This window comes from Balearica regulorum, chromosome 2 (genome assembly GCF_011004875.1).
Source record: "Balearica regulorum gibbericeps isolate bBalReg1 chromosome 2, bBalReg1.pri, whole genome shotgun sequence".
In the NCBI taxonomy this organism is placed as follows: domain Eukaryota; kingdom Metazoa; phylum Chordata; class Aves; order Gruiformes; family Gruidae; genus Balearica; species Balearica regulorum.
This window is the reverse complement of record NC_046185.1, coordinates 28,386,150-28,458,238: the sequence shown is the minus strand read 5'-3', so window position 1 is coordinate 28,458,238 and position 72,089 is coordinate 28,386,150. Positions and strand designations below refer to the sequence as shown.

Sequence of the window (72,089 nt, the reverse complement as noted above, 5' to 3'; positions counted from 1 at the left end):
AAAAAATCAAGCTTAGTAATGGAGAACCAAAATTATTTCATTGTGAATACTTTATGTAATATCCTTACCAGAACAAAGCCACATTATGTGTGTCTGAAATGATTACTTGCTACTGGTCAAAAATGAGTATATATGCAATAGGCATATAGCACAATATTATACTCATTGGAATGAACAATTTATGTGACAGACTTTACTAAGCAACATCTAAGGGTACTTTTATCATAGTAATTTAGGAATTCTAGAAGGAGTAAACTTTTTAGATGTTGTTTATGGTTTGCTAGAGAAGAACTGTATGAATGGGGTCCTAGGGATAGCAGACACATCCTTTGGACTGCTCAGAATTGGTGTATTTTTCTTTCGATCTATTTTTGTACATATACTCACATTTTATCTATTTATTTTACAATTTTTAGAAAAAAGTTTTTTAATTATTTGGAAGATATATCACAGCTTTGAAACATATTTTCCATTATTTTTAGTTGTCATTTTTTATTATCCATTCATACATTCAACATGATGGTGGAACTAGAACAAGTCCAAATTTACTATGAAAACTATGTCAAATATTAATACATAACCATTAGAAAATCAGAAAATTCTGTATTGAATTATAGCCCTTTGAAAATGGTTAACATGGCAATGTTTCTAACCCCCATTCATTCTGAAGTAAACATAATGAAGCAGATCAGATATTGATCCTTCCTCGTGATTTTGAGTGATTTCCTAGACACTCTGAATTCTTTTCAGTATCATACCTAAAATATCTTACAAGTGTTTTAGGTTTGTTTTTTTTTTTCTAATGTGTCATTCCAACACAGCTCCTTTAAATTTAGCAGAGAGTTTCAACTCTAAAATGTCTGGTTTGAAAGTGACTTTCTGTATCATTTATCCTTGTGTTTGGCAAGTAACCCTTTTTTTTCTACTTTCCCATGCTCTGCAAAATAATTCATTCCTGTTCTGATGAAATCTTATTAAAATACTAAAAACTTGCTTTGCTATTCAGCTGTGTTAAGTGTTATTTTGAGTTTTAATATCTCACATACTGCATTTTTCTTGTAAAATGTAAATTATTAGTTTTTAACCTAGCTGTTGGACTGAAGAATTCCTATTCTGTAACATGGCTTACTTTACAGTCTCCCTCCACTCACCACTCCATGACCTTCAGGCCCAAGACTACAGTTGACAAAAATAAGCGAGCAGGTCACTCTCACAAAGATTCTGGTCTTTGTCCTGATTCCCAAAATATGGAAGAAAGAAGGAACAAATGGAAGGAAGAAAAGAAGGACGGAAGCAGGCAACTCAAAGAAACTAGCAAATGCCAAGGTCAGCTCAGACCAAAGAGGTCAACCTCCAGCTTCCTAACTCCTGTATCAGACAGCTCATATGTCTTATATTATTTAGTCTAAAATAAACATATAATAAAATTATTAATATTTTTAAATCTGAAACTTATAGGGTATCCACAGCCATCTTTTTTGAAAGAATTCTTTGCCCTTTGGTTGAGATCAAGATGTCCAGCTCTTCTGACAGTCTCGTCCCAGTTACAAACATAGAGCTTTCCAGAATTTGATCATGAAAGACTGAGCTCCAAAGTCATATTAGCCTCATAGGAAATTATGTTAACACTAACATCTTAAGACTATGAACAACTTTTGAATAAAAGATGAGAGGATTATTTTGAGAAACTAACAACCAGGTTTATTTCTGATGTGGTAGCTTAGGAAAGAGCTTGGCTTTCTTTGCAAATGTGCTAAAATGCTGAACCATTGTGAATTTTACCAAGGCTGATATGGGTTTTAGAAATTCTGGCAAATTACCATCAACACCCAGAAACACCCAGATGATTTAGAGAAGACAAGACAGACACCTGAAAGAATCCATAGGGACCATGACCTTACACTATTGTTTCCACTGAGGTTAATTTGTTTCCTGACAGTAGTCCACGTCTCCCCAGTTCCATATCTCACCAGCCTCTATAGAGCTATATCAGTTTTGAAGCTTAAGGGCCCAATCCCATTTTCCATGTAGCACAGGGCGGAAAGCCTAAGGTAGCTGGTGCAGTATTGTAGTCCAGTGAATCCCTGTGCACAGGCAGGAACTCAGAGGTTCTAAGTGACATACCCAGGACACTGTGCATCCACGCCTGTGTTATTTTGTTGTATTTGCATGGCTATGTTGCTTTCAGTTCTGGAGCTTACATGATCAGTGCAAGCTTGATGATCTCCATATTGAATTCTAACAATTAATGGCGTATCAGTTTGAACTGTTGTGGAGATGCTGCCCTATTTATAAATTATTCTCTTTTTTCCTTTCTTTTTTTTTTTTCCTTCCAAATATTGAAATACTAGCCTAAATATGCTACCTTTTTAAACACATATAAACATCTATACTTTAGGCGTCCCATAGTAGATATCAATCCACATTCAGTGTAAAAGTCAAGTCATAGCTAGTTCTTTTATAAATGTGCACACCAATTAACATTTCCATTTGCGAAGTGCTATTGGCGAGGTGACCTTGGTCAGTTACATAACACAGCAATGTGGCACTGCATCAGCTCACTGAATTTAGTCTAGTCTGAAATACAGTAGCTCCTTTCCTCCATCCCAAGCCATTAAGCTTTCTTTTCCCTTTCTTTATTTCTATGTCTCATCACAATAAATATGGGGGGAAATGGAATGAGTGCACAATTGTAGGTAATGAGCTGGGACTGTTGTTTCTTTAATCTAAGCCTTGATGTTAAAAATCACTGTAACAAATTCTATTGGTTTTCATGATTGACCTTCACAAACTATTGTGTCGCTTTGGCCATTCAGAGACAATTTCAATATAAATACAGGTGCAATAAACACTAAAGTAACTAGATGACCTTGCTGTAGTTATAACCAAAACATACAGAGAGATAGATTCTGGACTATTGCAGCTCCTTAAGCAACAAAGGAATGTTGAACTATATTGCCTCGTGTACTTTTAAATAGTCTTGAATGTTTATAATGAATAGGTAGTCATATACCTGTTGGAAATTAGTTGGAAAGAGAATTCAATGTGAAAGTAATACAGGAGTTTAGTGGAAGACTTATTAGACACTCTAATCAGGAAAGGAAGCATCTTTTTTGGCTTCCAAGTACAGAAGGGTTTGACTAATTATGTAAAGCTTATTCTCCTAAATATGCTGACTCAGAGTACCTCTGTTGAGGCATTCAAACAATTCAAACGTGAACTTAATGTAATTAATTAAATTTGCCTACACACAAGTATTTTATAGAAGTAGATAGATTTACTTCAACATCACTGGCAAATAGTAAGACATCTTTTTTTATTATTATTTTAAGGGAGAAATACTCTGTTAAAATATGTCCAATACAGCAGGTAGTGACTTTTCACTGAGAAATTAAGCATGGATTTTGGAGACAAATAGTTCCAAGTAATCTGTGGCAATAGGAGAGCCATTAAAGGTTTTAATAAATTGTTTCAATAAACACCTAATAGGCTGAAAACATAAGAATGAGCTGTACTGTTTTTTTCAAGTGTATGTGGATGTCCCATCTTTCTCTATATATAATTTTAAAATAAAGTATTAACAATTTATGTAAACTATTGTTGAATTGGTGATTAAAATACTAACCATTCTACCTAATTTCTAACTAATATCCTATGCTTTTTTTAATATAGGACAGCTATTAATTTCATGGCCACGTATATTGTCTAAATTCCCTGAACATCTCTGCTCTAGAAATCAAGAATGCCAAGTCCATATTACATCTTTCAAAGGTTGCAGCAACCCATCACCTGCAGTAGGCAGCTTGCCATAAATATTAGCAAGAGCTAGAGTGAAATTCCAGTAAATGAAGATTAAGGAAACCACTTTGAAATTGGCTGAGCTGAGCAAAGTAAGGAATTCATGTACCTCCTAATGTTGTAAATCAACTTACGCTGTACAGTCCTGGCTATTTAATTACAGATTCATATTCTGCTAGCGAAAGAAGGGTCACAAGGACTAGATATAGAACTTGCAGTAATTTCACCAAGGTCTGCATTACCTTTAAGGCCAAAATACTGTTTCTTCAATGAATATAACTCCCGAGTTATAATCAGATAGATTGTTTTAGCCTCTTACTTTCTTTATTATTTATTTCATTTCCTTTACCTCTTTATCCATACATTCATATTCATTCTCATATTCTTTCATAGTCTTAGCCCTATGGCAGCTGATTATGTCAGCAGTTCTTAGGTCTGATGTACAAAGCTCAAATGAGTACAAAGTGTAATGAGGCCTGATAACATTCAAAGCATATTTTTTAAGATATAAAGGCCATCAGTTCTGTAGTTAAATGAGCATTTGCAAATGCAGCAAATGCAAATGTCCAGGTTTCAGCTGAGACAGAGTTAATTTTCTTTCTAGTAGCCTGTATAGTGTTGTGTTTTGGATGTTGTGTGAGAATAATGTTGATAACGCACTGATGTTTTCAGTTGTAGTTGTAGCTAGGTAGTTGTAGTGTCTACACAAGTCAAGGACCTTTTCGGCTTCTCATGCCCTGCCAGGTACACAAGGAGCTGGGAGGCAAAGCCAGGACAGCTGACCCAGACTGGCCAGAGGGATATTCCATACCATCCATATAAAGTCATGCTCTGTATATAACCAGGGAAGCTAGCCAGGAGGTAGGGTCACTGCTCAGAAGCAGACTAGGCATCAGGGGCGGGGGGGGGGGGTCCCTTCTGCAATGTGGGTGAGCAATTGCATTTGTGCATCACTTGTTTTATATTTATTATTATTGTTGTTTGTTGTTGGTATTCTATTCCTTTGTATCCTATCAAACTGTCTTTATCTCAACCCATAAGGGTTTTTTTTTCCAATCATCTCCTCCCCATCCCCTTGGCGGGGGACAGGGTGAGTGAGCGGCTCTGTGGTGCTTAGTTACCTGCTGGCATTAAACCATGATGAACAAGCAAATGTAGGTGCTTATTCCCGAGAGCCTTATGTACAAATAAAGATGTTTTTACACACTAACCAAACGTGCATCAAATCTGCGTGAAATATCAGACACTATTCTCAACTCCAGAAACAAGCTGTTGTTCTTCATTCTCCCTAGAAAAAAGTATTCCTAATGAAAATTTCAGGATGTTCAAAATTTCAGCGCCCTATGGTTTCACTAAGTCTGGTACATAAAGCAAAACTTGGGAGTTTGAACAGTGAATGTTGAGATTCCCTAAAAAAAAAAAAAAAATCAAGAAAAACAAAAATAGGAATTATTCATAGGAAGTAGTACAGAGTGATAATTCATAGATGGCATTTTGGGGAAATAGGCATTTACAAATCTGAATCCCTCCAATCAGCTGAAAGAATTGACTCTGCACAAGCTTCCTGATAATTAAGATACAAAAGGAAGTACGTTTTCTTCCAGATATTTTCTGGGGAAAAAATACAGAAAAAAGAAAAAAACCCAAAATAACAACAAACAAACAAACAAACTAGCAACAAAAAAACCCCTGTCCCCTATCCTCAAATTAAATGGATCTCTAAGTTTAAATGAAAGACTACTTTATTGCTGTTACTGTTTTAGTGGGATCCTAATCTGAAATGAGAAACTAGGTATTAATTTAAAACAAATAAATAGTACTGGAGATGGCTATATACTTGATAGCAGTCGGGTTTCCAGGAATCCATTCTTGTTATTGTTTAGCATGCTGTGATTGTTGACTGCCACATGCAGATGTACAGAATGATGTAGAAAACTGAATTTTCTTTAATTCTTTATCTTGACTTTTTGTCTAAAATGTAAGGAGTCTGGACTTCCTTAACTGTTTCAGGAAGATTTTTTTAGGTAGCTAAAATGGATGCAAAGCTTATGCAAATAGAGATAAAAATATGGCTTGGTACTAATAACCCATCAGAAGCACACCATCAAGCACCCATAAATTAGGATAATGGCCAAATCAATGCATGTGCCTAAACCCCACTGAATTAATCAATTGCTGCTACAAAATAAGATTTCTACTTCAAGTATATTCAAGTTTCTTTTTATTATTATTTTTTTACTTTTTTTTAGAAAATAAGCTTCCTGGCAGGACTGTTAGCAAATGTTAATTTCAAATACATTTTAAGTAATATTCACAGAAATCTAATATTATCTCTTAAGTCTGAACATTCAATTTACTGAATCATATGACCATCCAGTTAGGTTACAAAAGGAGAAACAAATGATCCATGTAGAATGTTGTGCATAATCAAGGACCACTTACTTTTAAATAGTTACTTATAGAAATTTTCTTGGGATCACTCTACAGCTTAGACTTATTATAGAAGCCTTTCCTTAACAAATCTTTTTTTTTTTTCTCTCAGTATTTCCCAGAATATGTATGTAAAATAAATTCACAATTCTGGCAATGAGAAAATTAATAAAAGAGTGGAAGAAATAATTTTCTGTGTTTTAAAAGGAATAATTTCTATATCAGTTTCTTAGTCTTTAAACTAAAGTTAGAAATTAATTGGTTTTCTGATTTTTATTTTTACTACTATTGTCAATTAAGACAGCTTGCTTAAGAGTGAACTGAACACTGATAAGGCATCAATGAAGCAATTCAGGAATTTCGCTCTCAAAAGCTTGTGGGAAATGATATCCAAGTGTATTAAAGTTTTCTTCACACTATCTGCTCTTGGATTGGTATCTATTCTCACTATGACTGTCATAGTCAGGGTCCACAGCAAAGTCCAGTGTAGCTGGAAATAACTTCCTGAAAAGAAAGCCAGCACAAGAGGAATATCTAGATACTTGTCTGCTGTCTCCCTTTCTAAATCAGTGGTAAATTACTTAATATGATTCAGCCATGGTGAAAATAAGTCTGTACTCCTTGACCACCCATGATAGATATAAGAGGGGATACCATTGTCCCATTAGCTTTAGCTATGTATTGAAAGAAATATCCATTTCAACAGGGCAAAGGAATAGATGAAGGCCAATCACTTTTTCATGGTCTGATTCATGCAACATGTTAAAAGAATACAGGCTCTTCTTCCCTGTAGAGTATGTATGGTCATCTTTTCCCACCTTTCAGAAAATCATTTTCTCCAACAGTGTGTTGGTTTATAACTAATATTTAATAAAGGCAGATATAATGCCAGAAAGCCAAAAGTCTTTGGTTCGCTGACATGTTTCTTTTCTTTTAACACAAAATCTGCTATGCTGCAAGTGCTGGAAGACAAAGAAAAAATAATTATCTGTATAAACTGTGCCAGACAGAAATCTGATTTGAGTGTTTATCATTATGTTTTATCATATATTGGTGTCTAGATTATCTAAAATGTCCCTCAGAGTTACACACATTCTACATTAAGCAAATCTGCAATAAATATAAATAAGTTATTCCCCACTCCCACCCCTCATTTTTCTGCTGGTATGACTATCATAAAAAAATCTGTATGACAATCACTAGGTATATTTCTAAGAGCTATTGAAAATTGGTTTGAATGTGGAAAAAAAAAAAAAAAAGAAAAACAGAATTTCAAAGAATCTATCAGGAAGTCCAGCAGAGATTTTCTGACTTAGAAAATATCTTAGCTAGTAGTTTCATGATTCAGGGAATTTATATTGAAAGCATAAAACTCCAATTAATGTCGGATATTATTCAAGATAACTCTGGAGTTATGCACCACATTGCCATTGGTTTATGAGCATGAACTTGAGTTTACCACAACCCATTAGTTCCCTGATATAGATCAGATCATTGATACATTATGAAGGATTGGTCTTTCTACATATGTTTATATCTACTGTTTTCTACCTATTTATTTGTCTCTTATCTGTGTATATATATATGGGTAAAAATAAATCTTAAGGAAACACAGATAAAAGAAATTCCCAGTGTTTGGGAAAATATTTCTCTATCATGACTTTGCCTGTGTTTTGAACACAGGAGAAGAAAATTACCCATTCTTTTATTGAGTTTCATTATTTTCTACTCTTCTAAGTTGAAGTGAACTGTTCTATCTGGGTGTTGTTGCTTGTGATCACTAAATAAGTTCTCCAGGAACTTATTGACATTGGTTTCATTACAATATGTGTTTCCATTGCAATTTTAAACATGATATGGTATCTGACATGATCATAATCAATATCACTTTTACTAAGCACTCTATTAAGCATGTACATCAGTCATCTTCATTTTGTTAATGTTTCTAATGTGATACCTTCAAATACACAGCATTCTAGACCCATACACAGCACACAATAAGTGAGACTACAAATTTACTGCATGCTGGTTATTACACATTAATTCCATCCACATATTATATAGCAGGCTGAATATTAACCTGGGAAGTTACTCTGCACACTCTAATGCACATGTTGACTTACTTCAAAGAAAGAGAGAAACTTCACTGCAAACACAAGTGATGAGACACTTAAATGACAGAATTTGTTTTCTGAGTCAGAAATTATTGGGGCTCTCTGGACATCTTACAGCATAATTTCTGAGTGCAAAGAAAGAGAAACTAAAGCACTACACAACAGTGTTTTGTGGTCTTTAAATGTAGGGTTAGTTGTGTAACCTTGACCTCACTGACTGTAATGAATTAAAATTCCAAAAAAAAGGATCATAAATTCTCATGGCTATCCTGGTGGAAAAAAAACACAAAGGATGAAATGCAGAGTTCATCAAAACTAGCAAGTAAATTCTGTGGGACGTGTGCAACTATTTGCATTACGTAAGGATGGATGAGGAGTACATGGTCTTTATGTAAATGTCCAGTAATGAAAATAGATTACCAATGTAAGTGTGATTGTTCTTGCATATATCTTTTATATTTTTATTTCATATTGTCAGGTTGGTTTCTTTCCTCAAGCTCTTTTCTTTAGTTTTCTCAGAAAATTATTTATCCAAATACCTGAAAATTACATCAATGAAAAATTTGATTTCTCACTCCAGCAAAACTCACTGAAGAGAGCTCCTCCTCACAAAGAAAATGCACAAGGAGATAGGAATTGCATTTAAGCATGTAATCATGATACAACTTTTCATTTAAAGTGCTAGAATATTTTTTCCTGGCATATATTTGCTTCATTGCCTATCATGTTTTAGACTTGAAATACCATCTGAAATTGATCACCTCCTGAACTGAAATCTGAGTATCATCTAAATGATGCAAAGGAAAGTAAAGGAAGAAAATTGGCTAATGCCAAAATACTCTTTTTGTTTCAAAATATTTTTATTGTCAGATGCTTTTGTTTTAATTAGGATCCCTCCAGATTTATGTGTCTCTGTGTTTGTTTCTTGAGCTTAAGTAGGCTTCTTTGCTGAACAGACTTACTCATGTGAATATTTTCCAACTCAAAAGCACTTTATTTCTGGAATGTCCTACAAAAAACCCTAATAGACAGGACTCAGAAGGCTTGAGAAACTCCTAATCCACATGCAGGTGCTCCAGACTAACGTTGTTCTTTGAGTTCTAATATGGGCAGGTATTTCATAAGAAAAAAATACAGTCTGTCTTAGCTTCAACAGTTTGAGAAAAAGTGTAGGAGTTCTTGTTATACTTTTCTTCCATTATCTATGTTATAACAGTTCCTGTGAAAATAGAGGATAAAAGACACAGTAAAATATTAAAAACAGTGAGTATAAATTGAGTATTTGCTTCAGTACAAGTGACCCTTATGAAATGGTAAAGAGAAATAAGTTTTCAGACAAATATGTGTTGTTATAGTTTTGTATAAGAGCACCAACAGCTGGGTGACTGCCTGATGAACCTCCTGAATGAGTTCCCAATACCCTGCTTATACTATTTATAGACCTTCTTTCCACCTTTCTTCTTTGGATTGTTCATTATCTTTTCACTCACAATCCAAAGGTATGTGTTATCTGAAACAAGCTGAGTGGGTTGTACTTACACTGGAGAAAATACACGGAGAGCGCTAGGACAAACTGGAGCAGGGATCGTGATGGGAGTTGTGCAGACAAGGCCTTTCACTTAGGTCTTGTTGAGGAATGAATCTATTATAGTCCTTCTCAAAACAAGTTTTCAATATTCAGGCAACCTACAGGCACAGACAGCTGCTCAAAGGTTATATTACCTCTAATGAAGGCTTCTTCAAACTCTTCAGAAGATTCTGTGTACCTGTGTCAGCCAACTAAACCTCTGTGAATCTCAATCCAAGTGTCATGGTACTTGTGTAAATACGGCTAAAATTCTCTTCTCTCCCAAAACTGTGTGGTTGCATCCAAACTGCCAAGTGGTGAGTTCACTTGCAATGTGCTCCCCTCAAGTTTTGCCTTCTTACTGTCTGGCACTGGCTGGCACAAGTGGAGGCTGGAGTGTGATAACAGTTTAGCAGAACATGGGCTGTGCCCCCATCCTGCTCTCGTTGACAGTATAGATACAGCCTCTTTGTCAGCTGTTTTTTTTCAAACAGCTCCCTGAAAAATACATTTTTCTTCTTTATTTGGTATGTTCATGAATGATCCTTTGACTCCTATCCTTAGCTAAATAAGTCTTATAATTTAGTCAATATTTGAAAATGGCAGTCTTGCAGAAGGCAGGTCAGGCCACTATCACTTAATAAACTCTTACCTGTTTACTTGGAGGCACCACCTTCCTTTCATTTCCTTATGTGTTGGTTTTGTGTGGCACGGTTTTGGTAGCGGGGGGGCTACAGGGGTGGCTTCTGTGAGAAGCTGCTAGAAGCTTCCCCTGTGTCTGATAGAGCCAATGCCAGCCGGCTCCAAGACGGACCCGCCGCTGGCCAAGGCCAAGCCCATCAGCGCCTCTGGGATAACATATTTAAGAAAGACAAAAACACTTAGAGAGCGCTTTTGCAGCCAGAGAGAGGAGTGAGAAGATGTAAGAACATCTGCAGACACCAAGGTCAGTGAAGAAGGAGGGGGAGGAGGTGCTCCAGGCGCCGGAGCAAGATTCCCCTGCAGCCCGTGGTGAAGTCCATGGTGAAGCAGGTTGTCCCCCTGCAGCCCATGGAGGGAGGATGAGGGGGTGTAGCGATTCCACCTGCAGCCCGTGGAGGACCCCACGCCGGAGCAGGTGGAGACACCTGAAGGAGGCTGTGGCCCCGTGGGAAGCCCGCGCTGGAGCAAGCTCCTGGCAGGACCTGTGGCCCCATGGAGAGAGGAGCCCACGCCAGAGCAGGTTTGCTGACAGGACTTGTGACCCCGTGGGGGACCCACGCTGGAGCAGTTTGCTCCTGAAGGTCTGCACCCCGTGGAGAAGACTCACGTTGGAGAAGGCCGTGAAGGACTGTCTCCCGTGAGAGGGACCCCACGCTGGAGTGGGGGAACAATAAGTCCTCCCCCTGAGGATGAAGAAGTGGCAGAAACACCGCATGAGGAACTGACCGTAACCCCCACTCCCTGTCCCCCTGTGCCGCTGGGGGGGCGGAGGTTGAAGCCGGGAGTGAAGTTGAACCCGGGAAGATGGGAGGGGTGGGGGGAGGTGTTTTTAAAGATTTGGTTTTATTTCTCATTCCTCTACTCTGTTTTGCTTAGTAATAAATAAGATGAATTCCCTCTCTAAGTTCCATTTGTTTTGCTCGTGATGATAATTAGAGAATGATCTCTCCCTGTCCTTATCTCGACCCGTAAGTTTTCTTTCATTGTACCTTTTCTCCCCTGTCTAATGAAAGAGGGGAGTGATAGAGCGGCTCTGGTGGGTACCTGGCCCTCAGCCAGGGTCAACCCACCACAGTCTTTTTGGGGTGGAATCGCTACACCCCCTCATCCTCCCTCCATGGGCTGCAGGGGGACAACCTGCTTCACCATGGACTTCACCACGGGCTGCAGGGGAATCTTGCTCCGGCGCCTGGAGCACCTCCTCCCCCTCCTTCTGCACTGACCTTGGTGTCTGCAGATGTTCTTACATCTTCTCCCTCCTCTCTCTGGCTGCAAAAGCGCTCTCTAAGTGTTTTTGTCTTTCTTAAATATGTTATCACAGAGGCGCTGATTGGCTTGGCCTTGGCCAGCGGTGGGTCCGTCTTGGAGCCGGCTGGCATTGGCTCTATCAGACACAGGGGAAGCTTCTAGCAGCTTCTCACAGAAGCCACCCCTGTAGCCCCCCCGCTACCAAAACCGTGCCACACAAAACCAACACACCTTAGTAGCTCTGTTATTAAATCAAACTACCAAATATATCAAAGACCAATCTCAGTGGTCTAATGTGTTCATGTCATACCTTTGGCCATAATTTATAACTGAGTTACCTGTCCTTCGCAACTCTTGTCATTGTTTCTAATGTTGGAAGTGAGGCACTTTCATTATAATTAACACACCATTCATATGAAATGTCCTCCCTTTGCAGCACTTGAGACTGCCCAAAAAATAACAAATATCAGTTATTTAGTATTTAAGTTAAGTGACAGTTATGAGCTATTATTATTCCCAAGAAATCTAGTAATAAGAAGGCAGTTGTGACAGGTAGATGAAACTGAAGCCAAAATCTCAGTTGTGATTTGTCCCACAGAAAGAATACATGCAGGACTGACCTGATTTTTTTTTTTTCCTTGTCTTTCATGGCTTTCCCTTTTTGGAGGGAAGAGGGAAAGCTTTTGTTTAAGCATTCTTTATTTACTGTCATATATTTTTAATAAAGATGTTTGTCAAAATAGTTCCCTAAGCAGAAGAATCCAGATCATTAACTATTTAGAAAAGTTATGTTATATCATAGCTGTGCATATGCCTCAAATTAAGACATGGTTCTCACCAGTGTACCTCTGTTATCAGATTAGCGTAGATCATTTTTTCTCATTGGAAGGGCCCCCAGAATAGCAGTGGTCAGGATATAAATGTGTTCTGATATAGCTATTTGTCTAGAACCTCTTCATCGTATATGAAAAAAATCAAAGTGAACTTCAAATCAGATGTTAATACTGCTGCAGTAAAACTGGCCAAACTACAGTAACAGTAACTGCAGTTACTATATCATTTTTGCTCCCATAAAAAATGAGAAGAGAGCTCGGGCAAACAACAGAATTCAGTTTGACAACAATTTCCAAAACTTGTTGATTAAAAAAGAAGCTACGATTGGCATATATTTTGGCAATTGAATGGCTTGCAACGTGTGACAGCAGCAATGCTGGTACATCTTAGAAAAAGCATCATGATGCTCAGATGTTAGTTCACCAGCTACTATCTAAAATGTAATCTTTTTCACCTGATGCAATTTCATCTTTTACTTCAGGGTTTCAGAGAATGGAGCTAATCAATTCTAGAAGTTAGTGTAAGGTTACAGTTCTCTAAATGAAAAATTAATTTCTGTCAAATTATATTACAAAGTCTAAGATTCATCTTACACTCCTAATACCTAGTATTAAAAAAAATCACAGTCATTGTTGATTTGCAAAAGATGAGAGAGATTAACATTAGATTTGCACATAAATTTGGTGGCACAAGTATTTTCACAGAATTACAGGGTTTTTGAGGTCAGAAGGGACCTCTGGAGGTCATCTGGTCCAAACCCCCCTGCTCACCTACAGCCAGTTGCCCAGGACCATTGTCCAGATGGCTTTTGAATATGTCCAAGGATGGAGACTCCACAACCTCTCTGGGCAACCTGTGCCCAGTGCTTGGTGACTCGCACAGTGAAAAAGTGTTTCCTGTTGTTCGAAGGGATCCTCCTGTGTTTCATTTTGTGCCTGTTGCCTCTGGTTGTCCATAAGAGAAATTACTTTGGAAGCAATATGATATATATCAGGCAGATCATGCCAAAAAAGCAGAAGGATCTTAACTATATTAGATGACATATGTTTTGCAGAAAGATTACCACAGAAAAATGCCGCTAACCTCCACCTTGTTTAAAATACTATTTCTTTAGTCATATATGTTAATATTATTCTGTGCCTGGGTTATTAAAAAAATGTAATTTTGTGAAAATATGTGTTAAATAATCCAATAATAACCTTTCCTCTGACCCTTAAATATAATTAACAACAAACACAGAAATTCTTTTTTGTACAAAAAGACAGTCAGGAGGAGTACTTGCTTCAAAACATACATCACTATGATAGCACCACGCTTTGAAAACAATGGGCTTCAAGGTCTGTTGCACATTATACCTTTTAATTGCAGAACAGCTAACATTTCAGGCCTTAATTTCCAAAAGAGGTCAGTATAGCCAGCTCTTCTGCTTTATGATTTTTCCTCAGGGGTCTATTTTCTAGCAGAGGTCAGCTTCATTTAGAACATAGGTAAAGAAATGGTTTTATTTCACAAACCACCTTTTCTATCCTCAGTTTTTCCTAATAGAAAGAGAAAGGATGGGAAAGTACTAGTTTGTGGGATTTTTTTAAAGTATTTCAACTTCTAAAAGATTTCACTCTAGGGAAAACATGTTAAATATTGAATTGATAGGCACATAAACTAATGCAGCAGTGGTGGTATAAATCAATGCAAACAGAGTCTTTCTTTCTATATTCCCACTACTGATTATGACGAATGCCAAAACTTTCAAAAATATGATATCACAGCTGTTATCAACTTGGCTAAGTTTACTGGTCTGTGCTTGATCCTCTGCAATAATATTCATATAAGTGCGTTATCTTATTCTGAGGCTCAGTCAGCAGGTGGAATTGAATTCAAAGGACTGATTATTTGCAAAGCGTGAATGTGCCTGAGGATCTGGAGTTTAAACCTGACTATTGTACATGACCACAATGGAGCTGGACACTGGACTTCTCCATTATAAGGTTGGGTATATCTTACCCAAATTATCCTACAGACTAATTCAGTCTGAACACAGCAACTCCACTTGTGGAAAAGGGTATAATGGATTTTGCTCTAGACCACAGTTGTAAGGCATATTCAATAGTCATCCCCTATGAATCTTTGTGAAATCACTCAGACCAATGTGGTGCAGACAAAATAAGGCACAGGCATCTAATCAGCTACTGTCACGTTGCTGCTTTGTTCTGCTGCCTCCCAGCATCGGTGGCTTGCACTCCATGCTGAGTTACAAACAGTTGGGTACTGGTGATACTATTTCAAAGTGTTGTCCATCTGCCTGCCATAACAGGATCATCTTTCTGTAAATGACTTCTGTGTATACTTAGAAAAATTAGCAATGACTTCCATTTATCAATACAACTTTCATATTGAGTGTTCAGAGAGTTTCCAGTCATGCTTTTTTTTTTTTTCCTTGTAATGTGCCCCAAGTTCAAGATGACAGAAATCGCATATCATTGGAAAATTAACAAATTTATAGTTGGGCATATTGTCTATTTCATTTCTGCAAATTGCATACTTTCTCAAGTCCAGTTATACATACATGATCTTGCAATTGTTACTTCTTCCTATATAAGGCTATTTCTCATTGTTCCTTCACAATGCCATGGATCTTGCCTGATATCATATGTCTTGGTTGCAAAGGTGATATTTCCCTTCCCTGAGAACAGTCACAATTAGAGTTGTTTATGGGACTGATCTGCTGCTTTTTACAGTTTGTTTTTCTTGTGTTTAGCTTTTTTATTGAATAAGCATTCCATCTTTCTCCACCAACATTATTTGGCAGTATATCACTGCTGGTGAGTCTGTTAGTGTCAAAACCATTGCATATAATATGAAATAAGCATAGTGTATATTATAATGTATATTATATTTTTCTGTATACCTTGTGAAATAGTAAAAAAGGTGCTATTGTGTTGGGGATGTAGTCAGTGCTAGCAAAACCAAGAGTGCTTTTAATTGTGTTTGAACTAGTTCTGATCAAAAAACCCAAAAATATCCCTCTAAATCACCACATTTGAAAAAATGATATTGACTAGTAGGGGGGAAAAAAAAAAAAAAACAAACAAAAAAAACACATTTAAAAAGCATCATTTAACAGAGGAATGGATATCACTTCAGGGTAACAAAACAAAACAAAACAAAACAAAACAAGCCCAAATTGTTTTGCTCTAAATGTTTATTCTTGGTTGTTTTAAAGAAGCAGGTGAAAATTGCTGGAGTATTTTTGGGTTGCAATCCATGAGTATAAACAGTTGTAAACCTGGTAGCAAGTACAGAGCTCAGGGCATGGTATAAACCTTTTCTGTCTTTGCTGCCATGCTACTGGCAGAACCTAAATAAAAGGTATAAGCTGCAGTTGTACTTCACACCATCTATCTTTTTACTTCCCAGAAAAAAAAGGCAGAGATAAAATTTATTGGTATAAATGTGGTCCAGCCCCATTAAGAAGATATGAGTTCACTTCAGAAACTCTGAATTTCTGAGTTCATAGCACACAGCCATTCTGAGTCTCTCTTGATAACTGCCTCCTTTCAGTAACAGTTGGCAGAAGGAAGCTGTTAATACTTATCAGTTCTCAGTTCAACAGTTCCCAAACTAAGTCCTGTCTTTTTTCCAGTTTTGTGTGAGAAAGTACAGTGCTATTTGGAGTGTGCTAATTACCACAAGACGCAAAGTTTTTGTAATACAAGAATGGTATACATAAATATGTGTAATGATTATATATATATGTTTATATGTGTGATATATATGTGTGTGGTTACAAGAATGTAATATATGGTATACATATACAATGTATGCATATTATATGCATAATAGTACCTACATTGCTATATTATATGCACTATATATAGTATATAGGCCACAACATATAGTATATAGGACATGTAATATATAACATACTTAAAATATAACATTAGGAAATAACCTATAATATGTTGTTGTTCTATAGAATCATAGAATCGTAGAATCATAGAATGGTTTGGGTTGGAAGGGCCCTTAAAGATCATTTAGTTCCAATCCCACTGCTATGGGCAGGGACACCCTCCACTAGACCACGTTGCCCAAAGCCCCATCCAACCTGGCCTTGAACACTTCCAGGGATGGGGCATCCACAGCTTCTCTGGGCAACCTCTGCTAGTACCTCACCACGCTCACTGTGAAGAATTTCTTCCTAATATCTAATCTAAATCTTCCCTCCTTCAGCTTAAACCCATTACCCCTTGTCCTATTACTCCATACCCTTGTAAATCGTCCCTCTCTGGCTTTCCTGTAGGCCCCCTTCAGGTACTGGAAGGCTGCTGTAAGGTCTCCCTGGAGCCTTCTTTTCTCCAGGCTGAACAAGCCCAACTCTCTCAGCCTGTCCTCACAGGAGAGGTGCTCCAGCCCTCTGATCAGCTTCGTGGCTCTCCTCTGGACTCTCTCCAACAGCTCCATGTCTCTCTTGTAGTGGGGCCCCCAGAGCTGGACGCAGTACTCCAGGTGGGGTCTCATGAGAGCAGAGGGGCAGGATCACCTCCCTCGACCTGCTGGTCACACCTCTTTTGATGCAGCCCAGGACACGGTTGGCTTTCTGGGCTACAAGCTCACATTGCCAGCTCATGTGGAGCTTCTCATCAACATAATTTGTTATGTATTATGTATTTTGTATTTTATATTATGCATTATGTATTAGGTATCACACATATTTTATAATTTATATTCTATACTATGTGTTATTATAGTATATAAATTATTATATTGCATATACATTTACATGTGTATTTTTAAAATATCTTTAATAAGGCTAGAGGACAACATACAATGCTAGAATTGCTGGCTAAGACTTTTAGAGTTACCTGAGAAATTTTAGCCACCTCCACTGGCTAACTCATCCTCAACTCAAAGTTGATGCGTTGGAGAGCTTAAAGCATTGAAGAGGTCTTAAAATGCTTTATGTGACTGAGGGCCACCACCCTGTACAGGATGACTAAGTCTCATTTCTTTGACTTCCAAACTGAGGAGCTAGTCTGAAAATGCTGAAGCTTTGTTGGCTTATCACTCATTTTATGAGGGGGCACTATTTCACTTGGTGTTATTTCAATGAGAAGTTCAGAAACAGAGGTGGCAGACAGACAAAAGTATCAGGACTGAATAGAGAGGAGTAGCCCAAACTGCTCTGCATTGAAAGTTCTTTGCACTTTATGTTTGTAGTACCTAAACGTCAACTGCTGTAAATAACACACAGAAACTTTAAAAAGGTCTAAAACAATGAAGCGTAGAGGTGGGCAATCAGAAGCTAAGTGAGTACAAAAAGCTGTTTTCAAACTACGTATAACATGTCCTTTCTTAGCCATTGCAGCTGTAATAGTGCTACATGGGAGACCACTAGGAAGAGCTCAGACTTCTTACTGTCCATCTTTCTGTAGCTTCCTCCCACTGATCCCCTAAAGCCACACAGAGAGAGGAGTTGTAGTAACTACTTTGGAGACACTACTTGCCAGAGACCCCTGTGACACTGCAAGATTAATTTCTGCCTTACACGTTCTGCCTCTACCAGAAAGGCATCAGGCAGCACAGCCAGCAGCCTCCCTGTTTACCCAACACATGAGGATACAAGTCCCAGAAAGATCTTGAAACCTTCTTTGAAAATGCACTTGACCTTTCAGATCTTTACTGCTGTTCTGAATTAGAGAAGGCCTTAGGGCTGGACTGCAACCTACATGTACTTGGGTTCATCAGAAAAAGGGGAATTCACAAGGCTCATCACTGTTGCTTGGAAGTGCATTAAACATTTGGGGAACCTAAAATAAATGCAACAACCTATGTTCTATTAGAACAGGAGTTAGACCGTGGTTACAAATATTTTGAGAAACAGTTACAGAAGTAAAGCATGTAAGGAACAAAACACAAAATGTGCAGAAGGGGATTACCTGAAGGTAGGTAATGGCCTCTATCTGCCATTACAGGACAGCACAGATTTTCTGCAGATTTTATATCATATTGACCAACTGTATGAATTAGCTTGGAAGATTTAGGGTATCTAAAATAGAGCTAGATGCTCATGTTTAGGTTATGAAGTCCTACCCAAAGTGTCATGAAACTCTTATTGTAGTTTTTAGGCCTGGATTTGTCATCAAATACATGAGAAGAACTGAGGTCCTTTCTCCACAGGGCTCCATTTCTCCCAGGGCAGTATTACTGACGTGTTTGTTTACTTCTACATTTGCTTAGGGCATTTATGATTTCTGCTTAAGCTTTAAAGCATGTCTGAAGAACTCTCTTATTTCTCTATTCAGTCAAGAACCTCTTAGTGTTCTCATGTAGTTTTTAGCTGTTCACTGAAAAAAAAAATGCCTGTGGCAGTAACTTTCTGAGCAAAAAAGACTGGAAATGTCTGACACCCCTCCTTCTGTTTACTTCTAGCCTCAGGAAATCAGTTGACTTGTGAACAATAAGTAGTCTGAATACAACAAACACTGAAAGAGAGCAATGTCACTGGGAGGAGAGATTTCATCCCTACGTCTTTTCGTCTGGCTTCAGCTTTTGGAAAAAAGAAAAAGTAAATGAAGTAAATGGCTAGGGTATGCAGGTGAGGTGAACAATAGTGATCAGAATTAGGAATTAAAATACTTGAATATCCATCCTGTGTATAAAGCAAATATATGCAAAGCAAGGGATGAACATGAACACGTATAAACATTCTTACATATGTGGTCCTCATATCAAGGAAATCTGTATGTGTAGTACTTCTTTCATGAGAACTACAGCACATACATACATAGAAGGACACTGGCAGAAGATGCACTGTATCAGGTATACACTGACAGATTGTGTGTGACACTGCTTTAAATGAGGAGTGCGTTTGGTTGCATTATAAGGGATTTGAGACTGTTCGTCAGTTTCAGTCTGTGTAATCCTGTGAATTGTATGACTTCAGACAGTATACAGAAAGGTGACAGATAAGTTTATAAAGCTAGATTTCATCATTTCTAAGTTATCAATAGTCTCACTCATCACTGCCTGACAGTAAGAAAGTGGACCTCTGAAGCTAGACTGTCTGATCCACTTTGCAACATGAAGTATTAGAGCAGCTGGGCTGTAGTTGAACGCTAAGCATCAGAGAATGAGAGGTTAAAGGCTACGGCACTACCAGAGAGACAAAAGAAGTTGCAGTGTACCAGGCTGCTGGGGCAACACGATTTAACCAATAAAATTTTCTTTCTTATCTAAACAAGTATAATTATCTGTCAGTGTTAATTATTGTGCTGGGGTCTGGGTTAATGGAATCCTATAATGTAGCTTTTGTCACCTATAGCTCTGTCTTGTTCAAATTTTATGTAAATCTTCACCCCATACATAGAAGAATGCAGTCTGGTTGTGGTTTTAGTTTTGTAAGACACGCATTTACCAGAGATAAGGTCACTAATAAGTGTTTCTAAAATTTTTATGTTTACTTCCAATTAAAATACTTCTGGTCTAGGATTTAAATATATTCCTGCCATGTTTGGAGCCTAACTCTTGCAGTGTTGTGCCACTGTGGGTGGAAAGCCTTGTGCCACCCTCCTAAAGATAATGACATGAATGGCACCAACCCATCATCTGTTTTATTTGTCCTTGATGAGAGAAATAGAAAAGAAAAAAATCATCATTAATAGTGAGAGATAATTGGTCTTAAAAAAATCCTTTGTTTATAATAATTGGAGCTGTTGCATCATAGAAAAAGATACCTGTTTTCATAGAGGTTATTTTTACTTTGTCATTGTCCTTTTAAATAATGTTATGATGGTAACATAGGAATGCTCAAGCTCACTACTTCTTTGTTAGCAAGAAAATATAAAATCACTGCTTAAAATACTGCAAGTTCCTTTTTTTTTAGAAACAGTCCTGCAAGTGACAGATGCAAAGCATGTGGGGCAGGGATGAGACTATATGCGGTATGACATTAGTGATTGTCTTGGGTTCTTGCTCTGATCTGCTCTGCCCTTGTTGCTTTTGTCGGTTCCTACTATGGTGAGCAGGGGACAAGCTTCAGACCGTAGGCAAGTCACAAGCAGTGAACTCCTCTTGTTCATCCGAAGGAAGGTTCTAACATGAAAGAGGAGTTCAAAAAAAATAAAAATACAATGTCACTCAGCATGGCAGAGACAGGGCAAGACCAAAACCTGGCTGTTCAGCACATTGGTAGTGAGTTTATCAGTACCAACTGATTAGCACTGTCCATTGTTTGGCTATCCACACTTTGTTTAAAAATATTTAATCAGCCTTGCCCTGAGAAGTTGCCTCAAAACCTTCACCAGAACAAGCCCTTAAGCATGCCCTATTTCTACTGGGTAATGACATACCATAAGAAGGAAAGAGCAGTTTCTGTGGTCTTATGTAGTTTAACAGGCTTCCTGGAAGTCTTCTGTGTAGTAATTGTCACAAATACATGAATAATTTATTTCATTACATTTCAAACAGTTTAGGAAAGAAAACAAGAATGTGTCTTCTACTTAAAAGTTCTATGGCAGGACGTATTTCTTCATTTTATTGGTCTCAAAGATCTGGTATCTACCTACAGTGTTCTTATCTTCACATAAACAGCTTGGCCTTTCTTAATGTTGTTTAAGGAAAATAATTTCCCATGAGGGCCTGAAAGATTTGACGCAGCACAGAAAAAGACCTCAGTATGAGTGTCTGCTGTATCAACAGGACACAAAGCTGAATCATTCTGAGGTTTAGGGTAACTTTTATTTACAGTAGTTTCTCATTCATGTGAGTGACTTGTGTGACTAGCTGCTCAAAGGAGTAATTAACTAAACTATTTAAAAATCAAACAATGAATCACTATTTTTTAAAATTCCACTCATTCGCTAAGCATTCAGGAATGAGAAGCTTTTGAATTCTGTCATCTTAGTTCACAACAGCCAAAGAGGGGACATTATGAGCTTTGTTCCTGTTGAACTACCTGATTAGGGAGTTCTAGAAATTGAAATATCATCTGAATTCAAAAAACATAAATATCACAGTTATTTTATCTACCATTTAATTTTCCAAAACCAGAAAAAGGAATCTACAGTATATCCAAAAAAGACCACAGTTTTTTCTCCTGTCTGTCAAATATGGTGGGAATTGCCTACCAAGCATTTATTTTAGAAGAAAGCAATGTGGGATGAAACATTGTTTGTGGGATGAAATATTTTGGGTTCAACTATCACGTCTGCCTTGCATTTTCTATTCATTTGAGCAAACCTCTGAATTATAAAATTGTAGAATAATTTAGGTAGGAAGGTTCCTCTGCAAGTCCCTAATGCAACCCCCGGCTCAAAGCAAGGCTAACTTCAGTAGATGAGTGCCATGTCCAGCTGAGGTTTGAAAGGCTCCAGGATGGAGATTTCACTACCTCCTGCTCTGATGGTAAATAGTTTTTCTCCTTGTATCTAACTGGAATTTTCCTTGTAGCAACCTGTGTCCACTGCCTCTTATCGTTTCACTGTGCACCTCAGGTAGGTGCCTGGGTCCATCTTCCCTAGAACTTCCCTAAGTAGTGGACAATTGTGATTCAACATCCTCCAAGCCCTCTATTCTCCTGGCTAGCCCACCCCAGCTGCCCCACAGGTCACAAGCTCCAGGTCCTTCAGCACCTTAGTGACCCTCCACTGGCCTCTCGCCAGTTTGTTGATGTCACTTAAGTTACAGATAGGGGGTAATATTGAGTGTTATGTCCTGCATATTGGGCTGTATTCCAGCCATCACAAGGGCTGAGCAGAAGGATCCTGTGCAGTCTCCATTCTTGGAAGTTTACAAGCCCAAACTGGGTAAGGCTTTGAGCAAACTGGTCTGACCTCACAGCTGACCTCCTGCTCCCATGCTGAATTATCCTACGTCCCTATGAGCAGTGACATCCCTTGACCTGCTGACTGCACTCCTGCCAGTGCAGCCCTGTAGGCAATTAGCCTTGGCAACCCCAAGGACACACTCCTGACTCATGCCTCTGCTGCTCTTGGAAAGCTGAGATAACAAGAGGTATAATATGCCCCTGTCTCGTTTTGGGGGACATTCATTATGTTTGAGTAGTGACGAAAACCCACTTAAATCTATGAACAGAGACAGGGTTAGCTAAGGGTTGGAAATGTAAAAATTACTAGGCAGTGCAGGTTAAATATGACATATGCAACAATGAGGTTTTATTTCTCATTAAAAAGGCAGTTTCAATTTTGTTTTCCTGTCAACATCTATTAAACTGAAGATGATTCCATAGTGTATGAGTGACTGTTTACTTGTCTATAAAACACTGCTTTCACTCCCTTTCCACCTTTTTTCTTTCCTAAATGAAAAGTAAATCACAAAATTTTTGGCAAGTTTCTGACCTTTGTATGACCCTATATTTACTTGCCAAGCACATACTAAGGCAGAGTGAAATTGCTTTTATTTCTGATATAGAGCTACATGCTCTGTTGCCAAGTACTTTGTTAAGAAATAATACCTGGTCCATTTTTTCGTTTTTGTAAAAAGAACAAAGAATCTGTTCATTTTCCAGAAATGAAAAATGGACTGGCCATTATTTATAACATCTACCAAAACTCTGGCCAGGCAAGCACCTCTAGCAGCTTTAGAGCAAGGACAGTGTTGGCTGTATTTTCTCAGCTCCTCTGTGTAGATGTGTAGGAATTTCTAAATATGTTGATGGCTTTTTGCATATCAGTTATAAAGGGCAGGAGAGCAACACAGAGCAATTAATAATGTTACACAGTCATGCACTATTAAAAGGCCACTGAAAGATTCAATGAGTGATTAATCAGCTGAATGGTTCATTTTCCTTGGAGGTCTAATGAACAATTAATATTGATTAATGAACCAATTAATTTTTTTGTAAAATTATAAGTTGAAATATACAAAACTCTTGTCTGTCCATCACCAGATTTTCCCTGTAAAACTAACAAAAAATAAAAGCTAAGAGTGGGGAAAAAGGAGATAAAGTTCAGTATAAGAGCCATCACAGAGGGAAACTAGCAACTATTTTGATCTAAAATCTATGACTTTACATTTCAAATTTCTAAGCAGAAGCCAGACATACAGGACCTTGCTGACAGCAGTGGGCCCACAATGGCATTAAAACCAAAGAACACTCCCTTGCTTTAGGGTTTCAAGGATTCCTGCTCTTACAGCAACATCCTAGAAAAGGATGAGATGTCTCCAAAATTGAAAGACTGTCACAGAAACTGCCCTGAAATCTATGGAAGAGGCAGACACTGAGATATCTTCTATTTGATCACCTCAAAGCTTCCTGTAGGACCCTGGAGCAACAATATTAAACTCAATACTCGGCTTCAACACACTCAGCTTTCCTACTATTTTTTGTTTACAGAACTGCAATGCTTACAAAGCCAAATCACTTGTATTTTATATAGAGCATGGGGTAGATCCTGAATAGAGCTGTCATTTCTACCAAATCCCTTTAGGATTTAATTAAACCCCTTTTCAATTAACTCCCTCTCCCACAATAAGGGACTCAGTTCCAGTACCCAATGTGAATTAACTTTCAGCCTAGAGATGATACTAGGAACCAGAGAGTATCCTCAAGTAGATGCCAAGCGTCTGACCTCTGGACTCTTAGCACATGACTGCTTCCTAGGGGGGTGGTAGATTTTGACTGGAACTGGTGGAAAAAGGCAGAAAGATCAAATAATTTTCCCACAGCCCTGTTCTACGGTATCACTTGGTTCAATGCAAATAACAAATATGCTATTCATTTGGGGAATACATTTCTTATTCTTTTAAGAGTTTACTATGTTCCTGTGGCATAACTCAAATTCTAATCAGGACAACTACTACTTAAGTCTTACAAAATACTTACTATGATTACTGCAAAGTATCTACCATCAGAACTATGCAAAGATGGTAATTATACTAACACTTCTTGCCCTCTGGACAAGAAAATAAGGCAAGAGCTTTTTTAATCACAGATGCTTTATAAACACCTTATAGAATGCTAATTTTGTCCTACTAGTACATGGGCGAAATACAGGTTACAGAGAAAAACTTGGTGACAGAAGTAATTTAGGAAAAGCAGCTCATTGGCTGGTGAAGATTTCAGTGTTCTTCAAATCCAGTTTCATTGCTTTTTACACACTTTGTGTCACCTATCCAAGGCTCAATTCTGAACTCATTAGTGAGCTTACAAACTCCTCTCTCTTGCTTTTAGTGGTGCTTGCCTTTAAAGACATTCGGGCCTGATGAAGCACAACAGTAGTATGTAAATAAAGAGAACTGGGAAAGGTAAATAGGAAGAGAAGAGATGAAAAGGTGCTTTATGCTGCTGTGTGCAATTGAAGTTGAAATACAAGGGCTTCAGCAGCAGGAGCAAAGCATAACACATTGGGATTTTCTTTTTTCTTTTAACTCTGCAGTCCTTTTCTTTGTCTTCCCCCCAGCTCAACAGCTGCCTTCATCAGTGTTCAGAGATAGCTGTGCCTCTTTCAGGTTTCAGTTCTTAAGAAAAGGTCAACAAGAGGCAGGAATAAACATTAAACAACTCCTTATTTAGTTTTTCTGATCAAATATAAAGCTAAGAATCTTGTGGTAACCACAAATTTCTGGAGACTGCAAGCTCTGGCCAGGGGGGCAAGGGGTCTTAGAAACAGAGTTAGGCAAAGAAGCTGATAAAGGAACAAAAGTAGCTACATTAAAGAGATCAAATTAAAAGATATTAAGTGTACAGGTCGTACGACAAATATTTTTAAAAACTTATAGTTTAGTATATTAATTCCCAATTATCTGTTTAGCATTTTTTCTATTCCTTTTCCAACAAAATAGTCCCAAATATGAAGGCGAAGGCAATGGAAGATGATAGGGGCTTTTTTGCTAAAGAACAAAACCTTCTCTTTACAATAGTAATAGAATTGACTTTGTTTCCCTGCTACCAACCACTGGGCACAACACTGTGGGACAATTAGGATATCTGTAATATCATGTCAACCTGACTTCATACACAGGCCTAAATCCCTTTATCATCCACCCAGCTACACATGTCCTGGCTCAAGACTGGCACAAGCCTGCTGGTTCTTTGGGATGAGAAACTTCAGCAAAAGGAGAGAATCACAACGTCACAATGAAAAGGATGTGTAGAATGGCACCACCATCTCAGACCTCTGTGATCCAGGGATTTGGGCACCACCTGAAGCAGGGCCTGCTCACCAAAAGTTGTACAGATGCATTTAAGGAGTCTCCAGCCAGATCTGGCTGGGAGCGACCTGCCTCTGCTTGTCAGATCTTTTTTCATGACCACCACTTGCTCCCTTCCAGACCTTATTCCCACCACTTCTGCCCAGCCCCTGAATGGAGACAGCTCCCAGGCATCCTCTCTGCCTTGCTGCTGCCTCTTACTCATGCCACAAAGTACAGTGTGGGTATTACCTTCAGACTCTCACACCAGCAGCACAGCAGGGAGGGTCACAGTGATACCCTGTGTCGTTACCCCTTCTCAGCTGGGGCAGGGACACAGCAGCAGAGAACAGCACCTCCTTCTCCCAAGGTCAGAGGACTCATGGGTTTACCTTCACACCTCTTCTCAAGGTAGGTGAACAGGGAGATATGATCGAAAAATTTATTAGAACTATTTTAAAGTGTGTTCTATTTCTTGAATATTCAGGTGCTTTTGAAGGAGAGTCTTGTTCATTGTTGAATATCTCTGTCTGTCCTCCCAAGTCTTGGCAAGATATTTACATTTTCCTTACTACTTCTTTATGTGGAAGCTAATAATGGCTTTTGGCATCTGTTCTTTTCCCTGATTAGAAATACTAAGGCAAATAATTGCACAATTAATATGCTTCCTTGGTAAGTAATATTTTTCGTCACTCTTTTAAGTCCTACAGTCCTCTTCAGGCTGCTTTCTTCCCTTAATGTTTTTGAATCCATTCCCATTTTTACAGAAAGCTCATGTATATCTTTCTTTTCATCCCTGTGGTCTGCTCTTTCCTTTGTTTTGCAGTCTCAACTTTGCTCTGTAATTCTGTTTTTCCTCCATACTTGAATAATTTCCTGCATGAATCATACAGATTATGAACTAGGCTGAATGTTACAAAATGTAGGAATGTAAGATTCCTCCAGTAAATGCTACAGTTCTGTAGTTTTAAACTAGTATGCCTGAATTACAACAATACTGAGAGCCTATATAAAGAGGCCTATAAGAGAGCCTATATCGAGAGCCTATATAAAAGCTATGATACACAAAATTTGCATTGGCGTCTTCAAATTTCAAGGAAAGTCTGCAATATCTGAATGACTCAGAACAAGTTAAGCCTCAGTTTTTCTGACTATTAAGGTCCAGGGATGTATATTCTGTGAATTAGTTTGTTAACAGTATATTGAAAAGCATACCATGCTTCTTGCTGCAACTGCACTGCTCTTCAAGGAGATGAGCACTGATTTATGCTGCTGTGTAAAGAAAAGTAACCATTCTTACCCTCACACTTATTTTTTCCATTCTCAGGTTTCTCATTTTAATGTTTCCCATCCCACCAGAACAGATGGGAGATCTATTTCCTTGTATTTGAACCTGGCAGAGAATATACAGCTCTAAGCTTGCATTTTTAAGATCTTTCATGTTAAAAAAGATGTTTGCTGTCACACATTTATCATCTTTTATCAAATCCAAATCAATAATGTAAGTATAAAACCACAATATAATTAAATAATTCTGGAAGAACATTCAGAATATCTGTGGTCACCGACTTCTCTCTTCTTCCCTCCTTCCAGTTCTGCACGATAGCTTCTCCCATGCTTCCTGCTCATGACCTCAGTTTATTTCATCCATGTTGGAGAAAATCTACTGATTTTTTGATGGGTTGCTCCTCATTTATTTGAGTGAAAGTCTAACTTCCAGCTACTCCTCTACTTTTGGTTCGTGATGTCTTGTATTTGGTCTCCATCTCAACTAGGTAAAATGTTTCCCGTTTTCCAATATGCTCATCCTCTACTCTTACCAAATGTTTGGACAAGTTCTTTCATGCTTCATGACATCTGAAATTTGTTAGCTGTCCTTAATAGGACTGGAAGCTTTGCTACAGTAAGTCCTGTCTTCAGCCTTTGTCAGCCTGAAGTCTTTCACATAAATGCAGAAAATGCCTTCAGTGTTTCAAACATAAAGAAAATAAATAACCTAGAGGAGGCTTTCTAACGTACTCAATGCTGCATGGAGTAGTGACAGTCAAGAAGTCTTTTATTAACTGAGAATAGACCCTGAATATGGAAGAAACCCATTACTGATAATGGCACAAACCTTTTAAAACAATCATCTCAACTATTGTAGAAGAACAGCAGATAACCAGTTTGACTCTTTACATTATGTTAGTTTATGACCCTCATCCTTGAGAGCTCTAGTATTTCCTAAGACTTCCCCGACAGTAACTACGCTGAGCATTGCCACAGCAACAAGTCAAGGGTCAAAGACAGCAGGAGAACAGGTGTTCAAAGGTACATTTAGTGACACAGTGAACTGCCGTAATAAAGAAAACCAAGGCACTGATCAGAAGAGTACAAGGGCTCCCAAGGTGTCCATTTGAACACAAGAAAAATCTGTGAAATTCCATTGAGCAATGTCTGTTAAAATAAGCAAGAAAATAGGTAGCATTATATTAGACTATGGAATCTCAAATATCTTTCTAACTTTTAAAAAATAGTTCAAGATTATGGTGGTAGGATTTCACACCTTCTGAAAGGAGGCAGGAGGTTTCTCTTTATTCTTGCTTGTACCTTTGGTACCATCTGTAGCAGCTAAAGTTTAAAAGGGTACACAAAAACAACTTTGCATAGCGGATCTGTCATGATTACATACTGGACCAAACAGAGAAGCAGTGCAGATACAAGCAAGCAGATATCAGTGTTTCAAAGATAAAAAGAAATCTGCAAGACTACATACAGAGAAGCACCTATGGGCATAAAGACCATCTGTAATACAGTGCCAGCAAATAAACCATTTGAACAAGAACATCAGCAGCACGAAGTGAGGCAATGAATCTAACAAATGCCCAGAGTGGGTGCATATTCATTCCCAGCTGGGGAGGTAGGAACACTCCAGGTTATAGTACCAGCTGAAAAACACACAGATGCAGTCTCTATGGATTAGAGGATTAAGCAGAGGAATGTATCTGTGCCTCACAGAAGGATTTACTGACCTTTCTCTTTGTCTTAATAGCACTGGCAGGAAAAACCAGGGATGGCATAGCTGGCTACTGCCCCTTTCTCACCACAGAGCTCCCAGCACTGGGAGCAGGAAGGGTCCAGGGCACAGGGAATGCGTGTCAAGAAGGGGCTGTAATTCAGACTTCCTCTTGAAAGAAGAGGCATAGTTGTGGGAACCTGCTATGCCACTCAGTGTTGCCAGCACTGAAAATACACCTTAGAGTCCTTTACTTTTGAGTGTTTGCACCATGAAAGTCTAGCTTTCGGAGGATAGGTGCTCAGCGGTTTTGAAAGTCAGGCCCTTTAGTTGCATTAAAATGAACACCAGCATTTTGAGGCATTTAAAGCACCAAGTCACTTCTGAAAAAGGTTATTAAGCCTTTGTCTCCATATATACGCACTTAGCAGCCTTGGACGTTGGCCACAAAAATGATTACAAAAGCCTTAAGCACTTTTAAAGCCCTGACTATCAGTGACTGGAAAGTTTATAACCTCTCTTGAGCCTTGTTGGTGGAAACATAATGAAATACTGCCCTGGTGCACAGCTGACATTTTCAGACGTGTGGATCTTGAGTTTCCCTACATCCTTGATTTTTACAAACAGGAAAACTTGCTGCAAATCTTTAGAAAATTTTCCTTTAACCCTTTTATAGACTGCAAATTTAGTTACTCATGTTGGATTTTCTTCACCGCTTCTGAGGTAGGGGTATCAGCCCAGAGCTTTACCATGGGCTTTTTGCCTGCAGTCTGACTTGCAACAGAAAGTTGCCCTTACTGCTTTATGCCATTCATCACTCAGTGTATTTTGTGAATTAAAGTCACAGTACTAACAATTAAGCGGGAAAAAAAAAAAAAGGCATAATAGTAATACTATGCTACAACAAAGAGGAAGAACTGGGTTCAGGCATGTGAACATGTCCTATAATTGCATTTAAAAAAATGGGAGTGGGGAGGGAAAAAGATAGCAAAGGAATATACTGCATCAGATTGAACAGTTCAGTACTTTGTAGAGTGATGTGGGTTAACTTAGTTCTTCTGCATCACTAGAGAGTAAATAACAGTGATGCAGGTTCTGAGCAAAATACTCCAGTAAGTAATTACTATTTCCTAGAAATGGATTGAGCCCGGCACCCCTGGAGCTGTTGCATGAGCAATATCTGAAATAACAGTAACAGCAGGGCATGGTAAAATCCAATTGTTTACTCAATTCCATTCTGCTTTGTTCTGCTGTGAGCTCTGTTGAAAGCTGCCTGTAATGAAACACAAGAGACCTACATAAACTCGGATTTAACTCATGTGAAGGAGTTAAGGAGAATGCTCACTTCAATTTAGCAAAGGAGAGACATTCACTCATTCATCCTTATCTCACTGGATTAACAGCTGTAATACTCCCAAATAATAGACATGCAGTGTGCTCATGCAATTAAAATAATGTTATAAAGATGGCTGGAGAGTTTAGTGACTAAGCAATGTTATTTTAATTATGTATTCCATTACTGTCCGTTGTTAAACAGGAAGTATCATGAAGTCATTGAACAGGAACAGAACATTTCAGGTGCAAGGCAATACTTTTTAGAAGTGACAGAATGGAACTGCAAGGACATAGAAATACTGTGAATAGTTTCTCTGAGATACTGACATAATCAAGGGACTAATATTCCCTGAAATTATGTGAAGTGCAGGCAGATACCTATGAAGTTGCAGAGAGAGGACTGTGTCATTCACAGATCTGAGATTTTCGAAAACGTGTGTTTAGCAGTCGCTTTTACATGCCCAGAGGGTGTGTAGGAAAGGAGTATGTATATTGGAGACTGAAGAGGTGACCTGGAAGAATTATACCTGGCTGTGTGCTATACAGACCCTGGGATGGGAACACCACTATCAGCAGCAGATCTTTTTTTTTAAGTGGCTTAGCTTTTTCATTCAGTCATTACCATTACCTTTCAAAGGATGGTAGAGAAGTTTGAGTGATGGTTCTACACCTTCCCTTCCTCTCTTTGCAATCAAACCATTTGAGGTCCTGGTGGATGGTGTAATTGCAACTTGGAATAGGTCATTTTAGTCTTATTTCAGGTCACAAAGGCAGCACGCTGCTAGGAAGGTGAACTGTTTTTTTGAGTAGTGTTAGTAAATTCATCAGACTTCAAAAGGCCAGCAAAAGCTATCATGGCCAAGTCTCAGTAGACAGTTGAGAAGTTTGTAGGTCTAAGTGTCAACAATAGGAGGCAGTAAAATAAGGTAAAAAACTAAACAGCAACTCTGGAAAAAGGAAATAAGGTACCAAGTAAGAAAATGCCTCAAGGACATAAAGATGTAAAGGAATCTATAAGAAAATATTCAAATTAGATATTATCCTGTTTGGAAGTAGTGCAGCATGTAGAGCAAAGAAAATTTAATCTGTTTTAGGAACAGATGTGCAAACCTGTGCTTGAAAATAGCCATTTCAAGAGGCAAACTATTCACCTCTCTATGAGAATAAGCCATAGAATGGAATAGAGTCTCCCAAATTTGCAGCCCACTAACCTCTTCTGAATGCTTTCCTTCAAACAGGATAGTTTGCTTCTCCAAAGAGCGACATATTCTGCTGCTGTAAAGTCATTCCACTGGAATTGTTTATGGGAGGGAAATGTAGAAGTACTGAAGAGATTGGAAGCATAAATGAAAATACTCTCTCCTAAAAATTCTATGTGTCTTGGAAAACTCTATCCCTTACATTTTAGAAAAAAAGACAATATTGGATTTATGGCAAATCCAATCCATCTGTCACTCCAAATTTGACAGTTGGTCTTGCTTTCGTATTGTTTTTCCAGCTGAAAATATTCTGGGGAAAAGAAAGTTCTGAAAAAATAAATAGCAAAAATTATGTCAAGAAAATGTGAATATTCATACAGAGTTCAGAGCAGTCTCATCTATATGAAACTCAGACCTGAGAGCTCCTATACCCCTGTGAAAGGTTGGATGACAGATGAAATGTCTCAGAGGCACAAACAGGACTTGCTGGTCCAGCTCCCATTGCAAGTCAGTGGGGCAGGCTCCTCACCTTCCTACACGCCTTTAAATTTCTCCCAACAGGCAACATAGCAGAAATGTTAAAGTTCTGGTGGCCTTTTCTGCATTGTCATTCATACTTATTTTATTATGGTGAAGGCAGCAATAACAAGTTAGGGGGAAAAGAGGGTTGCTCAGCAGTGCAGTGTAAGATCTTTATCAGTGTCTCTTCATTTAAATAACTTTGTTTTCATTTTTGAGGAAGAGACACTCAGTCTGGAATAAAAGTTCCTTTCATGTCTATTGCTCTGATCTAGTGATTTGCACTCAGTAGGTGTTCCTGTGTCAGGCAAGTTTCAGCAATAGTGCCTAAGTGATTTGTCTTTGCAATCAGATTTGTCTGGTTTCCACCAGACTGCCCAGAACATCTGTTATCCTGTATCTGGTGTTCGCCAGCACAGAAGTGCCTGTATTTTTATGGAGGCAAAGATAATGTACAAATAGTGTTATTTTGTGGTTCCAAGCCACAGATTTCTAATAAAAGCACTTAGTGCAAAGCCCACTGACACCAAGAGTGTATTTCCAGGCCTCAGAGGTCTATGAGGCAGCTCAAAATTTGGATCCAAGATTCTTCACAGTGCTGAGTGTTATTTATCTTCCCATTGCATATAAGAAGGCCACTTGTAAAATCCAGTTCCAGCTTGGATCTTACTTTCCACACAGTTTTGAGAACTTTATTTTCATAGTTTTGGAGAGATCTACATGTGGGTCTTAAACATTGCTAAAAAGGAGGGTACTGACTCTCAAAATCACACAGACTCTTTTCAAACCTGAAACTGCCTGAACAAGCATGAACAGATGTTATATTTCCAAGAGGAAAAAGTCTCTTGGATATTTCATGATAGAATTACATGATGTTTACTTACGTTAATGCCTCCTTATTTCAAGGAGATTAGTTTGTAATTTTAAAAAATGTTTATATTTTATTAGCTCTGTTTGAAAATGAGCATCATGTCTGGCAGGTGACTCCCACACTAATGCCTACAATAGAAGACATTTGTAAAACAAACATTTAAGGTCTTGGGCGCTTCCAAAGATTAAAGTAATCTAATTATTTTCATTTATGTTTTCCTGGAGTTTGAGATAACTTCAGATTTTGACTGTAGTCTAGCAAAGCCATGAAACATTAAGAACTCAGTCATCCTAGCAAATCATATGCAATAAGAACTTCAATCTAAATTTTTAAAAAATTTCTTTCTTCTCTGTGTGTACTCCTGTTGTTCACAGAAATTTTCCAGAGTTTATTCTGCAAATCTGTAGAGGATTTTTCCCATAGAAATGACCACAGACTTCAGGTCTGCAAAATTCACAGGTTTAGGAGGAACTGTCGGATGTTCAGGCTTTCTTTAAGGAAAATCCTTACCTTCTTCCTGCTACAGACACTTCCATTTTTCTGGCACAAAGGTGTGCTGGCAAAGACTTTTCTTCCCGCTTAGAAGAGTGCATCCCTCAAAGAGAATTTCAATGGCAGGTGGAGCAAAATCCTGTAGTGGCTCCAGAGTTCCTCATATCTGAGGAATATCCAAAGTATAGATAAAGAGTAATCCTGGTTCCACAGATTGCCGGTAGAGATTCCCCATCTATGCAAAATCACCCAGAAAGAGAAGGAAAACCCCAGCAGCAGTACTCTTAAATGAATTACACACTGAGTTGCTCTAAATAGGTACACAAATAGATAGTAAAAGCAAGCCAAGAGCATCACAAAATAAAATAAAATCTGCCACAGCATTTGCATAAAGCTGGTACGAAAACAAGTTTTTTCTTCCATTTACAATAAAACATTTGTAAGCTAAACTTGGGACTCAAATAAGATATATGGACCTCAAATGTATGTGAAGTTCCTGCTTGAAGGGAATGTGCAAGATTCAGTTATATTCCTTGATAATAAAATGCTGGCTATTTGGTAGCATCACCAAGTAGCAATGTTAGCAGGTGGTTCTGGAGCTCAGGACAAGTGATGAAAAGCTCCTTTCAGCTCTTATTCTTTCATTTCTGAAGCATATGACCTGCCCTGACCAAAATCTTATTACTTCAAAGAAGTCATTTGGACTTACAGTTTTTCTTTACTGAACCTCACATTTTCAGATGCATGCACACCTCAGATTTTGGCTGCGTAACTTCTAAGACAGAGGACTGGAGAGCCAGAAATGCTGAAGACTTCCAGCCTGTTGTGATTTTGCCTCAGCTGGCAACTAAGCCCCACACAGCCAGTTGCTCACTCCCTCCACAGTGGGGTGGGGGAGAGAATCAGAAGAGTAAAAATGAGAGAACTCATAGGTTGAGATAAAGACAGTTTAATAAGTAAAGCAAAAGCTGTGCACACAAGCAAAGCAAAACAAGGAATTCATTCACCACCTCCCACTGGGACGCAGGTGTTCAGCCATCTCCAGGAAAGCAGGGCTCCATCACGCATAACATCGCCCCTCTTTCTTCTTCTTCTTCCTCCAGCTTTATATGCTGAGCATGACATCATATGGTATGGAATATCCCTTTGGTCAGTTGGGGTCAGCTGTCCTGGCTGTGTTCCCTCCCAACTCCTTGTGCACCCCCAGCCTCCTCTCTGGTGGGGTGGTGTGAGAAGCAGAAAAGGCCTTGGCTCTGTGTAAGCACTGCTCAGCAGTAATGAGAACATCCCTGTGTTATCATCAACACTGTTTTCAGCACAAATCCAAAACATAGCCCCCAACTAGCTACCATGAAGAAAATTAACTCTATCCATCCCAGCCAAAACCAGTCCAGTGCCACAAAGGCAGATCCTGAAATATGTGGTATGACCATCTGATAGTCAAACCCAAGGTTCCCCAAGTCAGCTGTTGTCAGGCCACATAGTAGGCGCAGTTTGTAAAAATGACCTCTCATCATAAAGTGCCAAGGCCATTGCTCACTTTTCCACAGGTCTGACATAATTGAAATAGAAAAGATGTAAAACAAATCTCTATAACAAGGTTGATGTACTACCTTATTAATCCTACCACAGGAAATCATTTCGTTGATGTGCATTTTGTTTAGAATGCTGTTGACCAGTATCACTTGTAACAGTCATGTGTCCGTGCAGCTGAGAAAGGTGTTCCTGTTCCCAGAAAGGATACAGAGTATTGGATTAGTCACAAAAGACTTAGAAGATATAATATTAAACATGACTTATATTTTTAATAACGAATCATTGCTTCTTCCCATTTACAATTTTTAAAAAGGCGTTGAAGGCACACGTTCTGATTTTACATATTTCCCTGCATCTCACAAATGCCAGTAACTCTACCCCTTTTCTTAAAGTAACTCCAGATCATCATATATATACAAAAATAGAATCTGATACACATCTTTCTTTAATTTAATTTTCCTAGGAAATTTATCAAAGTCATGGTCAGATGTTTGCTATGTGATATTCCTGCTAAGCACTAACATCTGATGCAGTGTGATGCTAATGAACACTCTGAAAACATGAATTACAACAAAGTACACACTGTTACTGCAATGAATTAAACTGATCGTAGAAAGCCCTGCTATCAGATCTCCCTTTTAATAGTTGAACTTCACACTAATACTGCAGTAGGTATTACTGCTGCTAATTCAGAAGCTTTATTCTGCTTCCTCCTGTATATTTCTACTCAGCTAAACAGTTATCCAAGTGAAAAATCTCTCATTCTCATTCTTATAACATTGAAAAAAAAACGTGTTTCTGAAGTTCTTTTACCTTCCTTGAAACTGATATTGACACATTTTGGAGGTTAGTGCAGTGAAACCTTGCTAGCTTTTGACACTTTGGTTTACTGGTCTTCATTCAGATGAGTCAAAAATAGTATATGTATTGGAATCATCTTCTGCAAGTGCATACTTTTCACATAAGAACTTGAAGGTTTTTCACAGAAAAAAAAAAAGTTTGACAAAAGAGGTAGCAAAAGAAACAATGATTTTCAGGTAAGACTTAAGCACAGTAAATGTTTTCACAGTCATGCTGCTTTAAGAAGAGCAGAAGGAAAAGATTAAGGGGCTGAGCAATTGGTTTGGATTAGGGACGCACAGAATATTGAAGTTCCAAAGACACAGTTAAGTGTGCCTTTTCCTCTCTCGAGTTTTAGGAATCAAAACGTTAAGAGAGTTTGCTGGAACCCTCTGAGCTGAGAGAAGGTCCTCTGCAGGTGACAAACTCCTCTCCAAATGACACTCTGCCCTTAGGACTGCAGGCTGACTGATGGTGTTGACTTTCATCTTGGCTGTAATCCAGTGTTAACCCTTGGATTTCAGTTCTGAATGACTTTTCGCTCACAGTACTGTACCCACGAGAAGTCTTGATCATGACACTGAAAACATTGCTTGCTCTGTATTTTTCCAGTGCTTTGTCTTTGCTTCATTTACAGGGAATGACATGGAGAAAAATTGTGGGAAAACACATTTCTGTTTCCTGCCAGACAGCAGAAGTGATTCCACATGAGCAATGTGCAGTTCGAGTGATGGAGATGGGGATTTGCCAATGGAAGGGGGAGAAAGCTGAGAGGCACTGATTTTGTGTAATAGATTCACATGGGGCAAGCACTGAGAGTTGAAAGATTTTGACACTAGCAGATCAACCATTTACCACAGTATTATTGCTCCTTAGAGGACATGACAGTTTTGAAAAGATATCCAGTATATCTGCTCATTAACATAAAAGGTGGACAGATCTATAACACAGAAAGATCAAAACTTTTGTGGTTTATGTTGATAGCATCCTGAGTAGATTTATTTATTTTTTTTAGAGTTGGAAAAAAATAGGCCTCCTTCTTCTGTCCACTGATTAGATTGAGGGAGAAATTATAACATCACAATTACAATGCATAATATTGGATTGTCTCTTTTTAAAGGGAAAGGTAAAATTAGAATGTTGATGTCTACGATGCTCTAGATGCACTGTGGAGCCAATTTGTGTTCAACTTCCTGGACAGGCATGACAAACGTGATGATACATCCAAAATTCACCTGAATTGATTCACATAGGCTGACAATTTGTGCAATGCACATACAACACATCTGCTACTCCCAGAGCTGTTGGACTCGCTACACGTGTCCACTCAGTCATTTAGATTTTCCAGACAAAAATATGTGATCTTGTACATAAGTGATTAGTTAATTAGTACTCTACAGGGAAGTAACTGTGCATTCACTAAAGAAGCCGTGGATCTACACGTGAAAGCTGTAGTGGAAAATTTGGAGAATGGAGTTCCTGCCTCCCACAGTCCTTAATTCCATAAGACAAGGTAAATCCCACAATACCTGTTTGTTTCATTGTGTTCATTTTCTTAGTAAGAGCTGGTTAAGAAGGAAAGGAAATTTGTGTACTCCAAAACAAAGGAGATTAATTTCATTAGTGATTCAGAGAATGACTAATGAGAGTAAAACTCTGATGTCAATAGAATATTGCAGTACATACAAAACCACATATATTAAATATATACATGTGGTGTTACAAAGACTCTTCTCTGATAAAGTTGCATTTTCCCAATTAAGAACAAAATTTAATTTCATGCGCAAAGTCTGTGTGCGCCTCTTTTTCCTCTTCTGCCTTTGACATCATCCTGCAGCTCTAGTTATTACTGTGTAATTGTCTTGAAATGTAGTTATTGTTAGGAATTGTTGCAGATGTTCCCCGTGTAATTCAAACTAAATGAATATAGAATTAAATTACCAGTGCAAAGCTTTACCACTGCAAGTTGCAGTAAAAATGGTAAATTATTCTCTCTCTTTAGAGGAAACTATCCAAAAATGTAATGGGAAGTTAAGTAAGCAGTATTTCTTGCTTGGGAATCTAGAAAGATTCAAAACAGGATGTCAGAGTTAGTGCTGAATAGCCTGATATATTGTCCCCATTCAAGAGATGTAACAGTGAAGTACCATTGCTCTGTGACTCTGATTAGGGAGAAGTCAATAAAAATGCACCAGCAGCTGCCTCAAAATTTATTGGAATCTAGGATGCTACCATGGACTGTAGGAGTTTGTGGCTATTTTATATTCCATGGCTTCCAGGACTTTCAATTCTCTTTGGGCAATCTTAAAATGTACTAAAGACCCCAATGACTGTAAGTACTTCCCCAGACATATCAAATACATCACTTTGAAGAGAGGGTCTGGATCCCCCAGACCTGTAAATCAGACCAGCCACACTGTCTACAATTGAAGAGATGTGTGTTAATATGCAAGTTATGTACAATGATACGGCAAACATCAGCATTTCAAGCTACAGCTTCAGAGCTGGTGGTCCCTCCACCAATCATGAGAGAAACTCGCATTCCAAAACTATTCAAAGGCCAACACAGAAATGAAAAGAGCAATTTATAACCTTAAAGGAGATATACACCCAAAACTGGGGTTTCAGTAGAAAAGGTGCCTCTGCCAACAACTTTCAGACAAATGTCTGTGGAGAATAGTGCTCAGAGTGAATCATTCATGAAAAAATTGAGTTTTGGGCAGCTGCATGGAATGAGCAGCCCATGAATGCCTCTGCTTTACCTTATTAGCATTACTTTATTTCTCTTTACAAAACAGACAGAGGTGACTAGGGGCCATTCATTCTTAATTTTCTGAAAACGAAGTGTCATTAATATTTTTGACAACTGTGGACCCTGAGTGGGGCCAAATAGCTTGTGTGTGGGAAGTTCAATGAATGTACCAGATGAAAAATGTGAAGTTGCATGTATCTGAATGAACTTCGGGTTGATTCAAACAACCTGGGTTTTTTCTCGTTTGTTTCCCATGACTATTCTGTATTTGGAACATTTTAAACCATATTAAGGCTGATACTTTCAAATAGGTCTAGATTTCATGAACACAGCTAATGTAACCAGTAAAATGTGGATTTTTTTCTAACCTACTGCGTTTATTCCTGTAGAAGTCAGCAATAGCTGTAATAGCTCTCCAGGCTTCCACTGAAGTCAATGACAAAAATCCTATCAGCTTTGAAGGGTGGAGATGTTTCTTCTTAATAGAATTGAATGTTACTGGGGTTTTGTTTTGTATTGTTTTGGTTTTAATATGCATAATTTATGACAAATTTGAATCGAAATCTGGGTTCTACATTAGCCTCTAACTGTTTTTAACAAAATCATTGAGAGTTTGATATCTGAACTTGGATTTATGCCCAAAGCAGAAACTAACCTTCTTCTGTTTTCAAATCAATCCAAGGAGATACACTACAAGTTCATTCCTTGAACTTGCACAGGCTGATTACTTGCATAAAAGAGAAGCGAAGTAGCCACAGAGTTTGGCTTAAGTTAGGTTGTTAATTCCACTTTTAATCCATTGGCTCAGTCAGACTATAGGGACAGAAAGCATATATTGAGAGCATGAGGTTGGATGATCTCCTTTGCCTCTCAAGCTCTTTCCCTTAAGCCGCACAAGATGTGCAGCACAATAACTTCTAAAGCTGCCCTATAGCACCTAACCTGTTCTTTAAGATCTCAGCCTTGTACTTCCTTGCTTTTTAAACAAACCAGAAAAAATGGCTTCTGGAAGCATTAACATGTCATTGCTCAAAACTTTAAGGGAGATATTAAAGCTAACTGCTGATATTCTCTGAAATCAATTTATTTAACTAAATAAATAGGTTTATAAATGAAAACCTAATAAGTAATACATAGGTTAATAGTTTGCAATAGGGAAACATAACTTTCTTTTTGCTAAATTTTACTGATGTCATTTTAATTGATTAAGTTGTTATTGTTATTGAAAAATATGTTTAAAGTAGTATATGTGGAAGATCAAATGTTATTCTAGGCCGTGATCCCATGAAACAATCTGCAGAGATGCACTAAGCTTCCCATCTAGCAAAGTTTGAGTGGGTAAGTAAGAGCAGCGTGGACTTCTGTCTAAGTGCAGTGTGGCCACTTTCTTAGATAGTTTCAGCCTACAATGTGTTGTTGAAGCAAATCACCTCATACCTATTCAGCGTAGATTATTAAACTGTTTATAAATTTGTTTTGGTATTTGTATTTTCCATCTCATACCCTTTTTTATGTTTCCAGGTTGCAACAGTAGGCACAGCTTCCTTGTTTTCATAGGTGGTTTGACAAACTTGCAAAAGTGTTTGTGTTTCCCTGAACAAAACTTTTGATGAATGTCTGCGGTTTTGTATCATTTATCTGCAAGTTTGTTTATTTTCTGTTGTCCTTTAATTTTTCCATTTCTTTTTATAAGCATCATCCTCTTTGCTATTAAGATCTTCAAGATGAATGCTCCTCTTTGACTTTTTTCCTTCTTCTCTACCGCTTCCAAGATGCATCCAAATCTTATCACTTCTTTCTGTGAAACATTAGTCTTCAATCTCTTGTGTAGGTAATGGTCTAAATAATCAGTGCAAGCTTACAGCTGCCTCTGCCTTGATTACTCTAACCTTCAAATATCCTGTCTCTGATTTTATTTTTTTTTAAATACTGCCAAAGTGATCTTTCCTATGCATAAATCTGATCTTATCTTTTAAACACACATACTGAAGTTTCAGACATTGCTTTCTTTCTCATCATTCTTCCCTGCTCTATACCACTTTTCCTGATGACTCCAGCAATTAAAAACATCGCTTTTAGGAAGTCTTCTAGAAATTATTTGGGATGAGGGAAAGTAATGATGAGTAAGACTAATGATGAGTAATGATAAGTAAGGGTATTAAATGCATAATACACAGAGCACTTTCGATACTAGTGTTTGCATTAAGGCATGCGATTGGGTATCTAGCTGAATCAGAGCCCAAATAAATGTAATTTTAACTTATCTTTTTCTAATACATGAGATTAGCATTTCTAGACTGCCAAGAGCATTGTTTGTGCTAAACAAATAACACTAAGCCAGACTGCTACAAATTTTTACTGTGATGTTTTGCACTTTGAATATCATCTGTCAAAAGATTGCTCTCAAAGCACTTTACAGACATTAACTAATTAGACCTAATGACACTTCTCTGGAAGTAGTGAAGTGTAATTAATTCCCTTTTGTGAAAAGGGAATTTAAGGCACAGTGAGATCAAATTATTTTTCCAAGGTCAGGAAGGATATTACAGAAGATGTGGGAACACAACCCAAATAGTGCCATCCTCCAAGACTGCTTTAGGCACAGGAACACAGCTATCAGCTGTGGGAGGAGAACAGCTCTTCCTTTCTTTGTTATTACAGAAGTACAGGAAATTAATTGCTGCACAGACATGCTTTCATTAATTCCACACTAATGGCCTGCAAAGGGTGCCTGTAATAGTCCATTAGGAAGGAAGTTATCTGCCTCCTCCAAGTTCTGTGTGTAAACACCAGTGAAGAAACTGTGGATTTCTAAGTTATCTCTCTGCTGAGGACAAAGTATTGCTCATGTTATCCATTTTTATTGATAATGTCATTTACTATTTATTGTAGAGTTATGTTTTTAATCCTGTGCATTTGTATTCCTCAGAGTTAAATCTTACAGTGACAAGAAAAAGGCCACAGAATTTCAAGTTATGTCTATGAGGTTATCTCAATGACTTTTGTAGATATGTAAATTCATGTCTTAGCTTTTGCTATAAACTTTGAGGATTTCTTTTAACTTTTTTTTTTTTTTTTTTTTTTTTATCTTAAGCTTTAAAGTAAGAGTTTTCATGGCCTGCACTGAGCCAGCATTGGTTAACAGGAAGAAGAGACAGGTAGGCCCCATCTACAGATAACACGAAATGCATTATCGGAATAAAAAGGAAGAATATGAACTAAGTTCCCCCCTCTCCTCTGCTTAAATCCCCAAGGGTATCCTCTAACAAGAGTATATTGAAACTAAAATAAGCATATATGGTCAGACTTTCAAAGGTGATTAGGTATCTAACTGTGTGGACGGGTCCTTGGAGGTCTTGAAACAAGTGAGGGCACCTGAGTCCCGCTGGATGGAGAATAAAGACAGGGAATGGGCAGCTCCATGGCGACATGTCCTTTGGTTTCACTTAAACTGCCTTCGCATATCGCTTTTTTAACTGTCTTTGTGCCTTGAGATATTGGCTGGCTCTTTTAACCCACCTTTAGTAAAACTGATATAATGAAGCAAACAAAAAAAAAAGAGAGCGAGCTGCTGAGCAGGAACCCTTCTGTCTGTCTGTCTGTCTCTATAGCTGCTCTCTCAAAGGTTAAGAAAATGGGAAAAATGAGGAAAATCAGTTTTGCTGACGGAAAGTGATTGACTGTAAGTCTTTTTGCATACTTTTTCATGTATTTCCAATGTTAACTGGCTTGCTGAATGGAATTTTTTTGTAGTTCGTGCTAAAAGGTAACCAGTATTATCACTGGAAACTACAGCTGAACTTGCTAAGGGAGGATCTACAGAGATCTTTGTGTTAATACAGACAAAAAAGACAGCCTCTTTTCCATGCTCCTGTACAACCTGATAGGAATTTGCACCTCACGTTGCGCTGATTAATCAGTGATCAAAATGTATAGCAGTGAACACAGAGAGTAACACCCAGGATGTGTCCAAAGCAAGATAAAGAATTAAATCAATACGCTGCAGAAATATTAACTTTTTTTTTTAATAGCCACACATTTTTTGTTGTATTCACTATGATGGATTTAGCAGCTGAACCAAGCAACAAACAGTATATGAACCAAAAGGCAGTTTATAAAAGGTTCCCCATCTGGATAGAAAATTCTTCTTTTTTTCTATAAAATAAGAATTTATTTTATGAGTTTATAAATTGCAGCTCTTAAATTCTTCATTGAGAAATCAACTATAACCTAACTGCAGTTCTTTTAAAGACTACAAAGAAATGTTTCACTTTAAATGGATACCATTGACTTTCCCCCACACTGACTTCTCTTCTGACAATTATTTTCCACTGATGCTCTAACTATTAGCAGTGTGGCAGCGCTTGGAACTTGAGATCAAGGTATATTACATTTGCTGCTGCTGCTGTACAGCTTTGCTGTCCTCAGTTTGAACCTAGGTGAGTGAAAATGGCTGTTTCAGAAAACTAGAGATACAATCTGCAGGATTCCAGATACCCAGCAAGGCTATTACAGCTTAATATTTTAGTATCTAATTCCAAGGGCATCCAGCAACAGACAGGGCTCAGAATGACTCCCAGCTGGCAGTGCTTCTAAAAGAAACCAGATGTTGTCTTAACTTGGTTCCAAGTTTACAGATGTAATTGTGTACTGATGGCCATGTGGCTACTTAAAACAGAGCATTTAAATAATCAGCATTTAGCAGGTACCTTAAGGTTATGATGCTAACTCCTTCCTTTCTTCTTGCACCAGAGCTGTCAAATCCTGATGCAAACAATGACGTGTTTGCCTAACTTTTCACATGGCCCAGGTGTCACAAAACAGCAATAATTTCTTTGTCTAGTTGTGTTATATTTTCAATTTCTCCCAAGATTCCGTATGTCCCATGCTCACTTTAGTTTCTCAAATTGGACCTTGATCCCACAACTGGACTCTCTCCCCCAATAAGCATTAATCTGTGAGAGAGCATCACTGCAGGTCGCTGCTGAGGCTGTAACCTTCAACGGGACAAACCAGTGCTTCACTGGCACATATGCAGCAGCTCCTTCACCAGTCCTGCCTGGCACAAAGCAGGACAGCCTGCCTATTTGGAACCAAGAAAGTAGGGAGAAAGTATTTTGCTGATCATTCAGAAGATCTAGAAGGGACTCTAAGGACCTGAGGAAAAAATTCCCTTCTGCTGTTCCCTTAGGATAGTCATCTGCTATACGCAGACCTTCGTGTACAAGAAAATACCCTTGCACACAGAATAGGAAACCACAGCCTCTGGTCCAGTGGTCATATCTGTCTGCCAGATTTCTGCCCCCAGACATTTCACTGCAAGACTAAAATCCTTCATCCTTGAATTTTATCTTTTTTTTTTATTAGACATGTATTAGTCCACCACATATTCCAGACTTCTTGAACAGTTTATGTAAAATCTATAGAGACCAATGAGTTAAACAGCAGCTCAAAAATGCACAACCTGAAAGCAGAGGCTTAAAATGGAGACAGTTTGTCAGCAGTCTCTTCACTTCCTCTCTCTAATAATATGATTGCATTGTAGTACTCATAGCATAAACTCTTGTAATGACATTACCGAAATTGCTGTAGAGGCATAATATTTCCTAAGGTATACTTATTATAATGCTAACATTTCTGATACCCATAAATTTGTCTGTCAAAATTTTCATGATTAACCTATTTTTCTCCTAGCATATGAGAGAAAACCAGTAATTTGCTGGTTTATGTTTGTGTTTCTATATCTCAGAAACAGATTAAAATTCACTCTAATACTGTAGGATTTCAATTAATGCTTGAGCCCTTAATTTACCTTTCCCATGTGTAAAATAGAAATATTTATCTATGATACATTTAATATCTATCTTTCAAAAATGCTGCTACAAAAATATACAACAAATTGGAAAAAGAAAACATAAGAGCTTCCAAACTGTATTTTGATTAGAGGATTATGCCAAAACACATAATATCATATCACTAACAGAGCTGCACTAAAAAAAAAAAAAAATCAGATTAACTGCAAAACCAGACAAAAAATTACTTCATTGGCGCATATTGCTGTGTCTGAGTTGGATGACATTCAGAAATCATGCTTGCTAAATGATTGAATAATACAAAAACCTTCTCTGTTGGTAAAGAATTATATTTAAATCAATCTTCTAGAAAATCAGAGGCTACACAAAAATGGTGATGAATGAATATTAAAAAAAGAGGTTCAAATTAAGCACTTTAAATAACTGATACTTCTGTGTGTTGGTGGGGTACACCTCATCTGACTTCAGCTTCCTTGAAGTCAGTCTGAATCGTTATCAACTCTGGTACCACCAGACTGCCATTTATCTCCCTCATTTTAGACAAGTACCTTAGGGTGGACTGAGCTGCCTCTGAGACTCATAAAGAGGGAACCTGGCAAACTAGTTTAGAGTGGCTTATACCCATGCTTGAAGCAGATAGAATAAAGGGACGTTAGTTGTGTCTAAAGACCTGTAGATGTAATACTGATGGGAGTTTTGTCAGTAACTTCCGGGGGGACTGACCAGGCTGAGGTACTCAATGACTTCTTTGCCTCAGTCTTCACTGGCAAGTGCTTGAGCCACACTGCCCAGGTCACAGAAGGCAGGGACTGGGAGAATGCAGAACCACCCACTGTAGGAGAAGATCAGGTTCGAGAATATCTAAGGAACCTGAAGGTGCACAAGTCCGTGGGACCTGATGAGTTGCATCCGCGTGTCTTGAGGGAACTGGCGGATGAAGTGGCCAGGCCACTCTCCATCATATTTGAGAAGTCCTGGCAGTCTGGTGATGTTCCCGCCAACTGGAAGAGGGGGAACATAACCCCCATTTTTAAGAAGGGCAAAAAGGAAGACCCGGGGAGCTACATGCTGGTCAGTCTCACCTCCATGCCTGGCAAGGTTATGGAGCAGACCCTCCTGGAGACTATGCTCAGGCACGTGGAAAACAAGGAGGTGACTGGTGACAGCCAACACGGCTTCACTAAGGGCAAATCATGCCTGACAAACTTGGTGGCCTTCTATGATGGGGTTACAGCCTTGGTGGATAAGGGAAGAGCAACTAACATCATCTACCTGGACTTGTGCAAGGCATTTGACATTGTCCCGCATGACATCCTTGTCTCTACATTGGAGAGACATGGATTCGATGGATGGACCACTTGGTGGATAAGGAATTGGCTGGATGGCTGCACTCAAAGAGTTGTGGTCAACGGCTCAATGTCCAAGTGCAGATCAGTGATGAATGGTGTTCCTCAGGGGTCGGTACTGGGACCGGCACTGTTTAACATCTTTGTCGGCGACATGGACAATGGGATTGAGTGCACCCTCAGTGAGTTTGCTGACGACATCAAGCTGTGTGGTGTGGTTGACACGCTGGAGAGAAGGGATGCCATCCAGAGGGACCTTGACAGGCTGGAGAGGTGGGCCCATGCGAACTGCATGAAGGTCAACAAGGGCAAGTGCAAGGTCCTGCACGTGGGTTGGCGCAATCCCAAGCGCGACTATAGGCTGGGTGAGGAATGGATTGAAAGCAGCCCTGAGGAGAAGGACTTGGGGGTATTGATTAATGAGAAGCTCAACATGAGCTGGCAGTGTGCCCTTGCAGCCCAGAAAGCCAACCATGTCCTGGGCTGCATCAAAAGAGGCGTGACCAGCAGGTCGAGGGAGGTGATCCTGCCCCTCTACTCTGCTCTGGTGAGACCCCACCCGGAGTACTGCATCCAGCTCTGGGGGCCCCAGTACAGGAGAGACATGGAGCTGTTGGAGAGCTGTTGGAGAGAGTCCAGAGGAGGGCCACGAAGCTGATCGGTGGGCTGGAGCACCTCTCCTGTGAGGACAGGCTGAGAGAGTTGGGCTTGTTCAGCCTGGAGAAAAGAAGGCTCCAGGGAGACCTTACAGCAGCCTTCCAGTACCTGAAGGGGGCCTACAGGAAAGATGGTGAGGGACTGTTTATGGGGGAGTGTAGTGACAGGACAAGGGGTAATGGGTTTAAGCTGAAGGAGGATTGATTTAGATTAGATGTTAGAAAGAAATTCTCTACTATGAGGGTGGTGAGGCACTGGCACAGGTTGCCCAGAGAAGCTGTGGATGCCCCTTCCCTGGAAGTGTTCAAGGCCAGGTTGGATGGGGCTTTGGGCAACGTGGTCTAGTGGAGGGTGTCCCTGCCCGTGACAGGGGGGTTGGAACTAGATGATCTTTAAGGTCCCTTCCAACCCAAATCATTCTATGATTCTATTCTATGATTCTATGGCCATCAGTGTGGTATGACCAAATCAGTGAACTTGTGGGAAAGGAGACTGACCAAAACTTGAGATATGTTTTTCATTATGTGGCAAAATTCCTCTAGTTCTCAAAGTGACAACTTCTGTCAGGAGTGATTTTTAGCTTTCAAATTATATCTGGCAACATCTTTGCCCAGATTTCAGCTCATTATACAGTGGATGTTTAAAGTTAGTTTTTAATTCCATAATGGACCCACTACAAGTCTTTTTTTGCTATGAAAAGTGCTGAATATAGACCACACGCCACTTTTCCAGAGAGATGAGTATAGGAAAGACTATAGGTGTTACAAAGCATCTTAGTTTTACCCAAAGTAATAACTAGCCAAATTAAATTTATCTGCAATAAGATTTTTTTCAGAAATGTTAATAAATTTAAAGGGAAGAACTTTGTAAGGAAAGCACGCACCCAAATACACTCGTATACATAACATACAGCTGTACATACTCTTTGGAAAGCATGCATTAAGCCACACAAATACACTCAAAACACAGTATACTCTTCTAGATGAGCAACTGGCCAGGCTGGACAAGATGTCCTCAAGTAGTCAAGTTTCACGAAGTAGATTATACGCTTCCACCTTTAACTTAGCATGTGTAGCAAAACCATCTGGAGATACCATGATCTTATCTTTGGTTCAACAGTTGTGTCTTGAAGCTGGTTCTTAGCCTTTGGCCTCTGCCCCTATCAGGTGCCTTATCCATAGTCCAATTGCTTTCTCAATTACCTGCTGCTTCTTTGTTTTCATTTTTATGCCTATACCATAGAATCATAGAATCATAGAATATCCTGAGTTGGAAGGGACCCATAAGGATCATTGAGTCCAACTCCTGGCTCCACACAGGACCAGCTGAATCAGAGCATATGACTGAGAGCGTTATCCAGATGCTTCTTGAACTCAGTCAAGTTCGGTGCTGTGACCACTTCCCTGGGGAGCCTGTTCCAGTGCCTGACCACTCTCTCAGTGAAGAACCTTTTCCTGATATCCAACCTAAACCTCCCCCATCGCAGCTTAATTCCATTCCCGTGGGTTCTATCACTGGTCACCAGAGGGAGAAGATCAGCGCCTGCCCCTTTCGCTACCAGTTTTACCCAGCTCTCAAAGCTACATTTCCTCAAGGACTGCTAACTTGTGACCATATTTCCATTTTCCTGTGCTGTTTTCTGGAGGTTGTGCTCCACAGGAAAGCAGAGGACACCTGGTTCCAGGCTCCAGTTCACACAATCAGCTCTCTCAAGCTCAGCCTGATGGCATGTCTACCTGGTCACGGTCCTGACACCCTGCTAAGGGTGGGGGCTGTGAGCAGCACAGTCTACTGTTACTGGACCATGGGGCAGTAAGAGCACTTCGCTTAGCTCTATAAAGCCTTCTCTCTCCAACACAGCCTACATCAAGAGAAGGGGAATGAAAAAGCATACACCTAAGGAGAGCTCTTTGCCAATGACTCTACTGCTATTTTTTAGTCCTTGTTCTTCTCAGAAAGTTATATTATGCTCATACATGATGGAGAGAAGGTCTTTATTTACATTATCGCCACATCATATCAATGGATGTCTGTCTGTTTTCGTGTCATCTGTAGTTGGTGGTCCCTGAACTTTTTGCTGTCATGATTGGCCTTCACAGAGCCTGTACTGGGCCCTGACGTTCTTTATGAACCATCCACCCTGCTATCCTAGTAAGACATTCCCTCAGACAGGGCTATAGGAAGCCAGTGCTGTTTTGGAAACCTGGAAGTTTGTAAAAGAGCTCAATACTTTAATTACAGCTATCTGTAGCAGTTCCTGAGCCAGGGCTTCATTTTCTCACACAATAAGGGGTGGAGAAAATTTTCAGAGTGGAAGTCATGAACCTTTCCCTTTCACTATCAGGATCTGAGAGATGCTCAGTAGCCTCTGTGACTCACTCTAATATTATAAATCAGTGGGCTGTCACGATATTTTCAGATGCCTGCTGTCAGCAACAGAGGAGAAATCTGTATCCTGCCTGCAAGCCAGGAAAATAATTCAGGAAATGAATGCTGCACTTCTGGAGAGCAGAAAATGTAGAGTCAAAATTTTCATTTCCAGCAAAACTTTAATTAACATTCATACAACAGGAATTAGCACACATATCCAAGCTATTCACACAATTTTTTATCTTTTCAGTGCAGGTGCACCAAAATAAGTCTGGTTCCTCTTTCCAGCTCTAAGGCCGTTACAGAGAACATGCAATTCCCTTAGGTGGCTACTGGGAACCAAGGACACTTGCCTCACGTTAAGGTGCTCATTCAAAAAGGATATAATACCCTATCCTTATACCCTAGGAATAAATGGATGACATCAGAGTTGGGAGCTTCATTTAGGGAAACCTTATAATGACACTGTATGTACCTAAACTTACAAAAAATACATGTGTAGACAGTCATAGACCAGAGAATTCTATGAGCAGCTATTCAGATAATCAGTGGACTACGTCCCAAATTACACATTTAGGAATCCTGGGCAATCCAGAATGCACAAAATGTACTATTTTTTCTTTCTCATTGATAGAAATGCATATCAGAACACAAAAATATCATTTCAGTTCCTTCATTTGCATAATGTGGTCATTTGGAAATAGTTTCTTTCATTCATCTGCAATCTTTGTAGAGGAGGTTAGGAAGCATAATTTGGAATACTAAATCTATCTAGAATTTATAACTGTATCAAAATTAAAATCTCTCACTGTGTATGGAGAAGCTGAGCCTTAAACTCAGAGACATTTTAAACCATAAAGCCCTTATAAGTGTGTACAGGATCTGGCCCAAGCAAAGTCCTTCTGCAAATTTCTAAGCAAAGTCCAAGGAAAAAAAGACCAGCAATTTTCCATATATTCTCTCTGACAAGAACTCTGCTGCAGTTCTAAACTCAGTAACAAGACATACAATATGGAATTTGTATTCCCATCAGAATTAGTAGGATAAAATGTCCCTTGACCCTCAGGTTCCATGCAGTCGTTTCTCTTGTCTGGAGCTTGGGAGAATCAACCCTATGACATCTACTGAAATCAGTGGGAGTTTTAACCCTAACATCACTGTTAAATATCTTGTGTTTACTGCCACTGTGGCATAAGCTAGGTCATGAAGTCTGAAAACCTTTTAAGCCAAGTGTGTGCAAATGTGTTTGTATCCTTAGCATACATAGTTGTAAGCAAACATACATGCCAGCAAATCAAGTGTTTATGTAGAGAGATGAATCATCATATACATGAAGGGCTAATATGTGGGTTCAAACTTTGTATTTAATCTTAAAAAGTCTCCTGTGCAACTATTACCATTAATAGCCATTATTAACATCAGTAGGGGGTCTCTCCAGCTACATGGGACTAAATTTGCTGCTTCTGACAGAGCAGAGAAACATCTATTATAGTCAGTGTTTCTGGGAACTACATTGCCACTTCTGAACAGGATTTTGCTTTGCTTCATATCTTTACCCCCTGCTGCATTCTGTAGTTTGTTTTCTTTACTCTTTCCTTCTTTTTAGTTTAATTAAGTGAATTGAAGTGAACAAACAAAGCCTCAGACACTTGTAAATTCCCAGCTACCACAATACTGAGCATTCCACGTCTGTGGAAATTGCTTTTTGCATCTTTAATTTGCAGGCTGTGTGTAATAGGAGTATGAGCAGAGTCTGTCCCACAGGATTATTAGACAGATGAAAAATGTGATGCAATAATAGTGGAATAAATAGAACAACAAAGCAATGAAAGAACAGCTAGAGAGAGCAGATTATTTGGGAATAGAGTTATATACCATGTAGCAAGGAACACTACACTGATCCCTTCTGAGTTGACAGAAGTTCTGGTAGGAAAAAAAAAAAAAAAGATGTTTGTATATATTTGAGACCTGAATTTTCAATACACCAGGAAAATGATTAAGATAAATAAATGTAGCCAAGCATGTCCAATTAGTGATTAGTCACTTTCATTGTTTTTTTCGACAGTTGTCATTGTGCTAAAAAATTCCAAACCTCCAAACCAGTTTTTTACTGTCAAATAACAGAATGGACATCCCTGGATATTATATGATTATTGTAATGGTGACCAAAAAAAGGAAAATATTTTAATCTTCCATATATAGATCAGAAAAAATACACACAAAACCCCATAATTCAGTCATCAAGTACACAAAAGACTCTTAGTACAAAGGTTAGTGGAAACAAGGAAGTGGTGGGCTGTCCAACAGACTAAGGGTCAACAAAAACATATATTTGCACTGACAAGGAACATTTGAAGCAATATCTGCACATGCAGGCAATCCAGTAAGCTGCAAGCTTAAAAATCATAACTGTTGTGCAGGTCTGTCCTTAGGAATTGACGGTACTGTCCTGGGACATTGCATGATCCTCTGCCCGCTGCTCAGGCCACAGAGAGTGGCTTCAGAGCCATGCACATTTTGAAATGTTTGGTAAGCAATGTCAGAGACTTGAGACTCCAAAATAGGTCAAAATGTGATTGACTTGAAAATTAAGGGGCTACATTAATCAGGGAATATTTATTAGCCTCAGATAGCTCTTGTCTGGTAAATCCATTAGGAAAGATAAACTGAAAAAGAGGCCTGGTAAAACAAAATAAAACCGATTTCATACAAAGTTCTATAACACTACTGATTTTAACTAAGGACAGGAATTTGTCTTGAAGAACTGAAATGCTAGAACTGAAGAGTTTGGCAATCTGAAAGAGGAGAACAAAAGGTGGTAAGTGATGATTATCGGTAAAAAGTAGATCATAACATTTGACATGGAACGGCAGAGGCCCTTTGAAACTAAAGTAATGTTTTTACATTCATCATTATTCAATGACAAACAAAAACTTGGTTTCTGTTCACAGATTCACAGATTGGTAGGGGTTGGAAGGGACCTCTGGAGATCATCCAACACCCCTATTAGAGCAGGATCACCTAGAGCAGGTTGCACAGGATCATGTCCAGGCGAGTTTTGAATATCTCCGGAGAAGGAGGCTCCACAACCTGTCTGGGCAGCCTGTTCAAGTGCTCGGTCACCCTCAAACTGAAGAAGTGTTTCCTCATATTGAGACGGAACTTCCTGTGTACCAGTTTGTGCCCACTGCCCCTTGTCCTGTCACTGGGCCCCTTCCTCTAGACATCCATCCTTTAGATATTTATAAGCATTAATAAGATCCCCTCTCAGTCTTCTCCAGGCTAAAGAGATTCAGTTCTCTCAGCCTTTCCTCATACGAGAGAATCTCCAGTCTCCTCATCATCTTTGTAGCCCTCCACTGAACTCTCTCCAGTAGCTCCCTGTCTTTCTTGAACTGAGGAGACCAGAACTGGACACAATATTCCAGATGTGGCCTCACCAGGGCAGAGTAGAGGGGGAGGATAACCTCCCTCGACCTGCTGGCCACACTCTTCTTAATACACCCCAGGATACCATTGGCCTTCTTGACCATGAGGGCACATTGCTGGCTCATGGAGAGCTTGTTGTCCACCAGGACTCCCAGGTCCTTCTCTGCAGCGCTGCTTCCCAGCAGGTCATCCCCTGACCTCTGCTGGTGCTTGGGGTTATTCCTCCCTAGGTGCGGGAACCTACACTTGCCCTTGTTGAATTTCATTTGGTTCCTCTCTGCCCAACTCACCAGCCTGTCCAGGTCTCACTGAATGGCAGCGCAGCCTTCTGGTGTGTTGGCCACTACTGCCAGTTCTGTATCATCAGCAGATTTGCTGAGGCTACACTCTATCCCCTCGTCCAGGTCATTGATGAAGATGTTGAATAAGACCGGACCCAGTACTGACCCCTGGGGCACACCGCTAGCTACAGGCCTCCAACCAGACTGTGTGCCTCTTATCACAACCCTCTGGGCTCTGCCATTCAGCCAGTTCTCTACCCACCTCACTGTCCACTCATCCAACCCACACTTCCTGAGCTTGCTTACGAGGATGTTATGAGAGACAGTGTCAAAAGCCTTGCTGAAGTCAAGGTAGGTAACATCCACTGCTCTCCCTCCATCCACCCAGCTGGTCATGCCATCACAGAAGGCTATCAGATTGGTCAGGCATGGTTTGTCCTTGGTGAATCCATGTTGACCACTCCCAATAACCTTCTTCTCCTCCACGTGCTTATTGATAATCCCCAGAATAAGTTGTTCCATCATTTTTGCAGGGATAGAGGTGAGGCTGACTGGCCTGTAGTTTCCTGGGTCCTCCTTCCTGCCATTCTTTAAGACCAGAGTGACACTGGCTTTGCTCCAGTCCTCAAGCACCTCTCCTGCTCTCAATGACCTCTCAAAGATGATTGAGAGAAGCCTAGCAATAACAACTGCCAGCTCCCTGAGCACTTGTGGGAATATCTCATCAGGGCCCATGGATCTGTGGATGTCAAGTTTGCCAAGATGATCTCTAACCCGATCCATGTCAACCAAAGCAAGGTCTTCCTCTCCTTCCTTCCTGTTATAAGGTGTTTGGTTTGGGTTTTTTAACAGCTTTCTATTCAGTCAAAATAAAGGTTATTGTGTATCTTAAAGAATGTCTTTAAAGCAATATATACATTTGAAAGAAAAGTAGCTAAAATTTACACTGTTGTTATGTTTGATAGATTCAAGAGAAAATGTTAGAACAGAGAAGGTAAAACAAAGATTTTGCTCTTAGAAAGCACTCTGAGAAACAAATAATAGGATGTTGACATGACCATCAATGAATCATCTTAACTTGCCATGGAAATGTCATGTCACATGAAGCCCCATTTTAACTCAAGTGGCTTGAAAGGTGATTGCTGGTTGCTCAGCAGAAAGAGATGAATTTGAAACAATAAATCTTGCAAAAACCTGAAGGCCAAAAATGTATTTTCATGCCTGACATAACAAAACCTTTATTTAGTATATTATCTGACCTGCCCTACTCCTACAAACAGCAGCATAATAATATTGTGGAAGACCCAACAGGAATTGAAAGCCATCTGTATATGAGAGAAAATTAAAACATCTAGAGTCTTATAATTTTGATGCCATTTACTGGTATTTCAGTAAACTCTTATTAGGCACTATGAAACTATTTACTGATGTCTGAGATCTGTCTCTGAGACCATTACTGTACTTGCAAAATTTTATATTGGTTTCAACACTGACTGAAAAGCATAAGCAACCTTGTTTTTCACTTGGATCTTTTGACATTGTCTTCTCACCCTCAGTTATGACAAGTTTGAGCTGTTACATTTTGGAAAATAAGATATTTTAATCATATCTCCTCAGAATTCCTACTGACAATCTCTTTCTCACATTTATTAACACTTATTTTGAGATCAGTTAGTTCTGCATCTGCTTGGTTTCTAAGACAATATACAGTGTATCCGCTCATTAAATCCCAGGAGTCATATCCTTATTTAGAAGCTAATACTACCAATGCAGAGTTCCTATTGTGAGACCTTTATTTCTTCCAAGATTGATTATGGTAATTTTTATTACACAGATTTCCTAAAGCTGCCTGGCTCAATTTATAGTCCCTGATGTTTCCACTCTTCGTGTTCTTAAAGCTGCAACATGTTCCTACCTTGCTAGGGATTTCTGTTTTATGAAGACAATGAGATTAGCTCTGGTGATATGTGAGCACTTGAAAACCATACTATGTTTCCAAGGTTTCCATGCTAATTTCCAATCTTTCACTGTTTTCCAGCTCCTGGTCTGGCTCCTTGTCCCCAGATACCGTTCTGCCTCAGGGCATTACCTTCCTTTGTTTCACTCAAGTGTGGAAAATACTTTCTGGTAAGTCACCAGGTCCATAACAGACGACATATTAACACTTCAACCCTAAAGCCTCCCCTGAATACATCAGCCCTAATACTGATACTGTGAAGGTCTAGCAAATACTGCTTGGAGATGCCAGAGCCAGTCTGAAACGTGAACTGGTACCTTTGATTAGGTTTCCATTAGAAAGGAGTTCGGTCCGACAGAAACAGATTTGTTTGGCAAAACAGCTGCATTGAGGACCCTTTTGGGGGGAATTGGGAAGCCTGCCTTCAAGGCAATGGGAACATACACTTGGAAATTACTGGATTGTTTTCAGCTGGCAACTGTTTTGGTTGCTGATAATCATTCATAGCAAACTCTTGTCCCTGGAAACTCTTCAAAACAGATCTCTAGGGAAATATTCCTGGTTGTCTGTGTTGCCAGGTATGTTCTCTGAGAGACTTCCACCTCTGCAGATCTTGTCATGTTTTTCTTGGCTTTTACTAGGTGGAAAAGTGTCAGTAGACTTTTTTTTTTCTTTGAAAGGTGCCAAATAGCTCATTAAGCTGGTGTTGAAAGAGTCCCTGGCCACCAGGTTTTGAGGCACACACAGTCAGGTATCTCTGTCCTTGTGGAACAAAATACGCAAATGTTCCAGCTTCTCTCTGTGGAGAGGAGATGGGACTTTAAACTGTTTTCTGTGAACCTGTTGCTGGTGGTTGTGTCAGAGTTGATGCTTTCTGTGTTTAGTTTTTAACATCAAATAGCATAAATGCTGTACTTTTGTGAGGCTCTGAGTTGGCTTCATAAATTGCAAAGCCTGGAAGGACACTCCCTGAGCTTCCGGAAGCAGGAAGACCAGCTCCCCCATAGAGTCACTTTTGTCAAAAGGAACTTGTGAACAGGAAATATACTGTGAAGGTGACATGCCTGGGTAGGCAGATGTGCTGGTTTATTCTCTCATTTACACTTAGTTTTCCAGCCCTGCCATGCTTATCATCCTCTTTCCTCTGTGCCTAAACTTGTCTAAGGTTTCAGAGCAGAAACATCTACTTCACTGTTCTCTAATATGCAGATCAGATCATGTTTACTTTGACATTTTCTAATACTGGATAATTTCTGCTTTAGCTCAACTGAGACTAGTACTTATCAGATTAATTTCTGAATCATAGATGTAACCAATGTAATATCCATGTAATTATACCAGAAATTAATTTGGCCTATTATATTTAAATATTTATGTGAACATAGTCTCCATCTCCCTCATTTAAATATTTCCTTCTGTCACTTAGATACACAAGATCTGAGGCTGAAAACAGCCTGATTGTCATTGTACTGGAGTACAGTATCAATTACACTTAGGCTCCAAAGAGAGGAAATCAGCCAGTGTAAGGGGTTCCTTTTCCAAATTATATTTCTTGGAATACAGAAAATGGAAAACTACATGAAAATCCATTATTTCAAACGTCTGCCTGCATTAGAAAGCCTCCACCAAAATCACAGGATGTGTCATAATCAAATGCTTGAAAATAATTTCTTGAGAGCAGAGATTTTATATTCAGTCATGCATAGCAGCACATAGGAGTTTTTCCCCTCAAGAAGCTTCTTTGCATTATTATACTCCCAAGAAAACAGGATCAACTGGGAATCCAAAACTGAATTAGAACCTTTGAGCATCCAAAGGTTTTGTTTATGGAGATGGAGGTAACTAATCCCTAAATTCCCAGGTTCTGACCCCTGAGGGTTGAGGTTTTTTCTGTACTAATACTGAAGTCACATGTCAATAGAATGCCTGCTGGTCACCTGAGTAATGGAACAAAGAAGACCTCGAGTCATAAAGTTTGCCATTTCTCAGACCCTCCTGAGCACAGGTTTCTTCTATGTGAAAGAGCAAGACCGTGACTTTCCTTGTGTACCCTCACCCAACATGCCAGAGGTGGCTGCAGAGAAAGGTGATCAGCAACCGTTCTTGATATGAATCTAGGTTCAGGGATGTGAGACAGGGGTCAGACATACATGTTTTGCAGGTAGTGCATGAGACTCTGAACCTCTGACACAACTAGGTGATATTCCCACAATCATAATTCCACAGTGCTCCCTGAGGGAAAAAACACTGCATTTCTGTGAATCTCCGTGAAAATCAATATTTTTTTGCAAGATCTAGGCCTAAAGCCAGAGGTGAAGGAATCAGGAGAAGCCAGGTGAAATGCCATTTAAAACAATAACTTCCTGAAGTTGCAGTTTACAGTGTTTATGGATGGAGATTAGTTAAATATTTGGGCAGAACAACACTCAGTCTATTTAAAAGAAGATGCAACACATTTGTAGGTAAGAGGCATATCATATCACAACTGTACAACAACGTACTTAGACTAGACATTGAAGTTTCCCCTCTGTTCCAAAGAGATATTAATCATAGCAGGGAAAAGGAATCTATTTGTCTGTCATTCTTAGAGAAAAGCGTTAAAATATATGAAAGTTCAATAAACAGCTTCGCATGACATCAACACTGTTCAGCTCAAAACCTTCAGATCTTTCAGTCCTGTATAAAAAGACATCAGCTTTTGAAATGTACATACTAAAAGAAATGCAGAGACATGATGGTTGTGAATACAGAAAACTATTTGTACACAATCAAGTTAGGTAATGGTGCAAAAAATTGCTCTATAAATCAATCAGCCCTCTATACTTGTTTCATTAAGGGATAATATAACTCTGATATCATTTCCCTAAAGTTGGCTAAGCTTCTCATATTTGATTTCCATCCAATTTTTTTAGCAGAACTCAGCATTTTAGAAACAAAGGAAAGAAAAAAATCCAGTGCAGATGTACATTTTCATGATGTTTAATGCAGAACAGCAAGGTTGCAGTACATTAGTCATCATGGCAAGCAGCCTATATGGAATATTAACTAAACTTTGAAGAAAAGCTGTATTTGTTCTAAATGCCTATACTGGTGTTTGCAGAACATTTGAATATTCCAAAGTGAGTATGAGAGTTATCATTAAGTCAGGGCATTACTGGCTAACCTCTCCCCATAGGCAAACGTGTGCAGCTCTAACTGATGGTAATATGTACCTGTACAATCAGACCTTAAGTCAATTTTTGCCTCATATTGCCATCTTGATTTGTACAAGTTTATTCTGAAAAGCTGTGTACAGAATGAGAAAGACAGCCACTGATGTTTCCTGGATCATGGCAACACCTCATTCCTGATTCATCTCCTGCACATTCTTTGCTTGATCCTGTTAACCACCCACAGCTCTTACAGAAGGTGCTAAGCTCCCTCTGTTGCCATTTAGTTCAATGGGGTGACAGGAGATTTTGACCAAATGTGTGATCACATCACAATCAAGATCACTTACCTTTTGAGTGAGATGAGATCATGTGGCTTCTTATAATCAGCTTGTATCAAGTTTAAAAGGGTGTGTATAACATTTCACGCATACAATCATTAGTCATCTGATATATTAAAAATAACACACCCTCAAAAATATCATCTTACCCCAAATCCTCTGTTTTGATGATGTAAAGTAAAATTCATCAGACTATTATCCTAGAGGTTCTTTTTTGAAGAATAAGCCACAGTATCTGTTCTCAAGTGTTCAAAAATTGTACTGATACACAACAGATAATTTCCTTTTCAACTCTTGGATACATGAAAAATCATGCAAATAAACAATTGACATGATTATGCTTTTAGTGCTGCTCAAGCTAACAGTCGTAAAGTAATTTTTGGCTCTGATGCCATGTTATTTTGCAAGTTAAAGTAATAAGTTAGGTAAATGCATGGTTTTAAACACTGTTTTCGTGGTGTAATCATATTTTCACTCTATTACTAATCTTTTATGTCTATATCCTTAATCCATTTCTACAACACAGTTTTGTATATTTTTGTTTTGTTCCTTCTCCTACATTTATTCACTTGCATTCTGACTTACCTTCTGTCTCATGCTGTGATACATTTCTTCCTCTCTCTACATCATGATGGACTTTTTCTTCATTGATCTGCTGATTTGGACATAGCTTCTTCTCTATTTTGACTCCTTATTTCAGCCCACGAATACCTAGGTACTTAGTTCTGAGGCAGGTAAATCTCACCTCAGAAGGGAGTTCTGCAAGTAGCAAATAGATTACACAAGAGTTTGCAAGGTCCATCCTATTTATCAGAGACTCCTGAACTGACTAGCAATGCACTCGTTCCCATGCTCTCCGCCACATGATACAGTGAAATCTGGCTATCTCTCCTCATCAGAGGCCCATCTCCTACAGACAAGAACCAATGTTATCTGTGTTTCATGTGTTCATTTGTGTGCCAAACACCCACATCCAGATCCCTGGGTCTGTGTCCACACTGCCTGGTTCAAATGGTACTCTCAGACTTATAATCCATCCCATAAATCCTAACAGCTCTTTGAAGTATATGACCCCGATCCTCAGACTTCAAAGCATATTCCAATCTGGATAAACACATACTGCCTAAATCAATCTCCCTGAACTCTACAGTTTTGCTGTAATAATAGTATGTGGGGGTTTTTCTCTCCCCTGCCCCACCGCCTTACTGGAAGGCTTAGAAGCAGGTGTTTTACTGACAGGAAGAGTGAAAAGACATTCCAGTTTTTCATCCCCTCTACACCAGGTCAATCATCATCAGAGTTCAGCTAGCAGAATCATAACTGCTAATGTAGCTACCAGAACTGCAATGAAATATGTCTCAGATATGTCTCAGGTTAGCTAGACAGGAGAAGGTCGGTGTGCAGATGTAGACATGGCTTATAGGTAAATATATCAAAAGAAGTGTGAAGTAGTCATTGTTGTAAAATAAGGCAATTGGAGGTGAACAGCTGACAACAGAACATAGACAATGAAAGTGAAAAAGGAGAGGAAGAGTGAAGCTATAAATCTGCTGAGTTACACTGGAATCACTTTTTCTTCAGGCCTTATTCAAGTAGAAAACTCGTGGTTTTTTTGAATGGGAGGTGCACTATGCCTTTCTCATAACAGGAAAAGTGGTAAATCTATAATCTGATCAGCCATTTGGATAGTTAAGGTGCTGCCCTGTGTTTAGGCAGAAGCAGCTGGAGACAAGATTAGATTGGTTCAAACCAGAACAGGGACAGCCTGTAATTATTCCAGTCCTCTGAGCCCAGACTTTTACTTTCTATGGGCAGCTGCAGGATAGCCAGACAGCCGCTCTCTGCTATTAACAGACAGATAAGTGATTTCTTTTTTTTTTTTTCATTTCCAAGATCAGATTGATCTTTGATTGACAAGCATCCAAACCCTTCTGTATCATCCTAGCTCTGTCAGAGAGAGCAATGAAGTTGATATTGATGGAAAAAAGGTACCTCCGATACATGCAACCCAGACAAATAATTAAATATTCTAATTTCCAGCCAGGCAATTTTAGTCCAGGTGGAAGATGTTAGCACTTAGAGAGGAACATATCATATGCATCTACCATTTAAATATCTTTCCAGGGCAACCTTTGAATCAAGAAGGCAAAGGATTGATCTCGTAGACTAACAGCTGATATACAGGTTTGAAATATTCCATGAAGAGAAGAAATAGTTTAAGGACTCTTACCTAAAAAGAAGGGTTAAAAACCTACTAGGATCAAAAGAGATTGACTTTGCAGAAACAATTTCAGATTTGGATGAAAACAGTAATTGAAAGAGTCTTAATTTCCTTTTATAGTTCAACTGCCGGAGTTCATACAGACAAAGTAGATAAGGACTGTAATGGTTAAAGGAAGAGGTGCTGAGTTTGTAAATGAAGTCAGTGTGGAAACCTTTTCTTACTTTACATTTTAAAAAAAAATGAATGGAAAGGACAAAGAACAGGATAAATGTGTTTTACAAATGCTAGAAACATATGTAACAAGATTGTTGTATTAGAAACACATGTTGAGGGAAAATTATGATTACATTGGAATGACAAAGACTTGGTTAAATCAAGCTATCAACTGGGATATAAAATTACCAAAGCATGAAGTTTGCATACGAGTAAGGTAAAACAAAAGTAATGAGGGAGGGACAATTTGTGTGTAGGGAGAATACTGAATAATCAGAAATAAATGACACTAGGATTTTGGCTGACACAACAGGGACTATTTGAAGTAAACTGCAGATTGAGATATGGAAAAAGTTAGTCCTTGGATCTAGCCAGAGATGTTCAGAAGAGAATGAGAAAGCATATCAGGAAATGTTTTTACAGATGAAGGAAGTCTGTATCGAACTTGGCATAATGATCATGTTAGGAGTTCAATTGCCTAGACATTTCCTAGGAAAATATTAGTGGGAAAAAGTAGGAAGGAAGCATGATTATGAAAGTAATACAGGATTGCTTCGTGTACAGGAAAAGGGTAATGTGGGTATAGTGACTAGAGATAAAGCAGATATGATGAATCCAGTCAAAGCTGGGGAGAATATTACAATAATTAGTGCAATACTTAGGCTAGAATGCCAATAAGTGTAAAAAGGTAAGTAGCGATTGTATTTTAGTAAAATCAGACTCTGAATGAGTATTAATAAATTAAAAGTAGTCTAAAAGAATTCTGCTCTGCCAAAGGAGATGCAGAAACACATCTGAGATATATTTAAGAAGGATATATTTAAAATATGAGTAATATATCAGGAATGAAGAAGAACAAACACTGCAATTGTGTCAGGGAAGTATAATGCAGTGCCTTCTTGCATTCACAGAACAAGTATAGGAGAATTTTGTGGCCAGTAATGCAAGTTTTCAACAGCTTAAATGACCTATGAGTTTGTGCCTATTTATTGTGTTACCACTGCTGAAACAAAACCAGGAGAAGGAACTGGAGTTGAAGAGAAGAGATTGAGTGTGAAAAGGGAAATGATAAATGTCTAAATGTGTTCTCCAACATTTCCCTGCTTCTGGGGGATGAGGTTCAGAAATGAGCTTGGGTGCCATGCACAAAGCCTAACAGTGATCCTCCACTGCACATTACAGATGAGCACTCATGTCAGATGTGGGGAACCTGGGTTCAAGACAATATTTTGTCTAACAGAGGAAATTACTTTCTCATGAACAACCAAGTAGCCTGAGGTAGAGTGCTCTTGTCTTTTCATTCTGAAGATGATATCATTCTATCAATGATACAGCATTTGCTGTTTGTTGAGTGTTGGCTATTAGAAGGATATTTGGTGATTGTCTGGGGAGTGCCAGGATAATGTTTCAGTGCATGGAATGATTTCAACCAGAGATGTTGATGCAGTCCTAAATTTCCTATTGCTCTGCAGCTAGTACCCTGCATTCTTCTCTGGAGACAAGAGAATGAGTTCAAGCTGTTATTCAAACTCAATGAAGAAATGTGAAGCTGTGCCTGCCACATCTTGGTCATGCTCCTAGCCTCCCAGCAAAGCCTTCCTTCTTCACCTTTGTCAATAGCTCCAAAGGACTACTGCTGAACTTCCTTCTTTGTTCATAGCTCTACTTTTATCTAAACAAATGCATTGTAAATTCCACTGGAACTAGGCTGGTTTTTAAATAATATGTAGTGTACTAGTTTAATACGTACAAACCTATTTTGTTTCATATTATCCCAGATTACTTCTTTTCTCCCAGATTTACCACAAAATAATAAAATGTACAGAAATTATTTCCACCCTCCTGACTGTCATAATCTTTATGCAAGGAAACATCTTTTTTCCCATTTTTGTACAATGTTCAGAGCCAACACACTTGTGCTGATTAGCTCAGCCAAAATCATTTTGCATTCCTGTCTAGACACAGGACTAGATTCTCTCTGAGGTAACCATTCCTAGAGCCACGAGGGATCCAGAGGAGACCTACTGGAGTTACCTAACAGAGGAGTGGACAGATATTCTGATGATTTCCTCTGTAGAAGGAGTACACTTCTCCATCAGAAATACAAACAGGACTCCTCAGGGTAAAATTCTCCTAAAAAAATTGTCAATATGTTGTGAAAAGTAGCAACTTAGTTACCAGGAAGTTTAAGTACACAAGAATATTCACACATGCAAAGAGCAAAGCTAGGCTGAACCTTCATTAAGCAGCGGTCTTAGTCATAACTCTAGGAATCAAGACCATATATCACAAAATTCTTCATTGTGTGTTCATTTACTCCTATTAACTTTCCCGTATGGCTCAGTTGTTAGCTGTTCTTCAATTTTGTACAACTGGCCTCTTGGCAATTGACCATTTGCACTATTTGTGCAATTGACCATTTGCTCTATTTGTACAATTGAGCATTATATAGACTTTTAACAAAAAAAGTGTATGCAACTTGTACTGATCTATTAAGTTGATTTCCATTTTCATCCCTGCCTCTACTTTGGATCAGTAAATTTTGCATGTCCATTTAACTCCCATGTCAGCACTTTTCAGTAGAAATCTGTTATAATTTTTGGCTTCCTAAGCAGCTTCCAAAGGTCCTCAGCTGATCATCAGGTTGAATACTAAACACTATATAAATTCTACACAGGTACTACTAAATACTGCAGAAAAAGGAGCATGCAATTGCTTCCCTCTAAGGAAAAATATCTTTGGAAAAAATGGAAAGGAGACAAGATACACAGATAAGCAACATGGTTCACAGTATGACTGCCCAGATTGCTAAAGTATAGTGCAGTGTAAAGTGTGGGTGCCTGTACTCTGTCTTGCAAGAGTCTTTACGCAACAAAAGGCTCAGACTTTCTCTTCCTGGAACAAGTTAAGAAATAAAAATATTAGTAATTTTCTTATACTGAGATGATTGGAACTAATGTTGAGGTTTGAAAGAGCACTGCTCTAAGGATTAAAGCATGTTTTTGACACTTTGTATATTCCTTGACATTCAACAATCAGTGTTAGAATGTTTGTCTCACAGCTGTTTTCCTCCAGGTTTCTGATAATCCCACGCATTTCCCCTTTCATTCGTAGCAGCTTCACACTCATATGCAACAGACTGGTAGTAGCAAGCACTGGTCCCTCTCATATAATTATCAAGACAGGAAAGATCTGAGAAATATTTTAAATGGATACTGCTGAGTTTTGTAGTGATTGTAAAAAAAATCTGGATAGAAACATTTAAGATAACACCTGTGCAGGGAAAGTGATTAGTCCCTGTTTCAAGCACTTCTTAGCACTAAGCCAAAGCACTAAGAAATTAAAAAACCCCACAACTTTCAGGTTTGTTTTTGAGAATTGAATAACACATTATGTCTACTCATTTTATCACTTACAAGGCAGTGTTGTCATTCACTCATTTCCCTCCAGCAATGAGAAAGGAAAATGACAAAAAGTTTGGAAAATAATCTCTACAAAACATGAGTTTTGTCAGGGGTAGTTGGCTGGTCTTGTGCCTGAAAACCGTCCAATTTCAAAATACAGACTTTTTCAAAAAGAATTTTTTAAAAATCTATTCCTTATCCCTAAAGAAGTATAAAATAGTGACATGGGCACTCCCCACGCTCTGACCACCAGCGCATTTGGCAGTGTCTCAGTCACAGCCACACTGCAGCCTGCCTGGGTAGACCTGTTCTCCCATGATAACCCTACTAAAGTTAACATGACTTCAAACATCTGCAAGAAAGTACATCAGGACATCAGAACCTTAATTATTCCCAATGACTGTAGTATATTTATATTCTGAAGTCAAACTGAGAAATTCATTTTCTGCTTACATTTAAGTGTGGAAATTAATCATTTGGGATTGTAATTCTACATATGATGCTTGGGGAAATTATAATAACATCCAAAGTACCACATCTTTAGCCTGCATTTTGTTTTAGACATGTTAGATAATGCTTAATGAAGCATTTTATACCCTATTAAAGCTTTATAGCACACACTACCTCCTACTTAAAAATGCTTAGAGGCAGTACGTAAATGCAGCTTAAAATCAGATACACTTATAAAATATAAACATATTGTATAATTTTCCTACATGTTAGAGTTAATGCAACTTATTAGAGAAGGACACAGCTCTGTGTATTTGGTGCAGTGTTCATAATAATAACTGCTGGTGGTAAAATATGGTGGCTGGAGATCAGGTAATGTTTGTGTACTGTTACATTAGTTACCAGAATTTTGATATATGACTGAAATAAATATATTTAAATGCAAAATTTCTTTAATATAATGTATGTGGCTGTAAATTCTGTTAATAACTGATAATGTGCTATAAAGTTTTCTAATTTATTAAAATAAAAACATTATTCAAGACAATGTATACACACAGGCAAAAGTATTATGGAAGTCTTTAGACTTAAACACACTAGTACCACTTGTCAAGAAACATGTCTTTTAGGAACAATATCACTATTTCGAACAAGTGTGTACCGATCACGGAAGAATTAGACAGATATCAAATCCAGACCCAATCTTTTTAACCACATGGTTAAATCTCACTGATGATAGTAGGGCAACATAACTCACCCCAGGTAAATATAAAAGTAAAAAGACAGAAGCAAGGGAGACATTTGTAGAGAAGATGGGAAGATTACACCAGATTCCTTCAGGTTAAAAAAGCAGCATTTTTACTGTGACATAATTTTCCATTTCTGTTTTAAACCTTACCATGAGATAAAGTTTTAGTTTATTTTTGATAGTCATCTGACCCAAATTATTCATTCTAAAGATATCTTCAGCAACTGTGATTTGGTCAAATTTGAACTAACGCTGATTGAAGAGGTAAGAGCCCTATCCTCAACACTAGAGAAAGCCACTGCTGAATTCCAAGTCCTTGTTTCAAGTACTGATTTTGTTGCAGCAAAACTGGGAACAGTTTTTCTACCTCCATTCTTGCAAACCTATGAGCTGAAACTTTCCAAGCATTTCAGCTAGACGCAGATCACTAACCTAGCAAGTTTCAGTCTATATTATTAAAATTATAAGCATCTAAACCAAGGTTCTTACGGTATGGTGATAACCACAGACGTTATTGTGACGTGATGTGTCTATTCTAACAAGTAAAATATAAAGCTTTACTACTACCTTTGCCATAATTGTAGTAAAAAATGGCAGAAATCCCCACCTAACCATCACAAAGATTCTCTTGATGGAACCTCCTGCCTGTGTTAAAAATGCATATACTTACTATCAAATGTTTTTAATTAGATCAAGTCATTTCATATCTATTTTAGATATCACTTAAATCAAATAGTCTGTCATTTCTTGTGATACAGCAGCCAATGCTGCTTAACAAGCTCATTTTTAACCAAATCACAAGATATTGTTTAACTTTTAATTTATCCCCAATCAAGTAGAACATTCCCCAAACTTGTCTCTCAAGGTAGCTTTCAATTTGCGTTTTTGACTTGAGGCTTAAAGTGCAATTCAGCCAGAGGCAAAGAGCTGGAACAAGGCTGTGTACCACATAAGGCCTATACTATATTGATAAACTGTGATATCCTCTTCCTGGTTTTCTTCATAAAAGTGGATTCCAGCTTCATCAAGGACTTGACCCAGAGTAGTGCATAAAATTCCTTAAAACTGAACTATGAGATTAAACCTACAAAAGCAGAGCTCAGAAGGGAGACTGTAAGTGAAATGTCTCCAAAACACTGCAATAAATAGAATAAATAGGCTTCTTAAACACATTGTATTTTACAAATATGGGAGTGAGCATCATCTCTGCCCTCAGGAAATGAACATGAAGGTGACTGCAATGTAGGCAACCCTCTAATACCATATTAAAACTGTTGATTCATCCAACCTCATATCATCTCTCAAGCAAGACCAGTGTCTACTGCAGCAGAGGAAGGCAAACACTTCTAGAGTGTTTAATGATGATCTTAATGAGGTTTAATCTGTAACAGCTAGCAGCAGAATAGAGGAGTCTCAAATAATTTTTTTTTAAAAAAAGTATAATAGGGCTTTTAACAAAGACAATGGGAGGGTGTTTTCATGTTTAATTTATTTGTCAAAAATGTTTTCTACTTCAAAACATTTGCATGAGTCTTTGACCACTCAGTCTGCAGAAGCCATTTAATTGTATCTACTCCTTGTACCTTTGCATTCCTGCTCCTCTTCAGTGTCTTCGTCTGCAGTTGACATTGCCATTAAATTGAAGCAAAAATGCAATGAAGCACTTACATGCAAAGTTCAGGAATCCAAAGCTTCAGGCTGATGGAAATGATTCAACTGGCTGCCTCTCATTAAAAGCTCAAAGAGAGTTGTTATGCTTCTTTAAATAAGCTGTTCTTTCAACAGTAGAACAAAAAGTCAAAAAATGCTCCAGTCTTTAGTATTTTCTTTCCAAAAAAGAAAACAGAGCAACTTATGTCAATGCATCGTCAATCATCATAATAATAGTACCTGTCAGCTTGAGCAGATCACAACTGAAGGATAAAAATATATTTTGCTTTTATAAATTATTTGTTAAAGGATAGGGGTTTTTTTCATATATATATATATATATATACAGACACAGAGAATAGAAGGAAAAGGGAATGGGAAAAAAGACCCTCAGTAAGGAAGACTGGGCTCTGGTTTACACAAGACATTTTAAAATAGATGAAACGTTATGATCTTGATTGAAGCTGGGTGTAGACAACTACAACCCTCACAGGTCACACAGTTAGTCCAGTCAATAGGCCACTTTTAGGTCTACATATGTTACCTAATGTACCTTCCTATTTAGTCTAAAAGTTTCCCAGACTCTTATACCCAAAATAGGTGTCTTTTATCTACAGCTACATAAGTAAAAGCAAAGAGCCACTAGTATTCAGCCCATTACCCATGACAAACCTACAACTAAATCCATCTGTAGGAGAATTAAAGTTACTGCCCACTTTCATGTGACCATCCTACCAGAAGAGAGGAGCCCTGGGCTGTACTCTGCATGAATCGCATCACAAGCATCCCATACAAGCAGTGTAATTTGCACAAGGGAAGAAAGCATGCTTCAGCCCTCCAGCTGAAGCTGAGCCACCGTGCCATCAATGTCAGGGACATGGAGGCTCCATGGATTGCTGTAAGGGGAAGCTGCACTCCAGCCCACTAATTAACTGGGATTGACCTGGAAAATAGACATGCCGAGTGGCTCCCTGGGAGTTAGCGGGGCTTAGGTGTTTATGACTAAACTCAGGTTTTAGGGAGGTCGAATCCCCCCCATAAATTAGGCAGACTGAATCCCACCCTAGAGGCTGTATATTCTCATTGAAGTCTTGAAGAGCTTTGCAGCTAAAGAAACACGGCAACTCCTCGGTGACAAAGACACTTCCAGGGAATTTTGCCTAACCCCACTGTAGAGTCTGAAAATACCTGTCACTTGCACTGTGCAAGACAAGACAGTACCCATACATTTTGAATCATAAATGGATAAATCCTCTATCCTTTTGTTTCCGAACATTTATAATTCCTGCTAATCTCTCTCTCTACCCCTGCCTTTACTCTCCATAACTGTGTTTTTTCCTGCTGCCCCTCCCCTCTCCTTCTTGCTCTGTAGATGTAACAAGAGGATGGTGAATGGTTTAGGACTGCAGCTGCTGCCTGGACCCAGAGATCATGCAGCAGTCACTTTCTCGCTTGCCTGTTGAAATGCAAGCTACCTACATATAACACAGCACCCCGAGACTCATGCTGTTTAGGCCTCAGTTTCCCTCTTTGTCACAAAAAGGTAAAATATGGCCATCATACCAAAAAAGCTTTTAAAATGTCAAATGGAAGATGTTACAATTTCAATGTTTTACATTACAGTTGTACTAATTTCTAACCTTAAGCATACTGGTTTGGGGGAAAGAGAAAAGAGACCAAAAGATTTTAAAGACCTGTGGCATTACAAGGATCTACATTAAGTTCACAAAAATGCACTTCATCGCTCTGGTCTCTAATTTAGGAATGCACTTCACCAGACCCACTCATCACATCAGTGATGTTGATCCCATGTCATTGGTTCAAACATTTGACAAATTATTATCAACCTTTTTCCACCAACTTCTTTGAGTGAAAGAGCTAGAAGTTGATCTGAAGAACTGATATGGTATAACGCTTTTCTAAAACTAAACCTGAGGTTGCTTCCTTCATTATTTTGTGCTAAGTACCCTGTGGAGCATTATTTTACCTGAAATAACTCCCATCTATATAAATGATCCCATTTCAATAAAATAAAATGGAAACAAAAATTGTTATTTTGTTGGGGTTTTTTACCTATTTCTTCATTCTAGGTTAAACAAAATCCTCACAGATCATGACAGTTCTAGCTGTGGCTGAATTAAATAAAGCCCACTTTCCAGCCAATCCCTAACATAAATAGCCGTGTGTGACAAAGCTACAGAGTAACACATAATTTCTGGTAACTTTTTGCCTACTAACAGTATCTCTTATGCAATCACCAGAGTAAATCAAACTAATGAACTGCTTAAAAATGAAGTAGCACTGATAATTTTGGTTCAGTGCAGTAAAATTAGTAATGAGCATGAGTTTTATGATTTGGACTGTGAAGTTCCTTTCACAAGTTAGGGGGCATTTGGAGTCAGGGTTTTGATTCAGATCCTAATCTTAATTAAATTATTTCATTATTAATCTCTGCTACTAAAGGAGTTTGCCTTATCATTATGCTCATCTGTATTATAATAACTGATAATACGAACAAATTGCTGCACTCTCTGGGAGACATCTGGCAGTTTTGATCAGAAGCATTTACATTGCTGCAAGGGGAAAAATACCTTTTCAAAATTGGCAGTAGATGAGCTTTTGCTTGCCTGAGTCATATATTTAAACCATTTATATTTCATTTATGAACTGCAAGAAGTGAGCTGCACAATCCCTTACATGGTGGTCTATAGAGCTGGTTGGATAAAGTCTAGTGGAAAATTTTCCATCAAAATCAAAATTTCAGGAACAGACAGTGATTTTTCTCAAATTTGTCATTAGGAAAAAAATAATGTAAGAAGCCCTATGAGTGCAGAAACATTCTATTTTAAGATTTTCAGAAAAGCCTGTGGTTGTTTTTTTTTTTAAACCACACTTTGACATATTGTCTATGTCACTTTATATTGAAAGAAAATCAAAATAATATACCATAAAGTTTTATGCTCACTAAATCAACCAATCCTAAAAAAAAAAAAAAACAAAAAAAAAAAACAAAAAACAAAAAACAAAACAAAACAAAAAAAAACCCTCACAGAAATTCAGTATTTGGTAATTTTGTTCCAACATGAACTAGATTTTGAAATCTTGAGTATTGTGAACCTCAGAAGTTTCAAGAGAGAAAATTATGAACTACAAACCTCAAATCTTTCAAAACAAAGGGTTTTTTGAGTGTACTCTGGAATTAAAAAAAAATGTCCTGAGGAGAAAATAACAAATTGAATTAATATACTCTTTTTCCCATGGGCTGCGAACAAACAGAAAAGAAAAAAGAAAACAAAAAAGAAAAAAGAAAAAAAAAGAAAAAGAAAAAAGAAAAAAAAAAGAAAGGAAGAAGGGCACAATCAAGTGTTGGTGCTGTAATTTTTTAAGATTTCTTTGGAGTCAGGAGTCTGTAAAGTTTCTCTTACCTAGAAGTACTAGAGCTTTGTCTCTCCTCTCCTCTCCTCTTCACCCCTGCCCTCAACCTTACCGTCACCTTTACCTATCTCATGGGCCCACCCAGAGAGGCAAAAGTATCTAATTTAATAGGCAAATCTTACTTTTACATGATCACACAGGAGATTCCAGTCAAACTAGCCTTCTTTGTGACCATTAATAGTTCCATTTAATTTTTTATTCTCATTATTCGTTTTCACACCTTCCATCAGCATTTCTCACCCCTTACCTTTTCAGCACCACACATACAGCTGCCCTTTAAGTATAAACATAAAGCTTGGCCAAAAAAAAGAACTTGAGATGTTGTAAAGGATGAACTGTGAGATAATAGTGATTTGCAAAGTCTCCATCAACAAAATTGTCTTCATGATTGATTGCATGTTTTCAGAATGTTGATTACCATTGAAATATTTTCTTTCAACTTAAAAATTTAAATTCTTTAAACATTAAGATTACAGGTTTTTTCTGAAAAATGCAGTTTACAGATATATCAAACTTATTGTGCAATGGAGCCTGATCTGAGGAAGATATTCCTCTTCCCCCTTAGCTGGAAGTCTTAAGGAGATGGAGGTGAGTGTGATCCAAGCAGTTTGATTCCTCAAGCTAGATTTACTGAGGAACTGCATTTTCACAATTGACTTGAGATATCTTGTTTTGTGCTAAGAGCCTCATCTTCCTCAGCTCCTTACAGCAATGTGTTTGTTATCTATAATAGGCATTCTTTCTATTCTCCATGTCATCTGGATCATCCAGTGAGGAGACTCCACTCGAAATATTCAATCAAATCGCAGTATGTGGTGGTATCCCAGTATTATGTGTCCCTATATTATACTGAGCTTACTGAGCTCTAGAGACAGGTTTTGTTCTAAGCCTAAAGCGAAATCAGTCAGCTCTGATTATCATGTTAAGTCATTTTTTTATACTATTTTTTTAAGCTTCTGTCTCACATTATTTTTTCATTTCATTGTCTTCAACAGCACTTCTCCCTTTTGTTCAATAACCCTTTTGTTCAATAACCCTCTCATCCTTTACCCTGTGTATTTATAGGGATGAATCATCAATATATCACTTTTCACTACCATTACTACTGCTCCTTTCATATTAACAACAAGTTGGCTGTTGTTAAATTCCTATACTTGATAAGGCCAAAATTTGCATGCACCTTTCTCCTTATCCTGGTCGAGTTGTTACAAATGCTAAAACGAGTATTATGCCCTGAATCATCTATTTCAGAAAGGAGATTTTGTTGTTGTTGTTGTTCTTTCTTTTGCCTTCTTATTCACAAAATGAGAAAGAGAATGATGATCTCTTAAACTCTTCCATACCTTGTTCTGGAAGAAAAAGAAACTGGGGGCAAATTTTTAGGCCCACTCAACATTGGTGAGGGTGAGATGGGTATTAACTTTAAGAATGAATTCTGGCAGATTATGTCTGCCAGTATCTTGGAGTATTTATAATCCCAGATTTTTGAGCCAGTCTTGAATTACCTCTTTACATAATGATATCACAGAAGAATTATCAAAATGTGCAGGAAGAATTTATTGTGGCTCCTAAAGAAGGTCATTCATATTTTTGTCAGGAACTACAATTTTCCATTTTCCCTCCCCTTTTATTGACTGAAGATTAGAAGCTTTATTAGAAAACACATAATCCTTAGAGAAACAAGTTTTGCTTGCTGCAAATGGTCTGTCTGCTCATTTTATTCAGACCATTTATGCACAACAACTGCTATGTACAAAACTATAAAAATCCCTTATGGACAGAGGAAAGCATATGTAAGATACAGACTTCTGGTCTCTTTCTCTGAAGAGAAGTAATAAGGTAGAATATATATGCCCAAACTACATAATTCAGTTTTATTTGTTTTGTTGGTCAGATTCCTCTCACGCTTTTCACAGTGTAAAAAATGTCTGTAGATGCTCAGAAATGAAAACAAACTAACTGACCCAAGAATAATGGAAATGAAAATCGGTGAGCTCAGAATTTTCCTGTGAGCACAATGAGGAGCTGCTCTTTTCCACTATCCCTTTCACACGTGTGCTCATACACTGACACAGGTATGAATTAGCTATGCTCATGGAGTGAGATCTAAAGAGTGGGAGTTTTCAAAGGTACTAATCTAAACTGGACTGGCTTCCCCAACTATAAATTTGTAAGTAAGTCAGAAAATCACTCATCATCTTCCTGGAATATCCAATATTAGATGTGCTCCACTTTTGACTGGTA

At 38.5% G+C, this 72,089-nt stretch overlaps 1 long non-coding RNA gene across 1 annotated transcript; it reads left to right on the top strand.

The window, feature by feature from the left end:
• Window positions 1-26,086: 26,086 nt before the first annotated feature.
• On the top strand, window positions 26,087-62,529 carry LOC142600715 (uncharacterized). The gene is made up of 4 exons (XR_012834275.1): window positions 26,087-26,250; window positions 52,808-53,101; window positions 54,313-54,401; window positions 61,631-62,529. It is a non-coding gene; the product is annotated as an uncharacterized LOC142600715 (long non-coding RNA).
• Window positions 62,530-72,089: the final 9,560 nt, after the last annotated feature.